Source organism: Centruroides sculpturatus, unplaced genomic scaffold, assembly GCF_000671375.1.
Source record: "Centruroides sculpturatus isolate CEXI.00-Female unplaced genomic scaffold, Cexi_2.0 scaffold13, whole genome shotgun sequence".
Taxonomy (NCBI): domain Eukaryota; kingdom Metazoa; phylum Arthropoda; class Arachnida; order Scorpiones; family Buthidae; genus Centruroides; species Centruroides sculpturatus.
This window is the reverse complement of record NW_019384405.1, coordinates 1,417,703-1,489,791: the sequence shown is the minus strand read 5'-3', so window position 1 is coordinate 1,489,791 and position 72,089 is coordinate 1,417,703. Positions and strand designations below refer to the sequence as shown.

At 29.1% G+C, this 72,089-nt stretch overlaps 2 protein-coding genes across 6 annotated transcripts in view; both read right to left on the bottom strand.

Moving 5' to 3' along the window:
* The window catches only part of LOC111618839 (transmembrane and coiled-coil domains protein 2-like), a 68,895-nt gene extending 58,762 nt beyond the window's left edge, over window positions 1-10,133 (bottom strand). For 4 of the 5 annotated variants that reach the window (XM_023360439.1, XM_023360443.1, XM_023360444.1 and 1 more), the window contains exon 1: window positions 10,052-10,133. The gene's annotated coding sequence lies outside the window, so the exon portion shown is untranslated. Of the gene's footprint in view, window positions 1-6,344; window positions 6,364-10,051 lie in introns of those variants that run through there. The other variant, XM_023360440.1, reaches the window with a different exon arrangement.
* A 3,256-nt stretch (window positions 10,134-13,389) lies between these two features.
* Window positions 13,390-70,926, bottom strand: LOC111618838 (laminin subunit gamma-1-like). Its single transcript, XM_023360437.1, has 26 exons — window positions 70,412-70,926; window positions 66,958-67,259; window positions 52,056-52,186; window positions 48,939-49,123; window positions 47,659-47,844; window positions 45,352-45,469; window positions 45,147-45,254; window positions 44,565-44,701; window positions 43,591-43,713; window positions 42,883-43,185; window positions 41,800-42,024; window positions 39,846-40,031; window positions 38,289-38,406; window positions 35,596-35,708; window positions 35,190-35,501; window positions 34,922-35,059; window positions 32,023-32,214; window positions 31,641-31,944; window positions 28,512-28,649; window positions 28,232-28,409; window positions 28,008-28,130; window positions 25,758-25,872; window positions 22,151-22,350; window positions 18,527-18,685; window positions 15,894-15,993; window positions 13,390-14,713 (listed from the first exon to the last, which is right to left on the bottom strand). Exons 1-26 carry the CDS (start codon window positions 70,851-70,853, stop codon window positions 14,451-14,453), a joined length of 4,899 nt encoding a protein of 1,632 aa, XP_023216205.1. The 5' UTR covers window positions 70,854-70,926; the 3' UTR covers window positions 13,390-14,450.
* Window positions 70,927-72,089: the final 1,163 nt, after the last annotated feature.

Here is a 72,089-nt window from a genome sequence, read left to right as displayed (position 1 = left end):
TTAATATTTCCAAATTATAAGTTAATTTACAGATAAATCATAAATAATTAATTCATTTTCTGTTATAGATTGTTTAAAAAATATATATTAAATATTATATTGAATCTATCTCTATCTCAGTAGAAATAATAAATCATACAACTTTCAACTTTCCATAATTCAATGAACTAAAAGATCAAGGCCACATACGGTATCATCTCCGAGAACGAATAGAGTGAGAATGTTAAATTAAATTCTATAAAGTAAAAATAGTGCCGAGTAAAAGCTAGAATTTTAAACAATTATAATCCGTTCGTAAAAATCTATAAAAACTGAAAAGGTACTATTTTTTTTAATATAATTCCGAAATAAGGCAACTCTTGTTTTGAATTACGATAAATGCTTATGTAACGAATAAAATATCGATCGCATCCATCATTTAAAATTATTCGGAAAAAGAAAAATTTATGAATGAAACATTTCTAACAAACTGCAAGTTCTTATCATTCATAAGTGATTCAAAACAAAATGTGAATGAAATCATTTCAGAAATATAAAGCAACATTTTTTACCAATATTACAAAATTTGTAATTCTGTAATGAAAAAATATTGTACAAATAATAAATTTTAATTATCAGTAATAACTTTAATGTCAGCAAGTGTGTGTGTATATAAATACATTTATATTTTTAAATAAAAAAGTTATTATTAATTATTTAAAGAATTCAAATTTAAATTATTATTATTACATTTCAAACAAAAAGTTTAAGTGGATAAAGAAGTGAAACTACAAAAATGATAAGTGGCAATTGATATAAATTATGTTATAGTTAAAAAATAAAAAAACCATATATTTACACCTCTTTATGTCACCTATTAAACGTAATTCTTATTCTATCTAATAAATGATTTTTTAGCAAAATTAATGCTATTTTATATTGAGAATTTAACGAAAATTTTAATTTATAACAATTAAATATCTTTTGTATAAAATGAACATTCAGTTTTAAATGTTTAAGCAGATATATAAAGTATTTTCCCTATACTTTTAAAGTAAAATGATGATAAATTGTTTTCATTTTCTTATTCTAGATACAAGGAAACACAAACTGCTTATTTAAAGTAGCCGAAATTAGATTTTATTAAAAACTTTTTTGGCCTATTGTTCGGGCAACGTCGGCTAATTCTACGCAATTAAAAAGCAATCTTATACTAACTTTTCTATAATAAAAGTACTGACTGATCTACTATTCAATTCTTCAAATATACAATTTAAATCGTCTGATTTTGATTAATTATTTTAAGTTCATATAAAAAAAATACTTTTTAAAATTTCCTAATATATGCCACAGAAAAATATGGCAGAATACGAAATTGTATTACTGAGGATCTTTACTTCCAAGAAAATCAAATACAGCAATGTAGTTTCATTATAATGTCATTGAGGAAAAATTCAAGTACTTTTGTAATCATTTACAATTACTGTCGCCAAATTTTCTTTATAGATAGTAAAATTGATTCTATGAGGTGGGAAATAAATGCTGAAAGTTACAAACATAATCCAATTTAAATAATATTAACCAAATTATATCTTATTTATGTCATTTCGCCTATGGTAAAATTGGTTTTGTTATATGTCATTTTGCTTAACTTCACAGTTTCCAAAAACTATTGACAGCATTAAATGAGGACTTGCTGCACATCTAGAATAAACACATCAAAATAATTTCTCAATTATACCTTTAATTTGCATACAAAGAAAATATTTTCAACAAAAGGTTACATTTAGATATTTTGCTTCAAAATTTAAAGATGTAATCATTTAAAATTTCTTCCGACTAAAATTTAGTTGAGCAAAGTTAAAATTTTTACTTAATTCTATACGATCAATGCTTTTGTTCATTCGTAAGCATTGGCCAGCCGGTAAAATACGTGGTAAAATATGCCTGCGATTACAAAAGTGGTCTAAATCAAAAATAGAAAAAACATTGAATTTATTTCACGGGATATTTGTAAACATACTTTTGGTTGGTACTACACTTAAGTTATTGGATCCGAATCAAGTTTAAATAAATTCAATCCAGACCCAATAACTTAAGTATAGTATCGACCATCCCTTGTAATTATTTATTCTCTATTTTTTTTAAAATAATAGTGTGAAGTTTTAGAACCAAATAGATATAGTTACATTCATTTTTTTCTCAATACACAATGAAATTTACGTTTCAACGGAAGACAGCAGTGATTATTGACGAGAGGATCTTCACACTAGTCGATCCCGGTGCCGCACGAACTCACCCGAAACCGAACCGAGCTTTAACGCGCGACACGCCGATTCCTAACGTTAGCAAAATCAATGCTTTCAACCTTAAAATCAACTTAAATTTTCATTTAATTCTGTTTTAATCAATGTTTCATCCATTTATGTGTAATAATTAATTGCTTAATTTGCAATAATACAAATTAAGAGTCAAGTATGTTATGTACACAAAACAATTGCAAATAAATCTAAAAGTATATTTTCAAATTTTGTTAATTAATTGTAAGCCATTTAATAGTGTTTAATGTGTAATTTATTTATTTATTTATGGTTTATTTTAAATTTTATTCATGAAAACTCAATANTTAACTCTTTTCACAAATTATGCCAAGTCCATAGAGAAAGTTAACAGGTGGTCCTTTTGAGAAATGGATTGTAGACCCCTCCTGAACCTGGTGTGACTTATTTTTACATGCTGCTTCTTTGTAAAGTGTTGGTTTCGGTTTCAGTGGAGATGGAACATTTTGTTTTTAATATATAAACAGAATTTGTAATTAAAATATGATTTTAAAAAATTGCTTGAAGGTCTTTGCACTTTTTCATGATACAAATAATGTACCCATATAGCTCCCATATTCCAGATATGTTAAACCCTATCTCTCACTACTCTGCAGCCCCATGTGAGAGTGACCAGATTAAATGAGCTCTTTTAGTGTCCACACAGAGCAGGGATGGCCAATACGTAGACCGCGGTTGACCGCAAAGGTTTTGAAAGTAGCCCGCGAAGCTAAAGTCAAACAATTTGCTTTCACTTAATGTTTAAAAATTTTAATTTGATAATTTATTCTTACAATAATAGACTGTCTGTGCAACATACCCATACTGTTTTTATTTATCCTGATGAACAATGCAAATGAATGTTAACGCGTGCGCATATAAAAATCCTAAAATTGTTTGCCCATATTCATAGTCGCCCGCAGACTATATTTTACCAAAAAAGTAGCCCCTAAGGGATAAAAGTTTGGCCACACCTGACATAGAGGAATGAGATAGAAACGGGAAAACCTATAACCTATCAAGAATTAAAATAATTTGGATTATGATATTAAGATAAAGCTGTTTAAGTAATTTGTTTTAGCTGCTATTGACATAGAATTTTATCAATTAATAATTAATATTTTGAGAATATTGATTGTTTGTTATTGATTACTGCACAATATCATATGATTTATAATGATTACAGATTTTATGATATTGAACATCTCTAATGACCAAAATACCACAATACAACCAAAAGAAACTGTACTAAGGTTAGTATATTTGTAGGGGGAAAAAAATGCTGTATACATTGAATTACTTTTACATATAACTTTCATTACTTCTAGGCTGACATTTTGTACAATTTTTCATAAATATAATATAACAATGCATTGGAGTTAACTAGAGAGTCAATATTGTGATCAAAGTCCAACTTCCCATTTTCTTGGTTTTGTTTTGATTCATCGTATGTGTGTGTTTATTTATACATACAGAAATACACATAAGAACATAGAGAGTGTAGTATATGAAGATCATTCACAAAATATTGAAACTCCTACGATAAAAATTCATCATGCAATCAACATACTGAAGAGCATGTTGTGTCACTCTATGCATGACATAATTCAACAGATGTGAAGAATGTCTTGCCTGTCAATGAAGGTTACTGGCACGATACCATCTTCAAAAACATAAATGGAAAACTTATGTTTGAAATCATGTACATGAAAAACTGTTAATTTGTTAGCTCAAAAATTAATAGCATAACATGCCCCAAAAAACTTCCAGGTGTCCAATGACAAAATTCACAGGTAAACATAAACAAAATGTTTTTGGGCTTCTTTTTGAGCTCCAGGTTTTCTGCTGTTATCACGTATGCTTTTCTGCTTTTCTTTAAATGAAACATAAATCGAAACTAATGTTCAAATTTAAATTTAAATTTAAATTACGTTAGGATGCAGTTTCATATGTCTTTTGAATCATACATGATTCAAAAGACATATGAAACTGCATTGTAACGTAATTCGGTGGTGTACGTTTTGAGGTGTGTTATATAATACTATTTAAGTAGTCCAGTGTGAAGGTGTTTGAACTATTCAAAAATTAATAACAACCAATTTATAATTGTGTATTTTCCTTCCAGGATCTGTATAAACTCAGTCTTAGTATCCAGAATTTCTTCATAACATTTGTGGCAAGTCTATTCTTGATGTTCTGAGGGACCAAGATTCAATTTGAGTTAAACCTTTAGAAATTTTCATGAGTGATTGGATCTGGATATGTTTTCATCCCATTCCTTGCTACCCAACTGTTCTATGGGCTTGGCCAAATCCATAGTGCCTATAGGCAGTATTATAAAACATATTAAATAATAATTCAAGTAATTAAGATTATCTTGTCAAAAATAATATTTCAAATTAAATCATACGATATCTAGTTAAAATTTTTCAATCTAAAATTTGGGAGTTGTTTCGCCGTAATGCAAATTAAGCAGTTTCAAGAATGAATAAAAAACAGACGCAATTTCTTAAAAAAAATATCAAATTTTATTCCTGACAAAAATATAATAAATTTAAAACACATTCATAATGTAAATTTTAATTAATAATATTTACAATGTAGTCTTTATAATTGATATTTCTAAAACTAAAGGAATTAAAATATTAAATATATTTCACTTTAATTAACTAAAATTATAAAACATATTTCTAAATTTTCTGTATTTAAACTTAAAGAATAAAAGAATATTTGTTTTAATTAAAAACTGTTACAAATATAGACATTTCTTAAGAGGAAATAATGTAGTACTCATTTACATTAGATTTAACTAAACAATACCTCTCTCAGAGACATGTCACTGATAAAGATCATTGAAATTTAAATAGAAAAATAAGGATAGACCCGTATATATGTAACATATATATAATATATTTTTTAATATTAAGCTTCTTAAATTCTATACATAAGAATCATGATGATGAGTCAAAATTCATTTAAGAATCATTTATGTAAGCACACATCTTTATATTACTTTTAAATGATAGGTTTAAATTAAATAAAATATGTGACAGTTTTGTATCCATCGTTTTTATAAAGCTATTTAATGCACAACTGAATCTTTGAACAGAAATAAGATACTATTAAGAGCTGAGATAATATTACAATAATAAAACTTAAATTGATAGAGAAGTTTCAAGTAAAGAAATAAAAACCTCACCTGCTCTTTCCCTAGACATATTCGATATTCGTGGATAAAATGATTTAAATTACACAAGAACATACTTTAATTATCCATCCATTCTAATAAAAGAAATATTTAGATTTATACTCTTGATAAAAATCAAGACTAACATAACATAATAAGAGATCATGTCTGTACAGAATACTAAATCTTAAATATAGAGGGACACATGTATAGATAAAAATAAAGAAATTTATACTTGATATAAATTCAGTTTAATTAATTTTGTATTTTATGCAGGTTGAATGAATGAATATTGATCCTATTTATTTCATCTTAAAGCCATAAAAATTTCAAAAATTTAACTCTACCTCATTGATTAATAATAACAAATAATATCTAAAACTAATTTCTATCATTCTTAATATCTTAATAAATTATCGTACGTTATTTTTTAACTCTGGACAGATCTTACATAATCTCACTTTGAGGACAAAAATATAACAATAATTTACCAGCTTATAAATGTGAATGGAAAATAATCTACTTAGATCACAACTAAAAAGATATCAATAATTAAAACAGAAAATTCATTTAAAAAAAAAAAAAAAAAATATTTTAATGTTTAAAGTCATTTTCGTATTCATAAAGAAGACCTTTAATAAACTCTTAAAGTAGTAGATTTATTTTTACTTTTCAATTCACCAGCTTAAATACGTAAGTTATATTTTGTTAAGGAATTATTAAACCGAAAAACCCGATGACAAAATGAATTTAATGTTTTCAAAGTAAAAGTTAATACGTAATTAATGAAACACGGACTTATATATTACCGGTATTATATTTCAACGTTACTTCTTAAACGAAATAACATAATTAATTACCTTTTTAATAATTTATGAGAATTATCCTCGGAGAATTTTACTTATATTTTGAACATTTAAATTTTGATAAAAGCTGTAAAATGACTCATAATCACACGATACTAGATTGTAATCAAATTCACACATTTTAAAGTTCACTTGTTTCTTCAATTGTTTAATTTAAAAAATAATAAACCGAACGAAATAAGTACTTGAATTTAATATTTGTTTTCTTTCTGAATTATAATATTTTATGACCTGAATTTACACTAAAATGAATATAATACTTTCCTTAATTTATTTATTACAAAGAATTTATATTATAATCATTATTTATTTACATACAAAACATTTAAAATTTAATCAAAAAGTACGAGCAAAATATTTTCTTTTAATGATCCATTAACAACGAACTTAATACTTTACAATAGGAAAAATATTTCAACGGACTTTAATTTTGCTTTAAAACAAAACCCAATAAAATCTATGAAATTTCAAAGTTCTGCGTATAATATTATAACCTATAGAATTTTGTTCAAAATATAGATTTTCTGTAGTAGGGTCATTAGCCTTTTTAAGATGGAAAGAATCCAATTTGATATGTATAAGTACTTATCGCATGTAGCATATATCAATAATTATTATTTAAACAAATATAATATAGAAAATAACAATACAAATTCTTAATGACTAAAAACAGGTCTGCAATTAAATTTTACGTCCAAAACAAACTCGGTATTAACATCCATTTTTGCCAAAATTTTTTAGAATAATTTGTGCTAATTGCTAATATTAGATGGAAAAAAATAAAAATATGACTGCTAATTGAATTTCATAACGTCCATACAGAAATAACTGGTTTTATAATAAATTATTTATTTTGATAGATTAAATATATATGCTGTTTTCTTTCAAAAGAAGAGATCATGTTAATATTTCCAAATTATAAGTTAATTTACAGATAAATCATAAATAATTAATTCATTTTCTGTTATAGATTGTTTAAAAAATATATATTAAATATTATATTGAATCTATCTCTATCTCAGTAGAAATAATAAATCATACAACTTTCAACTTTCCATAATTCAATGAACTAAAAGATCAAGGCCACATACGGTATCATCTCCGAGAACGAATAGAGTGAGAATGTTAAATTAAATTCTATAAAGTAAAAATAGTGCCGAGTAAAAGCTAGAATTTTAAACAATTATAATCCGTTCGTAAAAATCTATAAAAACTGAAAAGGTACTATTTTTTTTAATATAATTCCGAAATAAGGCAACTCTTGTTTTGAATTACGATAAATGCTTATGTAACGAATAAAATATCGATCGCATCCATCATTTAAAATTATTCGGAAAAAGAAAAATTTATGAATGAAACATTTCTAACAAACTGCAAGTTCTTATCATTCATAAGTGATTCAAAACAAAATGTGAATGAAATCATTTCAGAAATATAAAGCAACATTTTTTACCAATATTACAAAATTTGTAATTCTGTAATGAAAAAATATTGTACAAATAATAAATTTTAATTATCAGTAATAACTTTAATGTCAGCAAGTGTGTGTGTATATAAATACATTTATATTTTTAAATAAAAAAGTTATTATTAATTATTTAAAGAATTCAAATTTAAATTATTATTATTACATTTCAAACAAAAAGTTTAAGTGGATAAAGAAGTGAAACTACAAAAATGATAAGTGGCAATTGATATAAATTATGTTATAGTTAAAAAATAAAAAAACCATATATTTACACCTCTTTATGTCACCTATTAAACGTAATTCTTATTCTATCTAATAAATGATTTTTTAGCAAAATTAATGCTATTTTATATTGAGAATTTAACGAAAATTTTAATTTATAACAATTAAATATCTTTTGTATAAAATGAACATTCAGTTTTAAATGTTTAAGCAGATATATAAAGTATTTTCCCTATACTTTTAAAGTAAAATGATGATAAATTGTTTTCATTTTCTTATTCTAGATACAAGGAAACACAAACTGCTTATTTAAAGTAGCCGAAATTAGATTTTATTAAAAACTTTTTTGGCCTATTGTTCGGGCAACGTCGGCTAATTCTACGCAATTAAAAAGCAATCTTATACTAACTTTTCTATAATAAAAGTACTGACTGATCTACTATTCAATTCTTCAAATATACAATTTAAATCGTCTGATTTTGATTAATTATTTTAAGTTCATATAAAAAAAATACTTTTTAAAATTTCCTAATATATGCCACAGAAAAATATGGCAGAATACGAAATTGTATTACTGAGGATCTTTACTTCCAAGAAAATCAAATACAGCAATGTAGTTTCATTATAATGTCATTGAGGAAAAATTCAAGTACTTTTGTAATCATTTACAATTACTGTCGCCAAATTTTCTTTATAGATAGTAAAATTGATTCTATGAGGTGGGAAATAAATGCTGAAAGTTACAAACATAATCCAATTTAAATAATATTAACCAAATTATATCTTATTTATGTCATTTCGCCTATGGTAAAATTGGTTTTGTTATATGTCATTTTGCTTAACTTCACAGTTTCCAAAAACTATTGACAGCATTAAATGAGGACTTGCTGCACATCTAGAATAAACACATCAAAATAATTTCTCAATTATACCTTTAATTTGCATACAAAGAAAATATTTTCAACAAAAGGTTACATTTAGATATTTTGCTTCAAAATTTAAAGATGTAATCATTTAAAATTTCTTCCGACTAAAATTTAGTTGAGCAAAGTTAAAATTTTTACTTAATTCTATACGATCAATGCTTTTGTTCATTCGTAAGCATTGGCCAGCCGGTAAAATACGTGGTAAAATATGCCTGCGATTACAAAAGTGGTCTAAATCAAAAATAGAAAAAACATTGAATTTATTTCACGGGATATTTGTAAACATACTTTTGGTTGGTACTACACTTAAGTTATTGGATCCGAATCAAGTTTAAATAAATTCAATCCAGACCCAATAACTTAAGTATAGTATCGACCATCCCTTGTAATTATTTATTCTCTATTTTTTTTAAAATAATAGTGTGAAGTTTTAGAACCAAATAGATATAGTTACATTCATTTTTTTCTCAATACACAATGAAATTTACGTTTCAACGGAAGACAGCAGTGATTATTGACGAGAGGATCTTCACACTAGTCGATCCCGGTGCCGCACGAACTCACCCGAAACCGAACCGAGCTTTAACGCGCGACACGCCGATTCCTAACGTTAGCAAAATCAATGCTTTCAACCTTAAAATCAACTTAAATTTTCATTTAATTCTGTTTTAATCAATGTTTCATCCATTTATGTGTAATAATTAATTGCTTAATTTGCAATAATACAAATTAAGAGTCAAGTATGTTATGTACACAAAACAATTGCAAATAAATCTAAAAGTATATTTTCAAATTTTGTTAATTAATTGTAAGCCATTTAATAGTGTTTAATGTGTAATTTATTTATTTATTTATGGTTTATTTTAAATTTTATTCATGAAAACTCAATATATTTACCTTCTTATTTACAACAGATGCATGTATATATATACATATATATATATATACATACATATATATAATTGCATAGTTTATTTACAAATTAGAATTGATTCTTTAATATAATTTAAAATAATTATGGTAATTATTAATTTACAATAGGAAAAAAGGTAATAAAATACATAAATAACACGAACATTACTCACTTTTCTCTCTCTCACTCGATAATCAAAACAGATCAGTCCAAAGTTCTTGAGTCAAAATTTTGACTTAACTAAAAGCGACTCCCCGCGGTTATAGATGGAATTAAATTCCAAAAATAGAAAACGTTAATTATCTGAATAATATAAAAAAAAAATTTTTTTAATTTATTTTATTTTAAATGCATTATTTATTTATTTCAGTTAAATGTATATTTATATAAAATAATAAATATCTTTAAATCGTTATTAAATGTAAGCGGATGTGTAGAATATTTTGCTGTCGTTTCGTATTTATACATATGTATAATTAAATTCTGTTTAATATTTAATGAATTTTCTTTTTTTAAAGGTTTTTTAAAATATTTTAAATACTAATTTATGTTCTTTTCGTTTAAATCAATATTTTTATAATTTAATTATACACTTAATGCTGTTGAAAATCATGAAGGAAACTTGAATTTAATTTTTAAATTAAAAAAAACAATAGTCATTTGAAAATACAAACGTGTGGAAATTTTATTTTTGTTCATAAATAAACTATTTTAAAATAATTTCATTTGTTTTTATATACAAACTTCTAAATACAGATATGATCGCCCGCTTTTACGACGTGATTGATACACGGAAATTTTCGTAAAGCGAGTCGCCGCTTCCTATAACTCAGTACTTTTTTTTAAACTCTTTCTGCCCTGTGGGCACTAAGAGGGCCTCTTTTTGCAAGCCCATTATGAGTTCGGCCAGGCCCACAATGGGGCTGCCGGGTGGTGAAGGACGGGGCCCGACATATCGCGGATTCGAACCCGGGTCCCCCAGAGCGGTAGGCTGCCACCTTGGCCGCTTATAACTCAGTACTGTAAATTGATTCCACGATTTTAAAAATACAATTTTAATTACGTAACATTGCAGGGAAATAACTAATAATAAATACGGCATTTCTTATAGTAATAATTAAAATACAGTATACTAGTCATAAAACGGGAGTTGTGAAAGAAACGGCAGTAAAGCATGACGTAAAGTACTGTACATATGTATTTGCCAAGCGTCAATTAACTGTATAAATATAAAATATACAGTATAATACGTATTGAATAGTGGCTTACTAGTACCCGAGTGTATAAAACCAACTAAATAATAATAATGGCTTCGCGGGTTAGCCACGGGAAATTTTTTCGGGTTTTCTTCACGTTTGTAACACCAAAATAGGGGCCAATTTACCCTAGAAAGTTCTCTCGTGAGGCATCCCTCATCGGCAGATCGCCCATGTGTCGCGTTACTATAAATCATAGTTCACAGAGTTCATTTGATTGTTGTCATTTAAAAATATATCAAATTGACGGCCCGATAGCCGATCTGGGAAACTCGGATTCGAATCTGAACGGGTCGATAAATTCCCAGGAATTTTTTTCGGGGGTGGTCCGTCCGGATATGTCGGGCTTCGTCCCTCACCACTCGGCCGCCCCATTGTGGGCCTGGCCGAACCCATAATGGGCTTACTAAAATAGGCCCTCTTAGTGCCCACAGGGCGGAGTTAAAAAAGAAAGAAAAAATTCCTTTTTGGATTATGAGCTTGAGGATATGTATGTATAACTTAATAATGGACGAGTGGATAAAACCAATGAGCACTGGTAGTTGGTCGTGGGTTTGCGCGTGGCCACCTGGAGTTTTTCGGGTGTTTATATATTGTATTGGCCAAGAAGATTGCCCAGTTTTTAACGATAGTTTTTTCAGGTGTTCTGAAACGTAACTAATTTCAATTCAAATATCTTGTAAGTTCATGGTAATTTATTAACTAACTTTTAACCGAAAAGTTTGAAGATTAGGTTTGTTTTATAATTTTGGAATAATTTTTAAAGATGGATATCCAAAAGGAGCATTTTCGGCCATGGGCAAAATCCCCAAAAAATTTCCAAGTGGAGTAAAGCTTGGAGACAAATAATTTCATCAAAGTTTTATTAAATTGTTTAATTCACAAGTAGATTATAGAATACAGTATTGCATCAATACAAAAAGATGGGCATCCTATGGTATAATCCTCGATAAACAATGCGGGAAATTGCATTATTGAATAAAGATATTGCGTTTTCTTCCATTAAGAAATTTCTTAAAGTACGGTATGAGTTTAAAATGAAATCTGCCAGATGTCTGTGTGGTAAGAAGAAGCATCAGGGCTCGAAAACATTATGATGTGCAAAGAATGAATGGTACTTGCAACCTATATTATCTTATTAATAATTCAACACTAATTAAATTACTCGTATTTAAGTTATACGTTTTAGAGCACCTGAAAAAAACTATTGTTAAAAACAGGGCTTTACTCAGGAAAAATCCTAAGGAGAGCAGCTGCATTTTGTGCACTCCCTAATGCACCTTTCTTGAATCCTTCCTTCAGATGATGATGATGGCTGGATGTTTTATGTGGTATAATGATAAAGGCATCAGTCTGTCACTCTGAGGAGCCTGGATTCAGTCTGGATTGGAAACCCCCAGAAATTTTTCATTTTTGATTGGATTCATAATCAAACCTCTTAGAAAGCAGTTAGTTGTTTGTTTGTTTAGTTATGGCAACACAACACTTGGGCAATCTGCCTAGGGGAATGCCTTCCGGGAGGTCTTTTTAAGGGAAACTGGCCCCTATTTTGGCATTACAGATGTGGAGAAAACCTGGAAAACTCCACATGGCCAGCCCATCCGAGCAAGGTGTGAACCCACAAACTAAACCCCCCGTGTTCAGAGTACAAAGACCGCTTGGCCACTGGTGGGCACGAAAGCGGTCAGGCATTGCCTGCTGTTCTAACAGATTTCAGTATGAATCCCAACAAGAATCCTAAGAGTTTTCATGGGTGGAGTGATCTACATCTGTTGCATCCTATTTTCTCCTATTAACCTAACAATTCTTATCTGGTGTGTCACAAATTTCTCATAGACCTGCTGCAAAAGAATTGTTTAAAATGCCAAATTTTTTATGTTTTCATCATTATTCATATATTTTTCCCTGCGATACAGTTCGTCATTTACAGTTCTTCAATGTCATTTCATAAATACATACTAGAGCATCATTGATAAGACACTGACACATCAATGTATACATAAAAAATTATGAATGTGCCACTAGTTCAAAAAAATTGCAAATTACTGCATCAGATCAACTTCACTGTGGGTTAGAGTCTTCTGTAATGGGCAACGTTAACTCATAGTATGTTGCTTGTATCAACAAAATGTATATTGCCTAAGTGGACAGAATTAATTCAGTGTAATCTATGGAGAATTCTATTCTCCAAAGATTCTAAAATCAACATAAATTGTATGTTTAAAAGAAAAATATTTACAAAAAGCAAATATCTTTTATTTCAACACATCATGCTACAAAAGACTAAAAAATGCGACAACACAAAACACAGTTACACTAGAATACAGTATTTAATATTGCACATTTGCCTGAGATGTAATTTAATAATGGCAGTATTTTTCATTATGTATAAATTTTATATACATCTCTGGTAGAGGAAATATAAAAAGACAAGCAGAAATAACTATTTTACAAATTTCTTTTCAAAAAATAGATACTCTGTTACTAAGAAAATAATATAAAGTTTTAAAAATTGTAAATTAAAGCTTGATTCGTGTTGTACCAAACAGAAGCGTTTGACGCAAAAAATAAAACCAATTTTTACGAAATTCTATCCGAAGTACGGATTTAAGATTGATTAACGTAAAAATTAGATTTATTTGATGCAGAGTTTGTTGTAATAAAATTTCTGACAATACTTCTAAAGTTCGAGTCCATCTTATAACAGTGTGATCCGTCCAGAGTAATTACTCGTGGTATAAGGAGAGGTATTATAATTTGAAAGACAAAAACACAATTACAAACGAAACAAGTTGTAGAAAAATAATCTAAATTGGTAACTAAAAAATAAAAAAATTCTTAAAAATTCAGCATGATGCTAAACATTTCTATAAAGTAATAAGTCTTAAACATAGAGCCTTTGGACCACACTGTCTTAAAATAAAGACAATACTGTTATGACGGCATCATAGCCGAATACAATGTATTTGCTGCTTTGGTGATTCTGTTTATTATAAAAAATTTGTACCCTTTATAAGACTATATATTCTCTTAAAAAAACTGGAAAAAACTAGCAATTTCAGAAATTCAACATTTTTAACTATAATAGAGCAAAATATTATCTGAAAATATTCAATAAACTTATAATAAAGCAATAACTTTATGTACAATAATGCCTTAAAATTGTGATAAAAAATTATGGGACACGGATGGAACATGCTGACTTTTTTGGCATGTCGATAGCACCTGTTTGTAATATTAAAGCAATTTTATTGTACCCAATATATTTCAGTTCTTTAATATATATCTTATTAATTAAGTTTGTTTCTCTTATCTTTAAACTATAGGTGGTTCCAATACCACTCTACGATAACACTTGTTAGGAAGCGAATTCTTTATGTCTTCGATATTTTTAACATCTTTCATTAATTGATCCACTTCCAGCTTATAGTCTCTTATCCAGTGATTTTGCAAACGCCTTCCCTCGAGAAGTTCATCTAAGCGTTTATCTAAATTGGCATCCGAGAAATCCTGTTCGGCCTGATTTAACTTTCGTTCGAGTTCGTCGAGTAGCGATAAATCAATGTCATGATGTTCATCTATAAAAATGTTTAAAGAAAATTAATTTGTCTTTTACTTTTCACACGCTAACTTAATTTTTATCATAAATAAATAATTCATTTGGCTTCAATTATAAAATTTGTTTATTCGATTTCCGTAAGGTCGAATGAATGATTTATTTAATAGAAAGTAAATTTAATGGTTACTGTAAAAATTTTATGCATTGTTATGTACAGGATGATTCAAAAAGTCTCCATACAAAACGTAAATCACCTAATGAAACATGCTGGTGTTGTGTGTATGCACGTAACATCAAACATGCTAATACGAACTAGCTATAAGTGGAAGGAAAGCATTCATATTCGTATTCAGTTAAATGATACATATATTCTATAATTTATGTGATTTTATAATAACTCCTTTATCGATGTATGGAGACTTTTGAATCACACTTTTGTTAACTTTTTACATTTAAAACATCAATAAAAGATGTGAATATGGGTTGTCTGCTTTTAGTTTTGAAAATATAAACGATGTCGCAGAAAGTCATTTTTGGTTTATGTAAATCGACAGTTTAGCAATTAAGAATAATTTTATAAATCATTTGTCAAGGCATTTTAAATGCCCTTTCTGCCATTCTAAATTAATTACTTAAATTATCTCTAATTATTAAATTTAATTACTTTGAGTTTTAAATTAAAATTAATTTATAAAATTGTGGAATTATACAGATGAGCCTTCATTGTTTCATTCGTATCTCCAATGCATTGACGTTACCAATTCATTCGTTCATCTTTATACATTAATTTGCTTAAATTACTCAATTCTTTGAAATAACATTTGGCAGTTTGGTGTTATTAATTTTATAGAATAAAAACAGACTAGACAGCACCTACTAGAAATGTTGAAAACACCTTTTGTAAGGAAGAAACATCAATCCCTTTTTTCCAAGGATAATTATTATGTTATTATAAAACTATATTTATCTACAGTTTTTGGGAATATAACCCAACATAAAAGTGAAAACTGTCTGTATACCAAAAGAAATTTGGTATTTTTTGACTTATATTTAACTAAACTATACTTTGGGTTTAACATGTATAAAAGTTATTTCTATCTTATTTAAAATTTTTAAATGTAAATAAGATTGAATTAATTTACATAATCATATTATATATTTGGATAAATCTTTAAGAACAATGATAACAATGAACATACCAAGAGCTTCTAATATAGTTCCAAGTGTATTCAAAGCCTCATTCACTTGATCTGCTACTCCTTCGGCTGAAGTTTTTGCTTCACTTACTTTTTCAAAGGCCTATAGTTTAATAAAATAATTTTTAAATCTGACAATTTAAATTAAAAGTTATTTATTAAATTTATATATTTAACAATACCAATTTTTTACTATTTAAGATAATAAATATCAAAATTTCTAGCTTGAAATTGAGTGTTACACTAAAATTTCACATCACTTACAGTAAACATGATCTTTATAATCCCTTATTTTTATAACTGGTATAAATTATCTACTATGATTTGTGAAGTGCCATATTTTTTTGTTGAATATTTCAGTATAGTATTATATGATTAAATTTTCCAACAACTTATTAAATTATGAAAGCAAAATTTACGTCATCTTCTTGCTTCCTTTCATCTCAATGCTGAGGAAAGAATGGTTAGCTAAATAGGTAGTTACCATCTCTTTCTTTCTACACACCACTTTCTGTATGGTATTCGAATTAATTCTTCTTTTGTACATATGTAAGGGTTGCCAACGAGGTGGGTGGAGATTGGGGGACTTAACGTCCCACTTCTCTGACACCATTGTAAGGTTTGCCGACTGTGTGCAATTGTTGAGACGGTCAAGGGTCGAGACAATCGTGTGTGAGCATGAAATTCACTGAGACAAGTTTATACCATCTTTACCCATTTAATGAGACTAAAAAAGGGTTTTCTAACAAATATCTCAACGTCACCGTTGACACAATTTTACATGGTTGAGAGTTTAGTAAAGACTAATAATCCAGAGTCTTCCTCAGTTCTGGTCAGCAGGATTGACGACCCCGGGGTGCACTGCAGCCTGGAAACAGGTGGTCCTCGTTGCAGGAATTAATTAGGAATGCCACAAACAACTCTGGATTCGTCAGGAGATTGGACATCTCGTGGAGAAAGATGATGGGTCACACAACAGATTTTAATGGGAAACCGAAGATTTGTTTGGAACAATGAACAAAGAACCTCACATCTTTGAAATGTACATTTTTATCAATTTCCCCCTTCAATTCTGCTTGCTGATTGGACTCCCCTTATAACTTGATGACAATTTGAAACCTTTCGCGTGTGCAGGAGAGATTAACTTTGTGCCTAAACACAATTCCTAATCATCTAAATTTCCCTTGACTTTCCATTCGCCTCACAATTCACCTTCTGTTTTCTGTTTTGTTGGAAAAACTTCCTTTGTTTAAGCTAGACTTTAAGTCTTGCTTTGTTTAATTCTGAAAGGTGAGAGCTTAACTATCTCACCAAATTTTCATCATTTGAACCTTAAAGTTTGTTTTCCATCCGAGACTTCACAAATATCTTGCTCAATCATCTATCTCCAACTTTTTCTTGATCTTCCGTTAATTTGCTTTCCCACAACTTTTCTCTTATAAGCTTCTTAGAAATATCTTTTCCATCTGTCCAAATTATTTTCATCTTATCTTATTAATTTTCCCTTAGCTTTGTCTTAGCAAACTTTCTAAGACAAAGCTTTTTCCAACCTCTTCATGTTGACTTTATCACAGTTTTCTCATTATATCACTAACAAACTTCATTTCTAAAGCCAGCATTCTACTTATTTCTCTTTCAGTTAGTGTTTAGGTACTAAAATCACATACTAATGCATAGTATGAAGTATTGTTTGTACTGTACATTATTGTACTGCTAGGCACGTGTATTATTTTATTTCTTTTTTATTATATACTGTGTGTTGTCACACGTTTGTTCGAGTTCTTTGTTTATTCTTTTCAAAGTTTTGTATCGCGCGCCACCTTATGGTGGAGTTTGTCGGTGCCTTGATTGGCCCCTTTGGTGACAACATGGAGGTGAAGGGAGGAGCTTATAGGAAGTTATAAAAAGGGCGACCTGAGAGGAAAGTAAGGAGAGTTTGGCTTGCTTCTGTGTGATTTCTAGATGGCAGAAGGGAAGACGAGGGACAAAACGGACGAAGGAGGTCAGGACTCGATCCGGATATGGACAAGAACCGGCAATTTAGAGCAGATTGAACTAAGTAAGTGAAGGAATCGGGTTACATCGGACTCGGTATGCGTCTGGGAATTATCTGACTAAGGTTGGGTAAAAGAACATCATCAAACTGTTTTTCGTGGCCCATTATTTCAGTCCAAGGAAGATTTTTTTCGTTTCCACATGGTCGCAGCTCCAATCGGATGTCCACTCACAAAGGAGACTGCCCTATATGAAATGTCGGGGTGGTGGATCTGCTATGTAATTCGTCTGTAACATTCATCGTGAGCGATTTGATATCGGTACTCGCGAACTTCGAAAGTGAGTATAATATTAAGGAGACGAAAGTCGTGTGAGATTGTTACAAGCCGATAGCTCATGTTCTATAGTACTTATTGTATCAACGCAAAAAGGAATTTGATATATATAAAGTTTTTTTTTTGTTCTCTAATTTTCGTTGTACAGTCCTCATTTATTCTTACCCACATCACGTTCTGGATCGCCTTGGTGATCCATTAGAACTACATTATCATTTTACACTTCTTCAGCATTATACCATAATACAAGTTTAAACATATTCTAAAATTAAAATTAATAGCATTCAAAACATATCTAAATTTTACTTGTTTAATTAAAGCTTCATTCTCGTCGGCTTCATTTTCTTTTTCTTTGACGCGAACGGCCGTTTCCGTTACTCTTTCGTCGATTCCCTCTGCTTGATTCATTAATTTAGCAGCTTTATCTTTTGTGTTTTCTGCAGCATCTCGAATGTTATCTGCCTCCTAAAATAAAAATTAGTAATGATAATTATAATAAATCACAATAAGAGATTTTTATAATTTACTGTTCTATAATGTAGATTTTAAATATATTCTTTATAACTTTTATAATAAAAAATTCTGAATTTTTGAATCTTGTATGTTAAAGATATCAGAAAATAGAGTGGACATATAATTTTTAATATATAAGATTAAAGATGTTTTAATAGCAAGATTGAGGCTGAAGTTTCAAATGCAAAAACGTGTACATTGGACGTTCAGCGCTGCTTTCCTGTAAGCCTAGAAGTTTGACAATGGTGTTTGGAATGTCGAGCATGATTCCACTGATTATCCAAACACCATTGTCAAACTTCTAGGCTTACAGGAAAGCAACACTGAACATCCGATGTACACATTTTCACATTCGGCCTCAATCTTGCTATTGATTCAGGGATTTCTGTATTCATTATCTTCAAGTAAATTATCAGAATTGAAAATTTAAAATATGATAATAGACTTCAGACTACAATCAACTTGCATCACAGCTCTTTTTACAACTAATATAAATCTTCTATTTTGACTATGTGATATGTATTTTAAGTACAGTGATACCCCAAACTTACGCGATAGGTGGGACCGAGCGATAACCGCGTAAGTTGAATTCACGTAAGTTGGGGTATAATTTCACAATTTGTGTAAAAGCCAAGTCGGATGTATGTAAGCTAATAAATGTTCTCGTTAATCTTATCTCGTCTTTTGATTCATTCATGGTTACAAGAAATCACCATAGAGTATCTCAAGTCTCCGTAAATATAACAAACACAGAAATAAATAACACAAAATAAATTGTAACTTATGCGTCAATTCCGCGTGACACATCCGAACATGTAAGCTGAACAATAGTGTGGGGGGAGTGAGTAATCAAGAGCTGCGTGCTGCTCAAACAAAAGATGAATCCATGAGATTTGAAAATCGCGTAACTCCGGGTTCATGTAAGTCGGGGTAGCGTAAGTCAAGGTATTACTCTGGATTTCTTTTCTTTTTTGTTTGTCTCTATATGGTATTATTTTAATTAAAAAAAAAACATTTCTGGAAACAATCAATTTATGACACTAACCATATGGGAAATATGATGACTTATCTTATAATAATTCAATTTAATGATGATTTTGGAAGAATAAATTAAGTTGTAAAAGAGAGGTCTACTATATAAAAAGATCTGTAATGGAACCTTGTTTATCCAGATCACATTAATCTGGATTTCCAGTTTATCCAGATTATAAAACATAATCTCTGTCTCAGAAGTATGAAAGCTAGACACATGGAAAAACCTATAAATGCAGAAAAATCAAAGAACTCCTAAGCATATTCTAGCATGAGTGTAATATCGCAGCTTGCAAGAATGTATTTGTTTTCTGTAAATTGAAATATGATCTTCATTGTTATGTATTCTGTGGGAGTGATCTTAACATCTTGTTGAATCTTCTCTAATCTTTTAAGATTTTCAATTATAAAAATTTGCTACTTTCCTGTTGTATAAAAATATTGTACTTCTGAGGGCAGTCAACATGTTAATAACATAAGTTTATTGTTTGTAACTTTGTGTGTTATTATTCACTCAACACCCACAGTTACAATCATTTCGATCACCTCTTTTGTGAAGTAAAGTAAACACTGAAAATAATATCTAAATGAAAGAAAGCAGTTGTTACAACGGAGAAGAAATTAGAAATATAAAATTAAATATACATAAAATGTGTTATTTATGTCGTTAATGAATTTTCCAGATTTTCAGACTTCTGGACTGGGCCTGACACCGTTTGAGCCAGATAAACAGGGTTTCACCGTATTTAGATCATATTATCTTTAAAGCAAAAGTGCACAACATATGACTAACTAAATGTTTCAATACAGCCCACTTTCTAATTTTGGTAGAGATATTTTTATGTTAATAAACCTAATATTCATAAACACATTAATATTATTTTAATTTAATATCAATTTAATATATCTGAGTTTAAAAATATTTGATATAAATATTTGTTTCTTGTCTACATGACTATATTTTAGGTAAAATACTGCAGCTTAAAACATCACGTAAGTTAAGAACGCCTATTTTAGAGGATATCTAGACACAAAACACACCGGAACATTTGGTTCTAGAGTATTTGAATGCTTTTTGAATAAATTTGATGTCAAACTCACTTATCACTATTTTTTGAAATTGACTTCTTAATCAGTAAGCTATTTTCTATTTTAAATTTTAACTATTTTTAGAGGAAATGTATCACTTAAAGCTATTAGCAATAAAGAAAAATTATAATTAGAATCTAATTATAATTAGAAATGTGTACATTAAAAGCCCAATATTTGAGACCAGAAAAGTCCAAAAAAAGGTGCACATCATTTGTGAACCTTTTTTAGACTTTTCTGGTCTCAAATATTGGGATTTGCATTGGAATCGAGCACAAAATTATAATAGACATAGTACACATCTCACTAACTACTTTGGTTTTGGTTTTTAGAATGATTTGGTGGTGTTTTGAACTACAGCAAGCTGAATGAACAATGTCCAGTAGAAAAATCTATCTCCTATAAAGCTGTGTTTAAGTAGAGAATCATCCACTATGCTGTAGAATGTATACAGATATTTCAGTGTGATACTATGTATCTAGTAAATTTCATACTTGTGCATATAGATGTGAAATCTTTCTTGTTAAAAATTTGTTAATTACATGGTAATTTTGACTGTGACTTTGTATTGGTCCACAGTTCCCTGTACTTGATAATAGATACATCTGAAAATGTGGATAATGTGCAGCACTAATAAACATGAAAATACACCGGTGTGCAAAACAAGCAACAATTGTTCTTTTGCTATAATTCTGCAAGAAATCACCTGGAAATCATTCTACAATGTGTAAAGTCATCCAGATAATTCCTTCTAGCCATATTGCATGTATGAATTCACTTGAACTTGCAGTGAATGTCTTCAATAGTGCCTTTTGTCCTTTTTATCGTAGTTTTGCATCACACGCAGTGACTGTATGTGTTTTGCATGCTCTCATGTTATCTGTGATGTCTTCTTCCTGATATTTGCATACAAATTACTTTTCTACTGAATTGGATGTTCATTATACTGATTGCAACTAGCCCTTTTCTACAATTTCATGGCAGTCTGCTTAAAAATTACATCATTGCATAAGTTTTGCACACCAATGTAAAACACATTTAAAAAAATGTATTTAGTACTGTTTAAGCTTATTAACTTTTTGTGGTTTAGTTTTTGACATTTGGCAAGCATTACATTTGCTAGCTAACTTCTTTTCGAATTTTGATGCCTCAAAAATCAAATGCACTTTAGATATGATTGTGCATTAGAATGAAGAAAACACAGTATTTTCAAAATTAATATGAAGACTAAACATTTTCAACTTATTATACAAAAGGCAAAATAACTGTAATAACTAAATGAAGAAAGTATTTTACCTTCGAAACTTCTTCTGCAATTCTTTGGGCTTCTTCAGCAGCATCTTTTGATTCCGAAGCAGCCAGTTTCGCATCACTTAGTGCATCTTCTGCAGCTCTTGTTTTATCTTCTGCTTCGTCAATTAACTGTTCTATTTCAGGTATTTTTTTAAAAGCTTCCCCAGCCTCTTCTTTACTTGTTTTTACTGACTGATCAAATTCTAGATAAAAAATTTAAGAGATTAAGAAAAATCAGAATTTAAAAAAGATATATAAATTCGGGAATATATGGTTCTATTTATAATTAGAAATTTAAAAAGCATTTGAACAACTTAAATCTAAAATAATTTTTCATACATTTATTAATAGAAATGTTTATTTAATGAGTAAACTAAAAAAATTTGCAATTAAACTATAATAAATGAAGAGAAAGCACTACTATCATAAGCACAGATTTAGATATTACTAATTAATTTTATTTGAAAACTGTGCTAAAATTTACTTTAAATAATTTATAATTAGTGTTTATTAAAATTTGCATTTAATGTTAATCATTCTTTTTCTTTCTTAATTTTAAATTTATTTACATGCAACTGGAGAATTTAATGTGGCAAATAGAATAATTGTAGATTGGCAAAAGTACATTCAGAGTGGCTTTCTCTACGACATATGAATTTTGATTAGGTTAAAAAGGAAACTTTATAGTCTGATAGTTGGGCCGATAGTGATATACAAATCTGAGCAAAGGACAGCAGATTAGAAAGATGAAAGTCAGATAATGCTATTAGTTATATTTATTTTCATAATAAAGTCACTTTTACATATGTAAAAAAAATTACTACAGTGTACCTTGTACTTTGAATGACTCTAATTTTGAATCCTAAATTCAACAAAAATTTGCCTTGGAGTTCAAATGATGCTTTAAAGTTCAAACTGTGCGCACAGTGAAAAAATGTGTTCGAAGCATAAACTCAATCTGTTGCGTTTCCAAGTCATCTCTTATTCTTACTCTTGCATTACGTTTGTATGTTTTTAGTTTTTTTTTGTTTGTTAAATATACTGTATTGTGTGTTATTTGTCGATTTTTAACAATTTCTTCCTGCAATTTTTCTTTGTCTACAGCTTTTGGGTGCCCCAAACATACAGAAATTTCCCGAACGAAACTTTTTAAACCACATTTGATACATTCAAATATTAAGAACATCTTCCTCGCACACATTACAATTTTTTTTACTATTTGTATGGCATTATATCCTTTTCAAAACTCGTAAAGCATAATATGCCTGATAGGCTTTTTATCCGAAGATATTTTAGCATGATTTTATTCAAACAAAATGTGAAATAAAGAGTTTAAAGTAAGCTTCTAAACAAATAATAAATATATCTATCTATCTATAACATGTTAAATTTCACAATCATTATAATTAAATCACACATCTATGTTCAGATGAAGAACTCCATGGTGTGCAACCAATACATGCAATTTTCATTTTATTATACGCTATTTATGTATTTCATTTATGGTTTTCATATTTTAATTTATTTTTAGGGCATTTATAAATGTGTTATTTTTACCTTAAATTATGTGTATTTGCTGTTTTAAGTTTATCAAAATGAGTATTGTTTGGGCAGGGTGGATTAATTTATTTCCATTATTTCTAATGGGAAAAATTTATTTGGATTTCAAATGACCTCCTAGAATGAATTAAATTTGAAGTAAGAGTAATGAAAATTAATCCAAAGTGATTCCAACTAAAGATGAGAGTATTCAGATGCAAGAATTAAGAACTATTCAATTCTAAAATGTTCTCATTGCTTCCAAGAACTTGTGCTAGATATTCAAGTACTTCTCGAGTGTGATTTTTATGAACTCTAATGATAGAGAATAAACCAAATTTGGAACAAAGAACAAGTGTCCCATTTTGCCATAAAAAATTCTAATTACATTACATTACAAAAATACAGAGATTAAGTTATTCTGTGATCTAACTTCAATTAATTGCTAACTTCAAACTCTGCAATTACCAACAATGTTAATCAATTTTTTCTCAAATACTTGGTACTAGTTAATTACTGTTCTATACAAGGCAAATTGGCAGCATGTGTAATCTTATTCTCCTTATTGTTTTCAAAGATTACATTCGTCGATTATTTTCAAAAACTTGACTCACAGAAACTCATTTGATTCTGTTCCTGATTAATTCAATAAAGATTAATATTAACAAAACCTTAGTTTAAATGTCCTCTTGAATGTCTGGATTTGATTGAAATCTCCAATGGTGATAAAATGTCATCTTACTGCATCAGTTTAGTGGAAAAATACTATCAAAAGCATTTTCAACTGGTAATTTAAACTAAAAAAGTATTACTTGCAGGATTAAACTTTTAATATGGTTTTTATTTAGATATTTGCTCTACAACTTGTAACAGATCACTCAATATAAATCAAGGATAATAAATAAAGTTTGAATTTAAATTATATATCAAAATACAAATGTCCAGATCAGATTTTTAACTCAGATTCCTTATGGAAGTAGTTTTCTATAATAGTCATTTATCAACTCATTGCTGATTCCTGTTGTCATTAGTGTATTAAATTTTTAATAAATAGTTAATCTATATATATAAAAATAAATGTATGTGTGTCTGTGTGTGTGTCCTTCATGCATTACCACACCGTTTATCCGATTGCCGTGAAACTTTGTTTAATATTGTTGTTTAAGTTGTTTAATATACTCCAGCGAAGGTTTGTGGCGTAGTACGATTGCCATGAAGCTTTGGGAAGTTTTTTTTAATACACTCCCGCGAAGGTTTCTGGCATTTACCCTACGATAGATGATGCGCGTTTACACGAGCATTCGAGCACAGTGTGTTCGATCGATTTCAAATTGTGAAGACCATTTCCCCCCTCCAAAAAATATCTCTATATATGCATTTATTATTTACGATATTTATTATAATTTTTGTTTAATCACTTTATTTCAACTTTTTTTTTGCTAATTACGTAATCGCTCGAACTTTGTTAAAGCCTTAACTGTATCATGAACTACAACCGAAGTTGTAGAAGGAAATTCACCTATTTTACTGATCTAGGGATCCCCCTTTTCCAAATTTTAATATCAACTCAAAATAATTTAAAAAGACAAATTACAATAAAACGGTTTATTATCCAACTATCAGAAATTTCACAACATGCCAAGGAAGAGAGGAAGGAGCAATTAAATAATTAAAATTATAAAGGATTTAAAAATATATATAAAAATGGGGAATATCGCACTTCTGACAATCGCAGCGAGTGTGTGGGCTAAATTTGGAGAATCCGTGCTTCTCGCATGGACAACTGTATGTGGCCAGCTCACGCGTCGGAAAACCTTCTGATTTATTCGTGTACGCACCAGACGGAAAAACAAAAAATATCGTGTATCCACAAACACTCCAATAAATAAATAGAATTGAAACGACACTTTGAAATGTTTTCCCGATGAAAATGAATAATAATAATAAGTTTCAATAAAAGTGATAAAATGTAAATTGAATTTTATCATAACGAGTTTGCTTGAATTTCCTTTCTTCTGAGATTGCAGAAATGTGCGACAGGTAAGCTAGTATAATATAAAACTTTCATTACCTTGTAATAATTTAAGAGTATTTTTCGCTTCTTCTAATGTTTTATCACCAGCTGAAACTGCTTTATTTGCTTTATCTGCAGCAGCATCTGCATCTGCTAACATTTCATCTGTTATCTGAAATATTAGTTTAAAAAATAAACTTACAAATATTATTTTTATTTATGAAAAAAATATATTATTAATTTTTATATTTTTCTAAGTTTTGATTCTAAATTTTATTAGCACGTTAACTGCCATCTGATGTGCCGGCAATTGTACTAATTAGGGCCATACAGAGCCATACGACCGCCAGCCATCAAACCACTTCATGAGGCCATACGACCGCCAGCCATCAAACCACTTCATGAGTCCATACAACAGCCAACTTTACAGATGTGTGCGAGAGGCCATCATTAGGATGTAAAACAATGTCTTACAAAACCAGGATAATTTAAACTTGAGTGAAACTACATTGATTATAGCGACATCAGATGGTCGAATGGCTCTGTACGGCCCTAATTAGTACAACTGCCAGAGCTTCGGATGGCAGTTAACATGTTAATTGTATTAATATGTCTAAAATAATATGAGAAATGCTTTTTGTTCTGTAAGAGATTTAATTCAATTGACAATTATTTATAAATTTATTGAAATTTGCATTCATTAGGCAGTAAATTATTATTATAAACATAACTGAGGATTTCTTTATGCTGGCAAGTGATTTAAGATAGATATATTATGATAATGATGAACCAAACAGTGAGAAATTGTGAGATATTTTTATGCCATAACTCAATTTGAATTATAGCATATTTACCATATTTATATAAATGTAAGACACATTTCTCTTCAGGTTTTAGTATCTCTGAAAATAGGGTGCATCTTAGATTCAATGTAATGTATTACAATTAGTGATCTCTACAGCATCATGCATCTTATTTCTCTGTCACTATAAGTCACTAATTCCATTGTATCATTTTAATGATTTTATTAGACCAATATTTGTAATAGAAAGTATTTAAGAACTTAGCTCAATCTGTTTAGTTTATTACTGTAATGTCATTAAGTACTTATACGAAATTCCAGAAAAAGTTGTGATGTTTTAAATATCACAGAGTATGATTGCACATGGGAAGATGTGAAAATTGAATCCAGTGTTAATTAGTGCACATTTAGTTTTATAGAACTAAATGTATATAATAACTAAAACTAAAACTTAAGAATGTTAATGCTGATTCAGAAGAGCCAAATACAAGTAAAGATGTTTCCAATTTTGACTTCACAGAAGACAGTGATACATAACTTTCTTTACATGTAATAAATTTGTCTTGAGCTGTCCATTTAAAAAAAAAATTAAAGTTGTGAATAAACATATAAAAACAAAATTGCATCTTAGATTCAATAACATCACAGATTCAAATAAATATGGTATTAAATAATTGACATTAAAGGCAGAACTTCAATCATGTTATTAAACTGAATGATCAGAATTAATTAATTAATAAATAATTTGGATTTTGGCTATTAGTTTAGGACTTATCACACTACAGTTTCCTAAAAACCATGGTGTGATAAGTCCTAAACTAATAGCTAAATACGTAGCAATAAAATAAAAAAACAAAACAAAAAAAGAAAAAAAAACTTAGAATTCTTGGAGTAGAATTCAGACCCGCAACTTCTGCAAAGTTGGGCAGGTGTATTGTCAGATACACTATCTAAACCTCTATTTCAGTCTTCATTTCCAAATTTGCATATAATTTAAAGTTATATTACAAGCACAAAGGTCAACTTGTCTTGCCATTCGGAGATACTTTTGTTCACTATTGCATTAGGTCAGTTTTAAATTTTTTTCTTGGTATAAGAATATATATACACACATACATACAATACATATATGATTTTCAGAAGTTGTGAGTTCCAGGTCAATCTCCTTTTCCATGTGTTTGTAAAGCATTTATTAATTAATTAACTTAATTCTAATCATTAAATTTATTGAAAGATATCAACACTATTTATTCTTATTATATTCGTAGCTATATCTATTTACAAAGCAAAAATTCTCTTTTATATATATCTAAAAATTTTGAATAATCGGGTAAAATATGTAATTTAAATTTTAAAAATTCTAAAGAACATCCGGAATATTTCTTCTAAACATTTATTAGCATATCTGATATTGTTAATATATTATATCTGAATTATGATAGATCTACATATTTAGATACATCATAATTGTTCGTAAATAATATTTAAAATATTGATTATCATACTTGTTGTGCCTTATCGGCTCGATCTAAAAGAGCTTGAAGTTCTCCACTTTTATTATGCAGTTCTTCCATTTTAGGCCGATGCTCTTCCAAAGTTCTGTCTGTTTGTTCTTGAATCTCTTTAGCCTTATAATAAAATATACATATATATCAATAATATACCAAAAAAATCTATTAATATTTTATAGTTAAACAAATCTGCTTCCTAAATATGATGAAATCCTCACTCTTTCAATAATATCTTCGGCTCTACGCTTCATTCCGTCAGTGTCGACTTCGATTACCAAAGGTTTAGGAATTTTCGTAAATGTATCTAAAGCATCATTATAAGCATCCCTTGCATCATCTAAACTTTGTTTTCCAAGTTCCAATGCTTCACCAAGAGAATAAGATACTTTATCAATTCTGAAAATATTGTATTATATAATAGACATGTTATTTAAAATGCTACTTTTAAAAAACTTACTTTAATAAATTAATTAAGATACTGTATATACTCATACTTACTGTTTTTCTAATTCATATATTTCAGCTATAGTTTGATCTTGTGAATCAATGGCATCCTTAGCTAAACGATACGCTTCTGATGAAGTATTTAAAGCATCGTTAGCAAATTCGGTTATAAGATTTGCTTCGTTCATGTGACTGAAATGAAACAATTAATTATTAAACAATATTAATATGTATATTCAATATATTACTCTATAGATATTAAGTTTTCAGTTATTAAGACTTGTTAAAGTTGCTTTGCGAAAATCATATTATTGACTAAATACGAACCGAATAATCAACAGTTTATTTTCAGACTATATTAATACTAATTTTTAATTAATTATTATGAAAATTTGGCTTAAAGGCAAATAATTGTTTATCCAATTTTTAGCTAAATTTAATGTAACTGATAACACGTCTGTCCAGTTACAGTTGTGGATTTTAATTCATTTCCAGATTGATCTCCTCCAAAATTATTTAAAAATTAGCCTTAATATAGCCTGTAAATCATTTGGTAATTTAGATTTATGTTCAGTAATCGATTCAGGCTTTGATCAAGAGAAAATATTTTAAATATCAACATAGATGATGAGGAATAGAGCCAAACATATCTGGATCAAACTACCTATGAAAATTTGTGAGTCATATTTAGACTCAAATCAGAGCAGTAAGTTGTGCTGTTACTACATGCTATCCACAGCTATCAATCACTGGAGCTAAAGTAAGTAACCCGTATATTCTTTGAAGAAATAATAACGATGATTGTTATAACTTTATTTAGAAAATCATTCAGAGAAATTTAATGCTACATATAATACTATACAAGAGTTACTTCATAAGTCATAACAGCATCTCTTTTCCTTGCTCCCAAGCTCCAACTGAAACTTTAACACATGCTATTGAAAAATCATAACCTCTAGTATTTAATGCCACCACTGGACAGTGCAGATGTTTGAGAACATGGATAGAAGTCAAATGCAAAGTCAGTGCATTTTCAATCTTTATCAAGAATGAATGTTAGTGTCAATCAGAACAGTGTGCTTACAGAGTTTGCACACTGTTCCATGGCAAAAGTATGAGAGAATGTCACACAGAGCTTGTGGAAGTTTTGGGTAATCAGGCTCTACCATGCAGAACTATTGCAAGGTGACTTGTTCTCTTCCAATATGGAAGAAAAGCAAATTTCAACATAACATGTACAGTACAAGATGCCCCGTAACTATAACTTACGTTCTACCTTTGGAAGAGTTGGTCTGATATATGGTGGAAAGGATACATACTTAATGGAGATGCACTTAGGCATTAGATTGTATTGACAGCAATGTAATAGAAATTGAAAATAAACAACTTTAAGGCCAACAGACAGTTTGCTTTATTGTTATTTTTATGCCCCATAATTGTTTATACCAATCTTGTTTGTGCCACAATTGCCCAATGCATGGTAGAAGATAGGCAATGGTCTCTGAAGAAGTCAGACACATACAGTTGTTGACCAAGCAACTGTGCATAGGATTTTGCAAGATCTACACATTTATAAAATTGTTGTGAAGTAGGTGTCATATAAACTGAATAGAGTTTAAAAGTGGATATCTGAAATATGTTGAATAGAATCATTTATTTTGTTGAAACATGGACTAAAGCCTATGAACCTGAAGTTAAATGTCAGTCTGTTGAGTGGCAATATCTAGAATTGCTGCAAAAGCACAAGTTTTGATAAAATATATCCTCCGTGAAGATAATGATAATCATATAAATTACAACAATCCAATACTTTAACATTTACAAATGATCTGCTAAACAAATTGTTTTAATTCTGATTATTAGGTAGCCTTAAAATATAGCCAAATAAAATCCAGTAGATCATTTGGCAATGGTAATAGTGATCTTTACATAGGATATCCAATGAAATTATTTTCTTTCATTTTATTCCACATGGTCAAACTAGGTGCAATATACTACAAAACCACTGTAGCACGCTTACTATAGTAATGTGCTACAGTGTATGTATATGTACTATATACAGTGGAACCTCGATTATCCGGACCTCTATTACCCAGATTTTCGATTATCCGGATTGTTCAAAATAAACAAAAATTTTATGAATTTGCTGATTTGCACTTGGCGAATTACGACACTGTTTATGTACGCGATGGAATGCATAGCTTTTTTTTGTTTTAACGGCGTCTCACCCAGTATAGTGGTCGTAAACTCTTAAATATATTTTACGTTGTAATAAAAATATAACTTGACATACATATTTGTAAACAATTTATATTCAAATTACATCATTTCTATGACCAAGGGCGGCGTAAGGCATGGACGACGTGGGCCACCGCCTATGCCTCGCAGTCGAAGGGCCTCGCGCCTCGAAGATTTATGCATTACTTGAAATCCGAGAACACGACGAAAAAATTTTACTCGTCATAAAATGATAAATAGTTTGTCAAATTTTTATTCATAAAAATGCAGTTTCAACTGCTTTTTATTTTATAAAATCAGTCTTCTTGCGCCACCAGAAGGACTTTTAAACAATAGGTAGTCTGTTAGCTCTGGTCAGTAGTAGTCCAAATTCAATACAAACATTTGTTTCTTGAAAATTTGATCACGATTTAAATACAGTATTTATTTTTAATATTACCAATATGTCATCAAAAAGAAAACGTGTTGTATTATCATTAAAAGACAAATTAAAGTATTTGTTTCGATTATCCGAATTTTTCTGTATCCGAACTACCTTCATCCCCAATTAGTCCGGATAATCGAGGTTCTACTGTATGTACTATAGAATACATTATAAGAAATATAATACATAGCAGAGTAATAACAAGCATTGTTGGCTCATCACATTGCCAAATTTATTTTATTCTTTGCAAGTATACTTTTAATTTAATAATCTAATATTTAACAATGAGAGTTGGGCTTTCATCCATGTTATATATATTTGTTATTTTCTTTTCATTCTTCAGGGATTTAACTAATTAATTTGTTTATTCCATCAAATTATTCTTGAAAACAAAATATAATGTGTAATGCCATACATGCCATAATGTATAATGTAAAACAGTTCTATAAATTATTTATAGAAAACTTCCAAAATGTTATTTTTAGTTTTAAAATGAAAATATAAAAACTTTGAAAACTAACTCATCAGCTAATTGTCTAGCTTCTCTTGCAATTTGGGACATCCTTTCTGATTGTTGTCCAAATTGATCAGATCTTTCTTTTGCTTCCTGAAGTGCGGATAAACCTTCGGTTTCCAAAAGACGACGAGCTGCAGTTAAGGCTTCTTTGGCTCTCTCGATAATCTCTTCCGCAAGCGAAATATTCCTTTCGCCACTAATAATGTCTATGTCTTTTATCTTTCCAGCAATTTTACCAGAAGTTTTTTTAATTTCGTCAATAGTTCTTTTAAGGTCATTTATCTGACCTACCAAATTGCCATCGACGCCTTAAAAAAATAATATAAAATAAAATAAAAATTAATAATCAAATGAACTAACGTAAATTCGTCAAATAAAAAAAATACCTGCAGCATTTTGAGCTTCTTCTAATAACTCTTTCACTCGTTGTTCAATCTCTGCAAGTTTATTTTCAAAATTTACATCATCTATCACTTGAGGATTCTTTTCAATTTCTTCTAAAAGTTCGGCTAATTTTGCTAACTTAGCTCTGTGTTCATTTGCTGCATCCTGAACCAAGTTGTAACAAGCAGGACAGTCTGCAATTATTATAAATTATTTTATTTGATATAATCTTTCTTATCTTGAATACTGACATAAAATCTATAGAGTGATTACAAAGTCTTTATCAATTCAAAGAATGAGAAGTTCTAAGAGAAGAAACAGATAAAATAGATAGAAGAATCATTGTTACCAGTAGAAATACAAAGAACTAAAGTTAATATTTTGTAACATTTATTCAGATCTAATAAGCAGTTTTACTTCCATAAACATAGCTTATTTCATTTACACATATTTATTTTAAGTCTGATATTGTTTACATAAAGCCTAGATGAAATTTTGATTAAATATTTCGATTTTTTCACATACTTTATTGTATTTAAGAAAAAACTGATTGATATTGTTAAAAAATATCAGAAGTTCTGCTTAATAATATGTAAATATGAATTATAATTATATGAGTAATAAAAAAAATTTTGGGAAATTATTTTAGTTTAAAAATAAACTTAATTTTCATTTTTACAATAAAATTAGTTTAATATATTACATATCATACTTCATTAATATTGATTGAACCACTAATTTAAGTAAATCAGAACTGTCTTGCAAATATAAATAAATTCACACAACGATAATCTTGGAACAGCAAAAGAAAAAAAAAACTAACTATAATGTTTTCAGACGTCTTTAACATCCATCTTTCTGTAGAGTGCTACATTGAATGCCAAAATGCCAATTCAAATTTAACATCTGAATATTAAAATAATGCAATTCAAATATATTTAAAAATACAAAAATCATTGCATATAAATAACACATAACTAAATTGATAAATATAAGAAACATTAAAATTAAATAAATACAAAAAACAGTTAAAAAATGAACTCCCATCCATTAAATCAAATGATGTAAATAATTCGTTCCATAGCTATCGTGTGGCTTTGTGCTATTTGTGTAAAGGGTGCACAAGGAAGGACGTCCATGATGCTGACAGGGAGTGTGGTCCTTCTTTGAATGTCCCTTATAAGTCACTCTGTAAATATGTAAAGCTTCTGCATAGTGAATGTGTTGATGGTTTCCCATTCTTTTGAATGTTTCGGGCTCGATCCTATTCAATACTCATAGAATCTTGATTAGCGATGGCATACACTGCTAAGATGGTATTAGGGTTGGATTTTCTGTCATCATCCTTGTGTTTTTTAAAGTATTGTTTGGATGGATCTCAAAGTGGCCTTGATGTAGTAGGGATTGTGTGCAAGTCTGCTCTCTTTTACAGGTATGTTTTAAACACCTGGGACCAGCACCATGTTGGGGGATCCTTATCATTTTATAATAACCTACAAACCATAGGGTTTCTTCCGTAAATGATGGTGTGATCAATGGAGTTGCCTATCTCCTTAAAGATATTCTACAGGGGAGCAGTGTAGTCCATGATAAGGTGTTCAGCTTGTGAAGAATTCCTGGAATGTTCCTCCGTTTTTGTTGGAATGAATCAATGACAGTTTTAATGGTTCTATGTTTGTAACCAAATCTCACACCAATAAAAATGATGTAATCCAAATTCCTTGTTTCTATCCCAAGCACCCATGTAATGTGTATGCACTCTCTTGATCAATGCCTGGAATACTGCTAGTTTATAGTTGAGAGGGTCATGGAAAATGCCAAGGAAGGAACAGAGGATTGTAGGAAGGTTTCCTGTAAATGCTCATTAATATATTGCTGCTCCATTCTATCAATAATAAGGACATTAACTCCCTGTCGGCAGCATGAAGGTCCTTATTTGTGCACACTGTACACAAATAGCACAAAGCCACACAATAGCTGTAGAATGAACTATTTATGTCAATTGATTTAATAGATGGGAGTTCATTTTTTAATGATTTTTTGTATTTATTTGATTTTAATGTTTCTTATATTTATCGATTTAGTTTTTATATATGCGTTTATTTTATTTACGTGTTATTTATATGCAATGATCTTTGTATTTTTAAATATATTTGAACTTACATTCAAATTATTTTATTTTAACATTCAGAAGTTAAATTTGAATGAGAATGAAATTCAAGATACCAAGAACTGAGCATTAAAAAAGTTTGAGACTCCTTTAAGTGCAGGACTCTATGCAAAATTTGTGCTACAGTTGACACATTTATGAAGTTAGCTCTAATTACATTATTTAAAGTTTGTTAAATAATACAAAACATCAATGAAAATTTAAAAAAACTAATATGCAATTATTTATTGTGATATCGTCACAATGCAGGGTTGAAATTTTTCGTTACAATGTTTTTAATTTTAGTAATGTCTTGCCCCTGTACATCATACTCTTCCTGTTAACAATAAAATCATCTATCTAATTCTGTTCAGGGAAATTTTTTAAATTGAAATAACTTGACTTCCGGTATAAACCAGAAGTTTGTATATAGTTAAACAGGGCCTTCTGTCTCTAAGCTTTCCATATATAATCTTGACTTCCATCTATCTAATTCTGTTCTTGAGACTAAGGAAGGACAGACAGTAGATGCCAGTGGAAATTTATAGGTCTGAAATTTTTGAAAATTGCAACCCAAAAACCTCTAAAAGCAGACAAAAATCCAAAAAGAATTCAGATATTTAAACTTAATTTACATCAGTTTATAATTAATTTATGTTTAATTATTAATGCTTATCAAATTATAAATCTGATAAGCATTAATAATCATTAAAAAATACAAATTAAAACATGGAATATTTTATTATACACACCGATACATTCTGCTTCTTTATTATATTTATTTTCTTTGCACCGATCACACCTTCTACCTTCAACATTTGGTTTGCATTTACATTGTCCCGAGGGATCGCATTGAAATGATAAGGATCCAACAGAATCACATTCGCAATCTGTAAAAATATAAATAATTTTAATTAAGAATAAAGCAAATCAAAAATAAGCATGCAAAATATAAAAATAATAATTGAATTTTTTATAAAATATACAACTTATGATTTATAAAGTCATAAAAACACTTACATTTACAACCCTCCGAAGAAAATCCATAAAAGAAATCTAAACACATATCGCATTTCCTTCCCATAACACCCGGACGGCAAAAACATTGTCCGGTGCGAATATCACAGGTATGATTAAACGAACCGACCGGATTACAGTCACACAATTCACATCCACTGTTACTAGTTATGTTCCAATATCCTTCTGCGCATCTGTCACACTGACGTCCCTCGACATTTCGTTTGCAAGGACACTGACCAGTTTTTTCGTTACAAATAAGTACATTGCTAAATAAATCTTGTTCTAAAGTTCCATAATGATAACAATTGCAAGCTAAAAAATGACAAGAATTATAATTATAATATATAATAATACTTTTATATAATAATAAAGACTGAGTTATTATTTTATCTTTATATATATATACCTTGACAATCTCCTTTTGGAACCGAGAGGGCATTACCGTAATATCCTGGAAGACATTTCTCACAATGTCTACCTGCAGTGTTGTAAATGCATTTTAAGCATTCACCATTAGTTCTGTCAAGTAGAAATAATAAATTATCTTACAAGGACATCAATTTATTTATAATGGTAATGTAAATATAGTTACAGTGTTATACAGTTCACCTATGTTCGATAAAATATACCAGAACAAAGTGCTATACACTCACAAATCAGATGTAGGGGAGTATTTTTTGCAGAGTTGTAAAAGTAGCAAATACCAAAGCAGAAAATTTTTCTTCCTTAATTAATCATGCAAAGTTCCAGAATTCAAAATTAATTCAAATATGAACTTTAAGAGCAAAAATTAAGAAAATATATGACAGGATTTAACTCAGGTTGGGGAGCTGATTAAATATACTGTATATAAAATGTATACCATTTCTGCAGAGAATGTTTCTTTTAACCTCTACAGGCTTTAGACAAGAAATTACTATATGTTTTAAAATACAAACTGTAGCTGCTGCATATACAAAATCCTTTACAACTGTTTATATACTTAATGATTATTTAATTACCTAAATAACATAAAACTAAATTTGCCAGCATTATATTTATTCTCTAACATGAATAAGTATTAATATATAAATATGTCAAGGATTGAAAATATTTTCTCTATAAAATCACAATTGGCTTTCAATAATTCTTTTTCAGAATCCAGACATCTATGAGAAGCTTCAGAATTTTTTAGTATATAATATATTTGACCAAGAAGAGATGCAATTTTAGTAGAGTATGATGGCATACTCCATAGATTGATAAAGGCATTTAATAAATACATAACATATGTAAAAAGAAAAGAGAATATACAAAATTAACTCATTTAGTTGTAAAAAATTTTTGTGTAAGACTACAAACCTGCAAAATGTTAACATAAATAAGGCAAATAAATAATTTTTCAAGGAAATAAAAATTATGTTCTCACATCTAGTCATCGTATTAAGCTGTTAGTTAGACCTTAGTTAATCATCCTTAATTATAAAATTAATAAGTATATTATATTTAGATTTTAAAGTTTATATTTGATTCGGATGTTTATTCTATAAAACTGAAGTAACAAAAGCAAAAGTATTCATACTTGAATTGCTTTCTTTATAAATTATATAGCATTAGATTATTTTAAAATTTATAATGCATTTAAATAATGTACAGAATTTAAGATTTATAACTATAAAATAATTTGATAAATCTTTAAAATTAATTATATATACAATAATAAAGTTAAGAATCAAATTACAAAATTTCTAAGGCTGGAACAGTTACTTATTCACTAGAGAACCTTACACACTACCACAACAATTAATGGAAATTGTATTAATAATAAGGATTGCGAGACAATATCAACTGTATGGTAGATAACTATCTAAAGGTAGTCAAATAAGCAATATTAATTAAAGCAAAAGCAGAATATTCATGTAATTTATGGTACAGATCTACAGTTGACAATGCATTCATCTTCTGTTATAAATTACAAGATATTATTTTACATTAAAAATTTATGTTATATGTAAATAATTAATTTTTAAAAACTTTATTATTGAAGTTGCTTTATTCCATCTTCAGATCCGAATACAAAATTTTAGAATCATCCTGAAGTTCTAAAGAACAAAGAATATTTTAAAATAGTATTTGAAAGTTTAAGTTTTAAGTTAAGAAGAACTACAAGCTTTTAAAGATTTAATGAATATATTCATAAAACAAATGAATTAAAATGAAACAAGATAAAGTTAAAAAAAATTGTAATTAACTTAATAATATAAACTAACAATTGCATGAGAGAAATGAGGTTAACAATCCACATAGATTGTGCTGTACAAGTGAGAGGAAAAATCCTAATGCACATTGACTTAAAGGATCTATTGCTCTCATGACAAGAGATTAGTTAGAAGTATAATTAATCTCTTTAAAGAAAGTTAATGAAATTTTATAGGAAAGATGTTACTCAAGCTCAAAAAAGGAGAACCGACATGAATAAGTCTACTCAAACAAAAAGCTGCTGTAAAGTCTCCTTGGCATAGTTGTAAAAGCAACAAAAGTCAAAGAAAAAAAATTTTTACTTTGCACAAATATTTACAAAAGTGATCAAAATCAGTCACAATGCCAACCAGAAAACAAATAAATAATCTAGACAATATTATAACAAACAAATTATGATGCAAACTTAATATTTGATATTTTAACATTAATTTGCTAAAATGTTTTGTTTATGAAACATTAGAACAGAGCCGGCCCGAGAAATAGTGGGGCCCAGTGCAAGGTTGTCGTACTGGGTCTTTTAATAAAAAGAAATAGCAATTTCGAACAACAAAATAATATTTTAACGGTAAACATACATGTTAAATAGATTAGGGAAAGTTAGTTAACTTAGCAAATAATGAAATGATCAATTTTTAAATTTCGCAAGAGTTGGATCATGTAGGATTGCTGGACCTTGTGCGATTGCATCATTTGCACTGCCCATTAGCTGGCCCTGCATTAGCATAACCTTCAAATACTGGATGTTTCAAAAGAAGACAAGAAATATATTCCTATATTGAATTTACAAGGTCAAGTGTAGAATCCTCTCTTATTTTTCAATTTTAAACAAGAATTTATTGTAAAAAATAATTTTCTTACGTGTTGCAATTGCCTATAGCATTCAGATCAATATTTCCATTACATTCGCATTTCCTGCATTGTTGATCAAAGTTGGGTTCTCCATAGTAACCGTCGACACATAATTGGCATCTATGACCTGTAAAAGTTGTTTAAAAGTATTTTAATAAAAATTATGATTGCAATTTAAGTGTCAAATTCATATTTGCCACACATTGATTATCAGATAAAATTTCTTAGAATTAAATGGTATTAATCTCTTAATGTTATTTCATTAAAGTTGATCAAAACTAATTAATTTTAGTAGATTTTATTGAATTAACATTTAATCTGAATTTGTTTTCTGTTGGAAAAACTGTAAAATATACTCTGCACTCCAATGACTGATACAAGATCTGAAGAGTCATTTATTCTAATAATGATAAACTCACGGCATTCAATTTCAATGGCAAAATGCATTTCAGAATTATGTATCTAATAAAAAATGTAAATTTAGAAAGATAATGCAATTCCAAATGAAAAAAAAAGTATTATTAATTCGAATTAAACATTAAATTAATAACTTAAATGGCATAAATAAAGTAGATGATACATGTACTTCTAATCAATCAATTTTTTTGTAATTATTAACGATAATCAAATATTAATAACTTGTCTAAATATATGAGATTACTAATTGTTTATAAAGATATTAATTCTCTGATAGAAAAATAATCCTTCTTATCAGGTAAATTGCATTTTCTAATGTTTCTTTCTATGCAAGAACACAAACTTTTAAGTTATTTAAATAAGTTTTAAGATGATTCAAAAATTATAATTCCACTTAAGTGCGAAATTTTTTAACACAATTTAAAATTTAAAATGAAGATAATTCATAAATTTATTGAAAGGCAAGTAGCACATTAAAGAACCTTAATGGCATCGACCTTTCTTTTTGGTACCCTCAGTCATTTTTAAAAGACTAAATCCAACTTTAGTAATTGGTGCCATTTAAGATTTTAATACATTCCTGCTTTTCAATAGCTTTATAAACTTGGCACAGTTTGTTTTCTGTCCAAATATGAACTAAGAATTGAGTCAAAGCCGTAGCAAGACAACAGAGACCATCTATGATAATCATATCGATCTTCATAGATGGTCTCTCCAAACCGGTAGTGATGTTGCTGCCGGCATAAAAAAGAATTTTAAAAAATTGCACACACTTGCGCTAGCAACCTTGGATTCTGTTACTTTAATCCCAATGTATTGTAAAAACAAAAATCATGAACTCCCAATTTTTATTACATTTAAATATCCTCATCTCATATTATGTAAAATGAGAAAGTTTAATCAAAAATCGACCAATCAAATTTTGGAAATGTACTCAATTCTATAAGCCACATGGAAGTTTTGCTAATGCTCTGTCTCAATTATTCTTATTTTAAATTTTAATTCAAACTTTAATACATATATTTATTAAAATTCTTCCTTTCTTTCCATTTAAAAAATTCTCAGTATTCATAATTTTAATCTTATATATATATAAATTTTGCATGTAAAATATTAATATTTCAAATGAAACGATACAGAATTACTTACCCGTATAACCCTGAGGGCATTGAAGACATGCAACTTGATCATCCGGAAGAATAACACACGCTCCTCTATCTGGACAAGGACAATGCTGACAATCATCTGGTGTCCCTTGAAGAGCATTACCATAATAACCAGGTGCACATCGATCACAGCTATCACCAGCAGTATTATGCTGGCAAATGCAACGACCTAAGATATATCAATATATAGGTTATCTGTAATATTTTTATTCCTTGGAAATGTACATTTATTTTATATTATGTATAAAATAATATAAGAATTATTTGAAATCTATTTCTATTTGGGTTTGATTTCCATATGATCAAGATATTGTCAATATACTGTACTCTGGTGTATAGTATAAAATTCAGTAGAAACTCCATTAAAATTTTGTTTTCCAGTTGTCTGACTACCAATTCATATAAGTCCTCTGAAAAGGAACTGTCCACAGGTGGTTCCCATTTCTGGAGGTATGTTTTATTATATTTAAAAAAGGATGTGTAATGTAACAAGTGGGCTAGTTTTAACATCTGTTTGTGATGTAAATGTGCTGATTGGATATATTTGAATAGAAGTGCTAAGAGATTTTCTATTCAAGATCCCATGTTGAGATCTGTATACCCATTACCTGTACATCTTTTTGCCTTTAAGATATAATGACGAGATTAACTTTATCTTTATGTTCCTCATTAATACCATTTTATCACAAGTTCCACTGTAACAAATCTTTAATTTCTTTTGGAGAAATTCATATTAATTGTTGAAAATGAAACTGTTTTGAATTAAAATTTAGATCTGAATAAATTTTATATATATTAACTTCCATAACAGTTAATCTAAAAAAAGTTTAAGGAAAAAAAATAGTCTGAACGTGCAAAATTCCTAGTATCTAATAATGGATTCAATTTGACAGAAATGTTTCATCATCCAGATAACAATGAGTGATCACATCTCATATATTTTTAGCAAAAAAGATTCAATATCATGTACACTTAGATTTATTAACAATTCTTTTTCTTTAAAACTGATCTGAAGGTGCTTTAAGTAATAAAAGCAAAAGTATTCCTTAATTTTTTGACTTATTTGAGTAATTTTAAGACAAAATCTCATTGATGAATCTTTAAACATACAATATTAAAATGAAAATAATTGTTTTCTGTTGATTAAAAATGATTTTGTAGCAATAAGCTGGAAAACATGACACTAGTACTTATGTGCTAAAAATTATCTCGAGTTTTGTGTTTATCATTTTTCTCTCAACAGATTGTTTGTAAAGCATGCGACTCATCTGTTGATTTTCAGTGAGTTGAAGTGCTTTCTTTATATATAAAATAATACAGTAATCTACATTATGATCAAATAAAACAGGATTTAAATTAAGTTTTGCTTCATTAAATTCCTTTATTATATAAACTTCTTCAAAGAAACTGTTCTTGAGATTGTTTACTTCATCATCACCATTAATAAGATACATATTTATGTTATTTTTATCAATTATTTATGAGAGAACATCATTATATATTGAATTATACACTGAAACATCACCAAATGATTATCTAAATAATCGGGTTATAACTCTTCTAATTTTAATAATTAACACTAAGTAATTTGCTACTAGAGATAGATATTAGGTGCCATCTCTTAATTAAATTAATAATTATAATTTTAATAATTTATTAAATAATTTAGAATTTATAGCCCAATTATTTAGGTGATCATTTGATGATATTTCTATATACATATTGGGTTTCTCAATGTTTGTTATATTGATACTTATTATACACTGAACTATAAACATAAATAATAATTTTATCAATATTTTAAAAAGAAGTTTTTATTTATATTTTAAAATAATATTCAAAGGTTCTATATAATATTTAATTTCCCCACATTATATAAGTTTAAGACATTTTCAAATATTAATCTAAAATTTATAAATTAAATATTTATATCTTACCAGTTTCAGGATCACAGTATTCAGCATGATTGTGACAATTACATTTAACGCATCTAGCGAAATGACCACCGCCAGGAGGATCATGACGATAACCAGGTGCGCACGATTCGCAGAACTGTCCGACATAACCTTCGAGACAAGTGCACATTTCAATCCAAGTTACTTCTTGTCCAAATGGGGATCTCTGAGCAGACTCTAATCTAACATCATCAAGAAAACCAGTTCCTGGAGAGAAAAAAAATTAAGTTTACAAAATGAATCTTTATTCTGTGACATTTTCATTTACAAATCAAATCACTGAATTATTAAATTTTGATCAGAGAACTATTGCACCTAAAGAAAGAAGTGGAACTTTATATGAAGACTTCGTTGTGGACTCCACTCTTCATTGGAAAGTAAATGTATCATCCCAATGGAAAAAAATATCCTGGGTATTTCTATAATTTATCTCTATTCTCTTTGTGTGTCCTATTCTAGATCTTCTTGTTTTAGATTTTAAGATAGTTCTATAGCTACACTTAGTTTCTAATTATTGTAACACATGAACGGCTTTTATTTTTGTAACTTCAGGTTAACATCAAATTATCACAACGCGAGAAAAATGGGAAGGAAACAATTGCTCGTCACCGACCGTAGCTGGAATCCCAGTAAAAAAAAATACTGTAAGTGTAAATCCGATAAGAATAAATTTTTTTCATTTTGTTTATATATCAGATGTTCCTGTTAGTGTTTTGTCTAACTTCTTGATCCTGCCTTTGCTGATGAACTACATTCACATATTATACTCACAATATATTGGTATTTTATCAAGTTTCTTGGACATTAATAGTATAATAATATAAGGAAGTAGTGAAAAAATATGCAAACAATTTACAGCAACTTGTTAAATGTTAAGAGTTGAATATCAATTATAAAGTTTTGTATTATTAGATTGAATTTGAGCTTAAAATTAAAAACAAAACAAGATTTAATTGATTTGAAATATTTGACAATAGCATAATTAATTTTTATAAAATATTTGTTATTTTTTATAAGTATTCAAATATTCAATTACACAGTAAATATTTAAACTGTTCAACATACCTCCAGGAACATAATTTCCTTTTATTTTAATTCTAGTCACATTAGATAGCAAACTGATAAAATCTAAAGCACTAAGACGTGGATTCCATCCATATTCCGTATGTTCGTGAAGGCGGAATTTAAAATGTTGATTGTAAATAGTGGGAAGTGGATTTCCTTGACCAAAAATTGGTGTAGATATCGATAATCCTGATCCTTCCAATACAATATCTTCAACAGTAACTTGAGGTCCCTCTTCACCAATTCTCAAAACAAAACTTAAGAATTGATTGTATGACGCTCTCTGATCACCAAGAAATCTTGCTAAATAAATAGTTTGAAAAAAAATAATTAATATTCTGTTAATTGATTTTAAAAAATTTTGAATTAAAATTAACAACTACACAATTAATTAACAATCAGATTTTTAATGCAAATTTTAAAACTCAGTCATCATTACGCTACATCATTCCATAATAAAAGGCAAAAATTTAAATGTTTTCCAGATAGAATGACATAGCCTGAAAATGACCGAGTTTAAAGCCAAAAACAGTCACCTATATTAAAAATTTTGCTAGTTTGAAAGATGTTCATTAAACACATTTGATAAGGAAAATTCAGTCCCATCATTATCCTCAAGATTGTTTTTCCTTATTAACCCAATTTCTGTAATCTTGATTATAGGAATATACGATTATAATAATTAGAAATCTTTATATGCTTACATACCTGGTGCTGAAAAGTAGACAGTTTCACTTCCCAGAGAATTAATACTTATAAGCTGTTCAATGGCATTGTATGCAATAGGAACTTCTCTTCCATAGTAATCAATTGCATGCCATCTTTCACTATCTAATTAAAAATATTATTTATTAAATACTATATACAGAATATTAAACTATATTAAAATACTTTTCAATGTTAACGTACATAAAGACTGCTGTGAAAGTAATCAGACTGATATTAAAGAAAATTTTATTGTAAAAGTCATTGTTTTAACCTTTTTTCCTTCAAAAGTGACATGCTGTCTCATAAATTCTTTCACCTCTGAAGGCATTTCTGTGAATATTCTCCTGCGAGATCCCTCAATGCAATGGTTATGCTTCTTCGCATGCTTCCGATTACCAAAAAAAAGGTGTTCTTTTGGGCGCTTCTTCAATTTAGAGAAGAGAGAGAAGGAAAAATCATAAGTAACAGGTCAGATATATCTGTCACACTCTTGTGAAGTCAACATAAAATTTGATAGCATAACACTGCTAGATATTCTTGTATTACATTTACAATAGAATCAACCTTTCATTATTTCACAATTATTCAGAATACAAATAACAAAGTAAGTTTCAAAAGGGCTGTTTTATAACAATATATTTTAAAAAATTAGTCTAATTACTTTCACTTTCACAAATAAACTATGTATGCATAATGTTAAAATACATATAATTTACCTTATCTGATATTTAAATCCGAAAGATGCAAAATAAAAAAGCAGATTTATTATAGAATAGAATTTTATAGAAATATATATATATTATAGAATATACAAAATATTATATATTATTACAGAAATTATTATAGATTAATAGAATTATTATAAAAAAAATTTCAAATATAATTTTAAAACTAAAAACAAAATAAAATTTTATACATATTTTTCTCATAAACTACTGCTTAATATTTTAAGTCAGAAATATATTTGTTTTTACCTCTCGCATATGTACTTTCGATAAGAACAGAAGAGTAACCGGGCGCACTTCGACAAAGTGAAGAATGTCCAAAGCAGAAACACGGCAAACAACCAAACTCGTTAATTGTTTTCAAATCAAAAAAGCCAGGTTTACACCTAAGAAAATTTTTAAATTAGTTTTTATTTTTGAAAATTAATTTTATTTACCAAATTGTTTTGTTTTACTACCATAATTAATTTAAATTATTTGTCTTAATGATGGAAGAATATAAAAACATTTAAGAAAGTTCAATATGAGATAAAATAATAATTTAATGAGGTGAGTTACATTGAAAACTTATAATGTGCTGAATAGTCAAATGTCAAAATGCTTATGCCAACTTTTTTCTTGAAATTTATGTAATAATTAATAATTTGTTTTAAATTTCTCTCCATTCGCAGACATTCTAAGTAAAATAGCAATGTTATCATATGATTAAAATTAAGAGAGACTACACTTTTTTTAAGTTTTTCTTCTTATATTTTAATATTTAATACTTTATATAAAACTAATATTTCCATTATATTTCTTTGTATCATTAAATTTTTAAAAAAGAATTACCTTTCGCATCTTTGACCTTCAACATTGTCTTTACATTGACAAACACCAGTAACGGGATCACAGGTTGGATTATTTCCAATACTACCTGCTATATTGCAACCGCACGGTCTAAGAAAAGTAATGAATTAAATTTATCAAATATTATATTCCTATAGAAATTACACTAAATAAATTACAAGTATGAAACTATGTAACTGAATATTACCTACAACCTTGTGAAGTAAAATCGTAGTAATTTGCTGCACAATGATCGCATTGTTTACCCGTTACACCTGGTTTACACAAACACTGTCCCTGATTGTTACATTGTAAATTGCGTGAACCTATTTGTGTAATCATTTTCTTTTTTAAGTTTTATATTTATATACAAATTATTAATACACTCAACACTTCACATCTATTGGGATTAGAATTTTCAAAAGTTCAATAATCCATTTTGAAAATTAAAATAGTTTTCTGTAAGTTTCTAGTATTAGTCAATATTCCATGCACTTTGGCAATATTGTGTTTTTACTTTCTTTTCCACTTCTTTAATCACTTGAAATGTTTAAACTAAAGATAAAGTTATTGTATTTATCCACTTGTAAGCTGACCTTTGTTTAATTTTTTCATTGTTCCAAAAATGTTCCTTGGTTTAGAATCGGTATCATTAATTAATATGGTCAGTAAAGTAAGTAATGCTCTTTACCGACTCAGTCAAAAGTTCAGTAAAATATCGCCAGAAGCCACCACAGATAAGTTTCTGTGAATTTTGTGTGCATGTGTGGAAAAGTATGTCTAGAGAAGTTATCGCTGGTACGTTTAAAAAGAGTTCAATCTCGACCTCAATTGAGTTCAGACGCTTTGTACAAAGATAGCGACAAAGAATCAAGTGATGATGAATCAGAGTTATCTGATGACAGCAACTGAACAAGTAAATAGAGTAAAATTTATTCCTTACACTTGATTAATAAATTTTCATTTTTTATTTGTTTTTGTTGTTGATTTCCTGGGGTTAGCTTACAATCAGTATCGGCTTATAATAGAATAAATACGGTACGTAAATTCTACCTTTAGACATTGTAAAAGAACAGGCTATTCTGCTATCTATACTCAAATATTGCTAAAACTGAAAAAAATGTTGTAATTTTATCTACATTCCAGGAGTTGTAGAACATGCACATTTCAGGGAATCTCTAAAACACATGCAATCTACAAAAATATAATTATATACACTAAAATCTATTGCATGTAAAATTTAAATTACATTAAAAATTTTAAGTCTGTGTAATAAATTAAATAGAGAATAATCACAGAACACAATTAGCTTAGTTCATAGCTTGAGCTAGCTCTTTTCTTTGAATAAAAGGTTAATTTCTTTACGTGTTAACCACCGTTTTATACGTAATTTTACATCGTAATTTTGTTCTTTATAACAAGATTAATACGATTTAATTTTGAATAAAATCCAATATTTCTAACGAATTTACATACGACATAAGTTTGTAGACACAGTAAAAACTTTGCAATTCTGATTTACAGTCTACACGCTCTTTAAAATCTAGCATGAAGTTTCACAAATGGAAGGATGGTTACAAGCTAAACCCTCCAAGAAACAGTTTCCTTTTTTTCTATTACAAATAAGGGTGGTTTCTGTGTGATGTTGCTCATCGTGTCTGAACCATCCCGTTAATACAATGAACACAGCATTTTTCTCCCCCTTTCTTTCTAACAAGTTCGTTTTATATTCAGATTCTTTGAATTTCCATCGATGCTTTTGGCCAGTGTCTCCAAACTTTTTGGCCTGAAAAATCCATTATTCGTCTCCTCTTTAAGTATCTCGCTCTCGAGGGATCGACCCTCAATTTTAGAAACACTGTGGCAGACTAAACGTGTTGAAATTCGAGTTTTTTTAAATCTCTTGTGATTGGGAATTTTATTCTCTCAAAAATATTTCAGAGAAGACTTTAGAAAAAAAAAAGAAAAAAAAAACGTAATATATGTTTTCATAATCTGATGATAATTCTTCTGGATATATGAAAATAAAAATATATCCAAATGGGTAGGGGGAAAATCTGTTTACAGTTACATTAGCAGTAGGAGAAAGGAGAGTAAAACGGATTTTCTGAAAGGGGAAGCAAATAAAATGTTTGGAGAAAAATTGACTTAGACTATCCATAAGTCAAACGTCAGATTCTAGCTCCTGTATGCAGACTAGATTTGAGCCAGTGAATAAATAAATTGATATAAATTGACATGATTTGAATACGAATCTCTGTCTCTACCCTTTCGGAAGATGCATTGTTTCATTTATTGTTCCATTAACAAAAAGTTGGCAAGGTCTAGTTTATCTTTAATAATAAACCATTAAAGGATGCTTCATCATTAGCTGATGAAGATCTCTGGAGAGAATTTTTAAATATAGCCTATATATATAAATAAAGGTTAATCTTTGTAAATATTATCTATAAATAATTTCGAGCTACCCTTTTTTTTTTCTTNAATTTTAAATGTAATTTAAAATAATTCTTACCGGTAAGATCACAATTACAAGGAACACATTGTCCGTTTTGTTGCTCGTAGTAATTTTCTTTACATCGCTCACAATTTGGACCATCTGTATTATCTCTACACTCAATACAATGACCTCCACTTCCAGTAAGTTGCCATAAAGTTTTGTCAAAATAGCATTTTTCAGATCTTCCATTACAGTTACATGCTATTGATAAAAATTATAAATGAGAGTATAATAATAACATGAAAACTGGAAAATATTGAAAATTTATATATAAAATAATCAGAAAAGTCAACTCTAATTTGTAGGAAAAAGTAGCAGACATGTTCAAATAACTTGTATCAGCACTTTATACAGGTTGTTAAGAAATTATACCAATAAAATGAATTGGTAGTAGAAGGTTCGACAACGCAATGTAAGTTTGAAAAACTTTGCAATTTAGCCAAGATTTTAAAGACCCAAACAATGATTTGAAATGATTTTACCATTAATTTTGATGGATATGTTGTCTCAAAGTAAAGGATTTCAAAAATATGGCCTACTGCCAGAAAAATTGCATACTTTTTTTATATCTGTTATTTCTGTCTGAAACAAGTTTTAATTCAAAATATTGTATAGTGACTACAAAATATCTAAGAATGAAGTTATGTCCTAGATCTCCCAGTTAGAGAATAGCTTGATAACAAGTTCAATGAACAACAGATTGGATAGAGTGGATCTATTATAGTGTAGCCTCATCTGAATTCAAATCTAATATGTGGTAATTTGCTTTGAAACATTGTAAAAGAAAAAATTTTACAACTTTGCCTTTTAACATACAAAAATAGCTATCGAAGACTAATGATTTCCACTTGTCAGTAAAAAAGATAAAGTCCAGAATAACATGGAAAAAATCTTGTAAAAAATTCTTATATGAAATGGAGATAAACCAGTCTGTGTCTCCATTTCATGCACAGACATAGACAATGTGCACAGACACTTTACGACCTCTCTTACTTTTTATTAAATCAACTGTTGGAAATATAATGAGTTTATCAAAGTATGTGTTATTAATTTTACTTAATTTAACTAACTGCATTAAATTAATTGTGTTAACACCTCAAAACAATCAAACTTTTATTTGTTTTCGATTATTAAAAGTTTTTAATAGAATTTTGCAATTTTGGCATAAGTTTGTATTTTTGTTAAATGTCAAAAATAAAAATTTAATAGAAAAAACAAACGATTTTTTTCACTTTAATGGAAATCGATCAAGATCTCTATTATAAAAAACTAACAAAATAAAAAATATTACATACGTTTACATTCGTGAGTTTCATTTTCATTTGCTCTTCCCCAAGGCTGATCATTATAAAATGGTTTGCATTTTTCACAGTCTGGTCCATCTGTATTATGTTCACAGCGGCATACTAAGCGTCTTTCATAGTTATGACCATAATCAGGGCTTAGAACACATTCGCTAGCATGACCATTACATTTACATCTGAAAATAAAATAAATAATCATTATACAGGATGAACTTATTAATTTAGTGAAGAGTATTAAATGAAACTAAATTTTGATTTGTTACATATTTAAATACTCCATTTTAATTCTGGCTAAAAATATACTAAAGTATATTACACATGCCAGTAAATATTAACATTAACTTGTACTGTTTTCAGATATTACACATTGTAAAATAAATTTTAAGTCTGATTATTCCATGATATGAAATAAAAACTGGATTGGATTTTTATTAAATAAATCTGATACTAACTTCTTAAGCCATATTAATAAATACTGGACAGCTAGATCATATGACTTAGATATTACTGAACCATGGATATGAGTCCAACATCTAAGAAGTCTCCAAGAATAAAAATGGCAAGCTTAAGAGCAGTTGTACTCAGAACAATTTTCTGAAGAATAATTTAACTGCAATATAAAAGCTTACATCAGTTATATGCCAAACGATTGCCAGATTAAATTGGGTTACTTTACTATAAGTTTGTTTGCTGATATTCAGCTGTATAACTAATCTAAATTTTGGTCATTGTGAATGGGTACATTGGTAACAAGATCAACTAATCTAGATACTCTCACTGATCAAAAACATTATGCACCAAGGAGGTATTAGAATTGAATGACACTTTATCAGTATAAAATATAATGATAATGGTAATAAGTGATTACAACATCATAACAAAGGGACAATTTCCTGTAAAACAACAGTACAATTTAAAATATATTGTAATGCTTATAGAATTCTTCTACATTGTGGATAACAGAAAAGGTGTACAATTTAAAGAAACCTTTAGTATCTTGCCTGGATGCATGTAGTGACAGCAGCATCACTTGAGATGTGTGGAATATGGATAGATCAGATGACACCATCAGAGAGGATGATACCAAAATAATTCTCTATAAAATTTTAACATTTCAGCAGAAATTTATTATTTTAAAAATAGCCCTGTAGTTAATTATAACAAATAGCCCTGTAGTTAATTTTTTTTGGTAAGCCAAGCTTACATGTATCAATATCCTTACAATGCTAAAACTCTATGTTAATTTACTTTTAAAATCTTTTAATCCATTCCAGTCAAAGCTGTCATTATTACCAAATTGCAATAAAAATATAAAGGTATTATATATTTTACAAATATAATACAATTACAAAAAAATAAATGCAAATACACATAGGCTGTGCATATGATATTATAATTTAAAGGTATAATTTTAATTTTGCTATTTACATTATTGTCATTACTTTCAGTAATGTATAGGAATTGTGATTTATAAGTAACATTATTACATACAAAAACATTACTAAGGATCCTGTATTTACTGATATGAAAAGAGATCCATTGAGTGATACCATGAGTTACCACACTGGGTTATACCAACCCTCAAAATGGTGCTGTATGGAGATATAGTTGAGCATGGTGGCATACAGACACCATATACTATCCTGAAACAAATTTACCCACTAATGTTGCAATTGTTGCTCAAGATCCCTCATACGTGTAGATGGCTAGAGCTGATGCCCCGTCTGGTCTCACAAGTAGTCAATGGATGACAAATCTGGAGACAAGAAAGGCCAAGCACATGACAGACATTCCTGAGAAACCCTAGCTACATGTAGTCAAACATTATCTTGCTGAAAAATGGCTGTTTGCCTTTTCAGCAAGATAATTTATGCATGATGCTTGACAGTGCAGGATTTCCTGAACTGCAAATGGTAATAAGTGATTACAACATCATAACAAAGAGACAATTTCCTGTAAAACAACAGTACAATTTAAAATATATTGTAATGCTTATAGAATTCTTCTACATTGTGGATAACAGAAAAAGTATTCAATTTAAAGCAATATACCCTTATACAATTATTACGGGGACCAACTGTCAGGTGAAATAGCTCTCCAAACCAGCAGCCAACAGTGGAGATAATATGCCACTCAACACTAATGGCAAGCACTCACTAGTTGTCCTTCATACACTAATGTGGTAGTCATCCATTCCCAAACAGAACTAGGATTTGTATTTCTCATTAAAGATGACATGTTATCAGTCCATACTTCTCTGTCATGGCACCACTGCAAATGAAACTGATGTTGAGGTGCTAAAAGCAGGATATGTAGTTGTCATGCATGCAAATTTGCTTCTGACAGTTGCCTGCCTATGGTACAGGAGGAGACAAGGTTCTGTTAGTGAAGTTTCCATTCATCTATGAATGGTAAACAAAAATGTTCATGCAGCTGTTTGTACTAGTCTCATGATAAGATGATCATCTTTCCTAGTAGTCTATCTAGGATGTCCAGAATCTGCCAACTTCCACAAGTCCAATACCCCAACACCTCTTCAGTCAGGTCATAATGCCCAAATAATAGTCAATTCAACTAACCAGCAATCCTGTTTCCTTCAGCTTGACAACATAGCCTTCCTAAATTCAATTAGCTATGCCTAATGTCTTTGACTGCATTGTACAGGCATACCTGGCATTCAAAGACAATAGATACACTGAAATTTCTGAACAAATTGAGCCTCTGCAAGTCTTTTTATAGGATATGGATGTAGCAATTTTAACAGTACTTTAGTGAAATTACCTGGCTTGCAATTGGACAATAGCTGTAATCATTTACAGTACAATTTTTTTTCTTTATTGAAACTTCATTTCTTGATGTTGTATGCAAAGCGTCATCAATATATATATACTTTTGATATAAATTATACTCTTCAATAAATTAAAAAGCTTAAATTTATATAAAAGTATAAATGAAATTATACTTTTATTATTTAAAATAAATATTAATGCTTTACAAATGTCTACGGCAAAATTCTTACTTTAAAAAAAGTTATAAAATGCAAATTATTGATATATTATCATAAAATATACTTTAAAAAAATTAAATTTTGAATTTTTGATTTCTTACCTTCCTCCAACCGCAAAATCTGAAATCGCATAATAATAGGATTTCAAAACTTTCGGATCTCCAAAAATTTCATCACCAAAAGTATTCATTCTATCCAATGTAATTCGAATAGCAGTTGCTGTAACCCATTCCTAAATAATTTGAAAACTATTATNATCACTGGACTTTAGAAAATACATAGCCACAGAAAACACCATTATATTGTTTTCAACATTTAAAAATAATTAACATATCTTAGAAGACATGCCATTACATAAGCAGACATTCCAATGTAGAACATTAACAGAACTGAAGCAGACTTATCAAAGGAGCCATTTGTGAAAATGAAAAATGAGACCAGAATTGTATTTAAAGAAATGTTTTTTCAAGTATTTAAACATTATCCTATCTTGGATTTTATTAAATTGCTTTATTTAACTCAGACACAAAAATTACAACATTAATTCTTTTTCAATTTATCTTATGTAATAGCTATCATATATTTCATATCTAATCTTTACATAACATGTTTCCATAAATTACAATTTTAACTTTAAATTTATGTTTATGACTTAACAAAAGTTCTAACTTGAAATTCTATGAAATCATGGCATAATATATATGCTCGTGTTCGAAATTAAAGCAACACACACAAACGTATATGGCAAAAACACAGAAATGAACAACCCCTCCATTGAATTAATCATCCAAATACCTTCTCTGAGGCATGCCTAATAAGCTACTGATGTATCAAGAAGACTTCCTCACAGTTAGCAATCCTAGCAGATAATTGTCAGAAACAATTTTGCTGTATACAGAAAATTGTTTCAGAATGCTTTACATTTTGTCGCACAGGTGTGCCTCATTTCATTACACTTATGTTTTATGATGGCACTTTGCTGATTTATGTTTGTTGCTTTAATTTTGGAAATCAGTATGTGTATATACTGTAAATAAATATCTAAATATATAAAATTACTTGTCCTGACTGACTGAGTGATTGACTGATTGATTCATCATTGCCCAGAGCAAACCGCTGAAACTAAAGAGGTGAAATTTGGTACACAGTTAGGGTATGTCATGAAAATGCACACTAAGAAGGGATTTTTCTAAATTCCCCCGTGGGGGGAGAGGAAGAGGATTAAGGCTTAACCTGAAGAATGGCTTCTACTGTAATATTTTAGATGCGATTTTTTGTTTTCAACTACGTTTAGTCTTCATTGCATACTCAGGTGTATTAAATTGATAACATTTCAGATATTGTTATAAGTATTTTTATATATTTTGATTTTTTAACCAAATGTTCGAACTGTTTTAAATTCAAATTTGTTATTGCATATTGGTTCGATTATAGAATGATTGTAAATGTTCCAAAAAATAGTTCGTTTGATTCTCAGCGATTCTCAGCAATTCTCAGCAGTAGGTGTTACATAACAATTACTATGGTTGTTGAAATACTGAATATAAATGGGGTTTGCTTGCAAAATCCACGCGGGCAAAGTTGCAGGTAACAGCTAGTATGTATATATAAAACCAAAAATGAAAAGCATTTCATACAGTCAAGAAAGTGAAAGCTGAAAAGCAAATAATCATAAATCATTTATTTGTATATACAGTACTGTATATATAAGTTATACACAACTCTTACTTTCTATTATAACTGTATGTTTTTTTTAAGTTCTTTTAAGTTTTTATAATCACTGTACAGTGTCATATAGTGTTAATCTCAAGTTACAACATTCGATTTATAAGAAACAGGATAGTTTGTTTAACAAAGGCTTTCTAGTAATTAAGTTATAAAAGCTGAGATCTACTGAATATATGACTATATCCTAGACATTTTTATACCTATTAATGCTCCTTCAAACAACAATTTTATTCAAATTTGAGTGTCTATGTCCAAAATATAATTCACACTTACAATACAGCATGTAAAGATCTTTGCAAAGTTTGTTGCCAATTTTATAGGGTATAATTTGTTTAGATAACAGCGTCATTTATTATAGACCAGTACAAACATTATTTCTTATTAGTAATTATTTTTTTTTAATTTTAAATTAAACAATTTAGAATAAATAAATATCCAGATTTGGATTCTCTATAAAATTTTAACATTTCAGCAGAAATTTATTATTTTAAAAATAGCCCTGTAGTTAATTATAACAAATAGCCCTGTAGTTAATTTTTTTTGGTAAGCCAAGCTTACATGTATCAATATCCTTACAATGCTAAAACTCTATGTTAATTTACTTTTAAAATCTTTTAATCCATTCCAGTCAAAGCTGTCATTATTACCAAATTGCAATAAAAATATAAAGGTATTATATATTTTACAAATATAATACAATTACAAAAAAATAAATGCAAATACACATAGGCTGTGCATATGATATTATAATTTAAAGGTATAATTTTAATTTTGCTATTTACATTATTGTCATTACTTTCAGTAATGTATAGGAATTGTGATTTATAAGTAACATTATTACATACAAAAACATTACTAAGGATCCTGTATTTACTGATATGAAAAGAGATCCATTGAGTGATACCATGAGTTACCACACTGGGTTATACCAACCCTCAAAATGGTGCTGTATGGAGATATAGTTGAGCATGGTGGCATACAGACACCATATACTATCCTGAAACAAATTTACCCACTAATGTTGCAATTGTTGCTCAAGATCCCTCATACGTGTAGATGGCTAGAGCTGATGCCCCGTCTGGTCTCACAAGTAGTCAATGGATGACAAATCTGGAGACAAGAAAGGCCAAGCACATGACAGACATTCCTGAGAAACCCTAGCTACATGTAGTCAAACATTATCNTAGAAGATACTTCAATGAGCAATATTGCATCTAATCATTATTGAAGTTTCTTCTAAGGTGATTCCCAAACTTTTTCAAGCTACCAATCTCTTGGTTCCATAAACTTATAACCAACACCTCCCAACCCATTTTCCTTTGTGTGAGAAAGGCTTAGAAGTATTCTTAGAAAACTTTTCTATGAACCTCACACTTTGTGTTCTAATTAAACATTGTTCTTTATATCTGGAAACCACTAAAAGCAATGTTTCTTCTTACCCGTTTTAATGGAGAAAAGGAAAAGGTGCCAGTGAAGCCTCACCTATGGTCGCTGTTCAGTCAGGACCATGCCTCCAGTGCCCCTTGTCACTCCTTGCTTATTTTCATCCCCCAGATTTACTCACTGCTCCCGAGGGGGCAGTAGTGCCCACTTTGGGAACCACTGGTTTATATCTCCTATAATTAGCCAAATGTCCTGTAAGTACTGTACTTGGGATTTATCATTTATTGGAAATATTATAATTATTTGCTATAAGACATTTATATCTGACAAAACCTATTTACGCAAACTGAATATTAGTTTGGAGCTATCTATCTGTTATAATCATGTCAAAGACAACTAGATTTTAATATATTTTCTCAATAGTTCTATATTTTAATAAATCTTTTATGCTCTCTGAACTATTAGTATTAACAATTTGAGCATAATCCATATACTATTAAGCACCAGCTTAGGAAAATTCTAAGTTCACATAGGGTATTTCCACATACTGTTATAAATCAAACTCTAACTACTGAGATTGTATTCCTAGAAATTTTTGGAAATTAAAATTCTGCTTATATATAATATATGCTTGAATGGCCAATAAAAAATCATGAGAATTAAACACAGATTTCATACACTCGTATTACAAAATTTATACCAGTCATAACAGCGGGAAGTTATAAAACAAGCAGTAGTAATAAGTTAAACAAGAAAATAAACTTGATTTCAATCATTCATTATTCTCAAATCATTATTGAAATTTAATCTTAATATAAAAAATAACTTTTTTTCTTAACTCTTTCTGTTTTGTTATCCTACGAAATGATTTAATAACTAAACCTGTTTTGAAACTCGGAAGTGTAAAGTCCTCTCGGATTCGCAAGAGAAAAAATAAATTCAGAATTTTGTGAAGTGAAAATTAAATTAAATATCTGCTCTATTTATATCTTAATTTTCAATAGAAATTAAGTAGCTATCTTACTATCTTAAAGTTCATTCATAAATAATTATCATTCACATTTAATTCATTCATATGTAGCATCAACACTGTTGGATTTTGAATATGCAACATATGTTTTACGCCCACATCCAACTAAAACCACAGGATCTCTGTGGGAAGAAATTAATTCAATTATATAAGAAATTATTTTAAATTTTAAACAATCTTATTCGTTTATTTAAGTTTAATTATAATAATAAATACTACTCTTTTTAAGATTAATTTTATACTAATCTTGATTTATATTGAATTTAATGCAAGATATTTAATTATATCCTTGGTTTATATAAATTAGATTTTGTATTCTGATGATAAAAGGTATATCGCATAACTGTTTGAGTGATACAAGCATCTCTTTCCTCATGTTTTATACTCAGACTACAGAAAGGGATTATATCCATAAAAAATGTGGCATAAAATCTTCTTGATCCTGTTTTATATTCTACGTAAAGAGGCTAAGACACCACAGAAAAATACCCGTGGCCACTTATATTTAATTAAAAATTAAATAGAAAATATTACATTACTGTTCGGAATCATATCCGAAAACTCTTTTGGTCATTCTTTGAACATATTTTATACTTAAACAGACTATAAAGAAGAATTATATTAATAAAAAATGCATTATAAAATTGTTTTAATCCTATATTATGTTCTGTGTAAGGATAACTCCTATGAAAAATATATGCGAGCGTTTTTATTTAATTGAAAATTAAACGGGGACAACCGAGGAAATTAAATCCTAACTGTAACCCTATGTACGCTCCTTAATATTCAAATGCAGTTATTTGAATATTATACTAATTAAAAATGACTTACATACAACTACACAACTTTATACTATTTAAAACATCGAAAATTCTTTTAATACGTGTTATTAAGTTCTATCCTTCAGAATCCAAATAATGTATTTACAAAGCTTGTAATAGTCATAAATATATAATTTATTACATAGAATTACAAAAATAGAGGTCAACTGGACTGGCTTGTCATTTAAACTGTGTTCCTGCTTAATACAAAAAACAAAAAAACAGCATTAACAACAAAATTAATTTTATTATTAGCCTCATTTAGTTAATGACAGTTTGTCCAAGAGTTTTTTAAATCTATATTTATTTAATTATAATAAATATAACTTTTTTATTGACATTCATTGTAATTTAATAATTGTTCTTTTATAAAATTTTCATTATCATAGAACTGTCATTTTAAATATTTAAAAATTTATAACATAAGAAAAATATTTCTTTCTTATTAGTTTAGATTTTAATTAGGAATGTATTAATAACTTTTAAATATTAAATTTAATGATTTTAATTTTAAATTATTAACATCAAAAACAGTTTTCTAGTTCAAACTTCAATGTGATCTAAAAGTGAACACTTTACATTGCTTTAATATGGATTATAAAATATACTTTTTGTATAATTAATTGTATTAATAAAGTAATAAAATATGATAAATTAATAATTGAACAACTCCTATTCTTAATTAATTAAAGAACTCTAAAATTTGGTACTATATTAAAAAGAAATCCAGCAAAAAAGTTAAAACTGTGGTACCATCTGTTATGAGATTTTATTAAAAACCTTTTTATATTATTAATTATTAAAAAAATAACAATCAAAAGCTTAATTTTGAAGCTAGAGATAAGTTTTATAAAAAAAAAAAACTATAAATGCTGATAACAAATAAAATCTTCATTAAGTCTATGCTCACTTGAGATACTCTATCTATCTCCCCACCCCTTGACCTTTACCCATCAAAATTTAATAGCATCTATGCCCCTGATTACACAAATATCCCTGCAAAAGTTCAGAAATTTCAACAAAATACACAGAAGTTATTAAGCTTCAAAGTGGGTGAACAAAATGTGCCCCTCGCACAAATAAACATCTGTATATAGAGAAAAAACCCATAACTTTTTTGTATTTCTCAACATTTCAAGGTCTCATGAGTTGAAAAATGTAAAAATCTTGGGGGGTCGATTTTTGACCAATTGCCGTACTTTCCTTCTGTTATATATAACAGCTGGGAAAGTAATTCAACAAATAAACTTGTAATGTGAGGAAACCAATAGATTTATTTAGAAAGAAATATTTCTGGACCTATTTGGTATATCATCAACTCTTCACGCAGAATTTAGAATAATTACAAAATATAATTGATAGTTGAATTTAGAATAATTTACATTTAAAATTTTTATATCGAACAAAATTTAAAATAGAGTTTAAATTTAACAGTTGGGATTAGAACAATTTAAATATGAAATTCTAGAACATGTTTCTTTTCAAATAAATTTATTGGTTTCCTCAACTTAGCAATTTATTTGTTGAATTTTGTTAATTAAAATTATTATTGTACAGCATTACTTTGATTTATATGACTATGTATTGTAATGTTAATAAATCGTTCTATCATAAAGGCATCATATACTGTCATTGGATGTCTTTGTGGTATAGAAACTGGCATGTATTATTATCTTGAATAATATTTGTACTTTGAAGTATTCTTTTAACCATGACATTCACTAAAATACCGTATTTACTCGCATGTAGGACGAGGTGTGACTTTGGAGATCAAAATAAAGAAAATTAGATTTATTAATACAATTCTAATTTTATTTTGTTTTTTAATCACAAGTAAAATATCAAATGAATGTAAACGCACACATTGTCCCACAAAAATTACTGGCATTTTAAACTTTAAGAAAAAAACTTGTAAAATCAACAAAATAATTTGTTCATGTAAAGCTGGACAATCGGGAACCTTTTTTTGCCAATTCTTAACAGTCGAATCCACTTATGAGTTTCTCTGAATTCTGATTTTTGAATAATCATCTGTTTTCATGTGGAAATGGATTAAAACTTATATCATGCTTCTATGTGATTTTGGAATTTCAGTCTGGAATTAAATTCAAAATTTTTGCTTTTCCTATTGCCTCGGCTGGTGGGCTAAACTAAGTGAGGGTATCAGTAGTGCCATCTGCTACTGGTAGTTAGGGTGTGCCACTCTATAGTGCACGAAATCTGGAATGGCCAAAGCAGCAGAAGAATCTACTATCAAAGATCAATGGTGTAATGGGCATGACAGCAAAGTAGGTGACATACCAAGGGCACATTCATGGCATACAAAGTGAAATGTGGCCAGTCACCGTGGAAGAGATTGGAGCCTCACCACGTATTCTCCACCATAGTAAACCATGAGAACCGCTACCACTAAAAGAATCAGTTATAGAGACAAGGTCGAGCCCCCTGCGAACTGTGTCTCTAATGTATGCTACAGGGAAGAGGAGTCATGTCCTGAGAATAGTAAGTTTGACTCTAATATTAGAGAATATGAAGAGACCATCTTAACCCCACTTGGGAGGATGATATCAGAAGTCCCCAAACTGAAGACCAGGAATGTACTACTTAACATAGGAACTTGGAATGTTAGAACACTGTATGAACTAGGAAAACTTGATAATCTCATTCAAGAAATAAAGTCAATGAGGCTAGATGTTATGGGTATTTGTGAAACAAGATGGACAGGCACAGGAATGATTTACAAGAATGAATATACAATGATGTACTCAGGAGTAGAGACACATGTAAATGGAGTAGCCATCATTATGAAGAATAGTATAGCAAGATCAATAAAAGGCTTCACTGCAGTCAATGATAGAATCATTGCAGTAAAGATAGCTGCTCAACCTTTAGACATTCTCCTAATCCAGGTTTATGCTCCCACAGCTGGACATGAGGAAGAAGATGTTGAGATATTCTACGAAAATCTGAAGGAATCGGTGGAAATGGCAAAATCAAATGATATAATCATAGTTATGGGCGATTTTAACGCAAAAGTGGGCAATGAGAAGATATCGGAATGCATGGGCCAATATGGACTTGGTAAGAGAAATAAAAGAGGAGATAGACTCATTCAGTTTTGTGAGGAAAATAAGTTGATAATCACCAACACCCTGTTTAAACATCCAGCAAGAAGAGTGTATACATGGAAAAGTCCAGGGGACATATACAGGAATCAAATAGACTTCATTTTGATAAAGGAAAGATTCAGAAATATTATAAAACAAGCCAAGTCATATCCTGGAGCAGATATTAATTCTGACCATAACCCAGTTGTAGTGAAAGCAAAAATTAAACTAAAAACCTGTAAGCAAAAGATTGTATCAAAGAAGTTAAATTCAGCAACACTAAAGGAAGAGAACATAAAAATAAAATTTAATGAAGAATTCAATAGGGAGATCAATAAGAATAAAATAATTAAAGAATATAATCAATCAATAGAGGATATTAATGAAGCATGGAATGCCTTTAAGAAATGTATAAGTAGAGCTGCTAATAATAACATCCCAGAGTACAGTAGGAAAATTAGCAAGCCTTGGATGACTGATGAAATTCTAACAATGATGGAGAATAGGAAAAGTTTGAAAAATAAACCAGGTTATAAGAATTTAGCAAGATCTATAAAAAGAGAGTGTAGAAAGGCCAAAGAAGAGTGGCTTAACAAAAAATGCGAAGAAATTGAAAGTTTGGACAAAGAAAATAAAATAAAAGAACTCCATGAAAAAATCAGAGAAGTAACTTTTAAGAAACGGAATTTTCAGGCACATGGTATAAGAGATTTAAACGGGAAAATAGTCTTGGAGACAGAGGAAATAATGAAAAGGTGGTATGAGTATGGAAAGGAATTATTCCAAGGCGACAGGGAGAAGATCGAGTCTCCCAGGGAGTTAGAAGGTCCTCCAATACTCAAATGGGAAGTTGTAAAAGCCATTGGTAAACTTAAACCCAGTAAGGCTGCTGGACCTGACAATATAGAACCAGAATGGATTAAAGCTCTAGATGATGGAGGAATCAAAACCCTGACTAAGTTATGTAACGACATCTATGAACTGGGATACCTTCCTGAAGACTTCAAACAGTCAATATTTGTTCCAATCCCCAAAAAATCAAAAGCAATTAAATGTGAGGAGTTTAGAACCATAAGCCTAATTAGTCATGTGGCAAAGGTTCTAACTTATATCTTGTTAAATAGAAACAAGGGAAGATGGACAGAAGGCATTAGTGAAACACAAAGTGGATTCCAGGAGAATAAAGGAACAAGAGAAGGTATTTTCAACCTGAAAACTATTATTGAAAGATATAGGGAAAAACAGAAGAATATTTTTCTCTGTTTTATAGACTATACAAAGGCATTTGACAATGTGAAACATGATTACCTTATTAGATGTCTAGTAGAAAATGGTATGGATGGAAAGGATGTCAGATTACTTGCCAATTTATACTGGGGACAGAGGGCTACAATAAGGATTGGCAAAGAATGTTCGCAAAGCTTCCCAATTCAAAAAGGAGTTAGGCAAGGTTGTGTGCTGTCTCCAATTTTGTTCAATCTTTATACAGAAAGAATTTTCAGTCAGGTGAAAGATCTAAAAGGAGTTAACATAGGGGGCAGAAATTTCAATAATCTTAGGTATGCTGATGACACTGTGCTATTGGCAGAAAGTGAAGGAGATCTAATGATACTGATTGAGGAAATTACAAACTTGAGCAATCAACTCGGACTAACACTGAACTGCAAAAAGACCAAAACTATGATCATTTCCAATGAAAAAGAAACTCCAAGATTAAATATTAAAATCAGAAACAGTAAACTGGAGCAGGTCAAAAGTTATGTCTATCTGGGATATATGATTACAGATGATGGAAGGAGTGATAAGGAAATTGGAAGAAGGATTGGAATTGCAAGGACTGCATTCACAAACATGAAACAAGTGCTGACTTCAAGGGAAATTAGTATAAAAACAAGAATTAGGTTGGCAAAATGTTATGTTTGGTCAACCCTGCTTTATGGAGCAGAGTGTTGGACAATGAATGCAAGTAATGAAAAGAAATTAAAGGCATTTGAAATGTGGATGATTCGGAGAATGCTGAGAGTTTCTTGGAAGGCAAGAAGAACAAATGAAGATATCCTGGCAATTGCAAACCAGAAAAGGACCTTATTAGAAGTAGTAAGGAAAAGAATTGTGAGATATCTGGGTCATGTTATGCGACACAACAGCCTACAAAAACTATTACTAGAGGGAATGATAGAAGGGCAAAGAGGTAGAGGTAGGCCAAGAAAGAACTGGTTCAGCAACATCAGGAATTGGACATACTTAACGTATGAAGAGTGCTCAAGAGAAGCACAAGATAGGTCATGGTGGCATGAAATGGTTGTCAACCTCCTGACAGGAGAAGACACATAAAGAAGATTGCTAATCACCTTTACTCCCAACAATATATAAGAACAATTCAAATGATCCAGATAAAACACTTATGTTTTTAAATACAAGAGGGTAAGCATCCAGTAAAAAATGTGAATATACGGTTCACAAAAATTATTTGCAAAAACGCAAAGAATCTTTCACTCAAGTGTATTAGACAATCTAGGAATTTGAAGCTGTTATAAATGAATAAAAACCTCATCTTATATGCGAGTAAATACGATAATTATTTCCCACCTCAATTTCTTTTACAGTACACTTTTTTCATTATTTCATGCATGCCAATTGTTTGTTCCATATTACACATCCTAAGAAATGATCGCATTTGTTAACATAACAAAATACACAGGAGAATCTTTTTCTTATTATTAATATGTCTTACGTATGCTCCATTAAATACATTAGTAATTTTTTATATCGTTTGTTACATTTTTATTTTTTAAGGGAACTGGATGTCACCAAGAAAAATTAAAACTACATCAAAATAAATTCTAGGGAATGTTACACATTTGTCTAAACACTACAAAGAAATACAAAAACAGTAATTTGTTACACAATATAAATTATGTTACGTTATGGCTTTTTAATGGTACAAAGTCTTTCATTAACTTTTTAGCAATGTTAAATGATGCCCATTTGTTTATGATAACTCAACAAGAAAATTTCTGCAAAATAACATATATAATGTGTATAGAAAACCAAGTCTTCATTATACTGTACAGTACGTATGGAAACTGTCAATTAAAACTATTTTTATAGTCTAGTCTGTACTATCCATACTTAACATTTTAAATACTCGAATGTACAATAGAAACTGTCATCATTATATAGTTTATAAAAATCAAAATTTGCATGGTAAATGTATTACATGTAGTAGCCTATGCCCAATCCTTTACATTTGGTGTTGCATTATAACTTGTCTGTTAATGTCATCCCAAAAACAAGTTTATGCTATTGAACTACAGTATATTACCATTGAAATGAACCCAAATTTTTTATGAAAAACAATTAACTAATTTATTTTATTTTCCTAAGTCATTTGAGAACATTAGTTTAGAATGACCCCAATGTGATTTATGGATTTATGTGTTTTAGTCTGACAAGATTTTACTCTTAATCTCAATTAATTTTTCCAAAATATTCTTCTGCCTCTAAATTACAAGACAAAGCTGTTGCTGATAAAAAGTTTAAATAAGATTACTCCACAGGTGTTGAGTTACCTCAGTTCGGTTTGTCTACAATGTGATTTATTGTTCAATTATTTTTGACTGCTGCAGTGGAATCTTACATTATTAATTTTCATAAGCTTGCAAAACCCAAATAGATTCCTCCAAGATTCATATCTACAATCAAACCTTGTTATAGTTCAATATAATCAAACTACTCTTGTAAAACACCAATGAATAGTTATTTTCCCTAAAAATATTAGACACATGTTAAGTATCTGAATTGCTAAATGTTAATTTTTTATGAGAATAACATTGTTATCATGTTACATGTATATAAATCTCTCAATCATCTGCTTTTGTACAGACAATTAGCTTTTTGAGAGTACTGTCAGTACGTCTATATTGTTAGGCATTTGTCCACTTTTTCACCGATGCTTCCAATTATCAATCTTTAAAAGCAATTTTTTGTTTTATACTTTGTTTTAATAATCAAAATTTTTCTTGAATTTTTTCAGCTATTTGGATAGTTTTCTTTCGAAAAATATAATAGCTTTTTTGACATACATTGGATGGCTTCTTTCTAATTGTCTTTAAGAGCTTGAAACCTGCAAAAGTTTTGCTAAAAATTATACAAAATGTTAAATACTTGCTATTAATTTCTTTGTATGGCAATCCATATTTTAAAAACTCTGCAACATATTTCCTTTTTCTTCTAATTGTTATTTTTGGACAATTTGTTTTCTTCGTATATTAGAATGACATTGTTAATAAACATACAAATCCACTAATCCTTTGTTTATTGATTGTAATTGACAATAAATTGAGGGTTGTCAATATTTTTAAAGAATTTTTAATCAAAGGATTAAAGCCTGGACTCCACATTACCTGAATCTGCAATGAAATTGTAAAACTAACAGCCAAACTGACAAAATTTTCAGTTTTAGAACATTCATTTGGACAGAAACAAGACCAAAAATAGTGTTAAAAATTATTTAACTTTTCTGTTTTCATTCCACTTTTCTGTTGTACTGCAACCAATAAAAATGCATAGATTTGTAATGCTTAATCACATACAATAGTTACCTGTAATTTGATTTTTGTAATGGTAAAAAGTTTGATACACTGCACAGAGATCCTGAAGTTATAAAATGTTTTAAATAGGAAACAAAGCAGAGCAGAAACATAAAGTATACAGGGATTACAGAACTGACTAACAGGTGGCACATTTCTGCATAACATTCATTTTGATCAAGTTAAAACCTAAACGTAACCGAAAAAGAAAACTCTACGTTTCAGTTGTTTCCGAGTTTCTCTGTTTTCAGGTGATGTGGCATCCAGGCTTAATGTTTAAGAAAAAGTGCAAATGGGTGACCACATAAGAAGAATTGGTAACATCACTTTATGGTCACAACCCTATATTTGAAAATCACTGTTATACACTACTGTGTTAATATAACAGTTCAAAATGATTAAAAGTATAAAATGGATAAAATAAAATAAATTATTAAATAAGATTATCATTTCTGTACATCTTGCATTAGAGAATCCCAATAAAATTGTTAAATCACCATATTTTTATTAAAATTTTGGCTGTTAGCTTTTTCTGTCCATGATACCAGCTGTTTTCAAAATTACAGGTTGAGAACTCCGCATATACAGTATAACTTTCACATTTCTCAAAGACATTATGATTATTATTTACAATAAGTACTTAATTTTAATTGCTTGAGTACTTACTCAAGCAATTAAAAGTAAGTTTATTTTGTTTATTTATCTTCTATAAAAATTTAACATCGTAAACAATTTAATTTCAATTTAAATTTAATATAAGTAGTGTTAAGTTTCACATATATATCATGTATAGTTATGTGATATAGGTATACGTGTTACATATAGTTACAGAAATCAATTCCTTCTTTAAAAAGTTTAGAAATGTAACAAAAATTTATCAGCTTATTATATTTTATCTAAATGCTACGGTCAAAATCAAATGAATATTCTGTTGTTCAACTTTAACCATTCAAATTTTGAGTTGAAGCATTTTGATGAAGCATCTTACTATAATAAAACTACAGTTGATAACTATAACCCCCTATAACACTGTTGATAATTCCGTTTTATATGAATTCCAAGTTGTACGAGTCACTTAAATTTTACAAATACGTGTGCTGGGCTGTGAACAGCTCATGTATTTGTAAAATCTAAGTGACTCGTACAACATGGAATTCATATAAAACGGAATTATCAACAGTGTTATAGGGGGGGTTATAGTTATCGACTGTAGTTTTATTATAGTGTTATAGGGGGTCGACTGTAATGGTTTGTTAAAATATGGCTTTCATATCAAGCTGGAAAATTTCTATTAAATTATTAAATAGTCTTATTATGTGGTGTTCCATCAAATTTAAATACACTGAGAAAAGGTTAAAAACCTTCTTGTAACCTTCTTTACTGGAGAAATATCAATGACTCACAAAACCTTTGAATATCCAGTAAAATTATTTAATTGAAATAACGAATGTTTTCTACCTTAATATTCGGTCTTCATCAGGTTTTACAATAATCTCAGCATTCGTAAAACCTGATGAAAAACGAATATTAAGGTCGAAAGCGTTCGTTATTTCAATTAAATAATTTTACTGGATATTCAAAGGTTTTGTGAGTCATTGATCAAATTTAAACTTTTAATCAATACACACTGAAAATTTTAATAACATAAATACAATTTTTACACTTCCTAATGTCATAAAATTCAATAACTATTTCTCCAAAGATAATTTAGAGAGGTTCAAAAGCTTTCGGAATGTAATTACTAACAAAAATACTTCAATAAAGCATATCTGATCGTACTTCTCATGTTTATTTTATTGTTTAAACAATAAAGTTTAAAATTTATTAATTAAGATTTAGGAATTAAAATGAAAATTTCTAAAAACATGTCATAAAATTTATTAAATTATAAAACAAATTTTCACTTATATAAAAATTCGAATATGAACTTTATCATTTACATTTCAATGACTTGCTACATTTATTTTTGGTTATCTCAAATGTGCTAATATAGGCAAATTTTATGTATTTTTAGCCTGTTCAGTAGTTTAATGGCTACATATTGAAACAATATTTAAATTCTTTTAATTAAATTTGATACTTTTTAAGTTTTATAGTTTAATTTTCATTCCTAAAAAGGAATTATTTACTTAAAAATCTATCACAAAATGATAAATTATATAGTAATCATATCCTGTTTATAGAACTTATATTTATTTAGTTTCCTCCATTTATCACATAATGAATTATGCAAATATGTCATAATAATAATAATAAAACTTAAGTTTTTTAGTTACATCCTTCCAAATACATATATATTTATATACCAATAGTATCATTATTTATAGAATTTAAGTACTTACTTGCAAGACGGGACTTTGTTCAAACATATAAGCACTCGGTCGTCCTTCCAACGTGCTAAAAGCCACATTTCCTGCAGAAAGCGGAGAAATGTCACTGAATTCCGACGTACATAATGCCTTAGTTTCGTTTTCTCTGACGACGTAGGAACCTTCGGATATACCATACGTCGATTTACAAGTAGCACTATAGTATTGATAGGGTATCCATTCACCATCTTCTGTAGTTCTTTTATAGATAGCGAAGCTTTCGGGTCTGCTCGAATGAAATTTTAATCGAACGTACGTGATATCAAATGATTTTCCTGAAGCAAAAAAAGGGAGAATTTTACGATCTCTGATATAGAATAATTTAAGTCATGCATCGTAATTGAGCCAAAAACTTATTCAGAGCACTTTTTAGTATTAAAGAAATATATAAAAACAGCTAGATAATATCTTCTCATAGAAAATATATAAAGGATTTCATATGAATATTAAACATCATAAATGTTTAAATATAAATCAAATATCATCATATCTTTTAAATTATATTCATGCAATTTTTAATACAATTATCTTTTAAATGTTGGAATTTCTTGGATAAAGTCATACAAACACACTTTCATACATTTTTAACTAATTAATATCAAAATTTTGCCTATATTCAACTATATATAGGCTAAATTTTGATGTTAATTAGTTAAAAAATAGCTAAAATAATCTTAAAAATTCATATTTGGTTTATTTTTAGTATTAACATTCAAGCATTTGCTATATCATATATGACCGCAACTTCTGAAGCAGGGACTACTATAGAAATTACAAGAAATATCAAGAATAGTTGACTATTAAATTTAAATTTTACAATAATTTTTTTCTCTACTTATGTTCTCCTTTAAATTATTTACTCGTTAAGTCCCGATAAGCTTAATAAGAGACTAGCCATTGTATATATTCAATATGTACACTTTGAGCGAGGGAGAAGGTTTATGAAAAGTACATCAAAGTACAGTACATGACAGGAGGAAAGTGGTTAAAGTAATGTTTACATGGACTTTTTTTTAGTGGTATTAGTGGCATACAAATTTGTTCTTGTAAGCTTAATTACTAATTGTATGAATAAATTATCAGTTAGGAAATATTTGCAAAACTTTTTTAAGTCATTTCTTTAATATCAGGTCCATAAACTATCGAAAATGTAATTAAAAGGGAGGAGATTCACCAAAAGCGCATCATTGTACACGGTAGAGGGGTCAAAAGTGTCTCAAAAAATGCGCACATAATTAACGGACGGTGGCCGAGTAAATACCCCATAAAAAACTTACAAAGCGAATACTCAAAACGTTAAAACAATTAAATTTTCCATATTTGAAGTAATTTTTATCAACTAATTTATCAATTTAACATAAGAAAACAGTAAAAAGTAATTAATATTTCTTATATCTTTTCACATCAGTAGATTAAAACCTATAATCTAAAACCACAATAAAAACATAAAATCCTAAATTTTAGCTTTAAAAGAAAAAAGAAGCTTAAAATTGATAAGAGAAAAAAATAAAAATAAAAGTTTAGCTTCCACTTCTCATTATCTCTGAAAATCTTGTAAAATAGACAGACAATATACAACATTGTAAAAGAATTATATAATTTATTTTATACAGTTTTAAAATATATAAATGGTTAAAATCATCAATGACAACTTGTAATAAATATGAAACATGTAACAAGACATTATAATTTTTCACTGACATGTGGGTGGAAATTTAATCCTTCAACAGGTTTCTCACACTATCATTCACCAGATGCTGGATGTAATATTAAAAAATTTCATAGAAAAAAGAAGAAGATTAAGCAATCTTCCGGATATATATATTCTTTTATCGATATCTAAATGGAATTAATGATAAAATTTTCCATTTATAAACAGCGTAACGAGCTCCAATTTATAACACATGGTGATTATATGGACACTCCTTCGAGGGCGTAATACTTCCTCATCCGGACTTACTACGATTTGTAATGATGGAATGTTAAGAAAAATCTTTATAAAGTAACTTTATAAAGTAATTTCGTTTATAAAATGTACTGTTTTGACCTCTGACATACGCGTTACGCTACTTTTTTTCTCCCCTCCCTTCCCATATAAACTAGTCGATCCCCCTATAACACTGTTGATAATTCCGTTTTATATGAATTCCATATTGTACGAGTCACTTAGATTTTACAAATACATGTGCCGGGCTGTGAACGGGTCACGTATTATAGGGAGGTCGACTGTTGTAATCTACTGCTTAGCGGGTGGTTCGTTACAGTTAATCGATCCCATTGATTATCCATTAAAGATGTATAATGAATACAGTTTATTATCTGATAAACGATGATTTTAATACAATTATACTTGATTATCCTTTTTTTCTTCTTCTTCTTTTAAAGTAATGGAGTGCGCGACGGGTCATTTCTATATTGTTTAGTTACTTTAAAGGTTTTGCTACGTGAAAATAGGATATGTATTTGTGTACATTTGACAAAAACACAATTTACTTTCTATTTTTGAGTTTAAACAGCTCCTACTTATGTTTATTAACGAAAAAAATATCATAATTTTTCCCTATTTTTGACACACGCGCCATTCTTTCCCCGGATACTAAAGATAAATTTGTCACTTTTTCTTAGTTTACATTAGACTTTTCGCGCCTAATTGTTAAATATATCGTAGGCGTATATTTTTAAATTTAATTGTAAACATTTGAGTATATATCCCTCTTCTTTTTTGCATATTAATATTTTAAAAAAATATCCTCTTTTCTACCTTATTTTAATTCTTAAAAAAAAACAAATAAGTGATTACAGGTGATAAACAGCGAAAAGAATCACTTATTTTTTTACTCACGATCCTGTCTGTAGATAGGAAACAACAAAAAGTAGCATCGGTTTTCTTTATTTTAGGGGGGGAATATCGCTTCATTTACAAGAGAGCAATCGTATTTTGTTTTTAAAGCAGGAACAGAAAAATCCTTTTTTTCATTGAACTGGGGCAATGACCTCACCCATTTTCTCAAAAATTCTGCAGGATCCTATTTCGCTGGTGTCTTGCCGATTATCCTTTATCGAAACACTACTTTACTACGAGCTTTCATTGTTTGTTAACACAGGAATAAAATTATATTCCCCTGTTAGAACGCTCTTACACTTTAATTTAAAAAAAAAAATTAATCTATTTATAGATCCTATCGTCATTTATACCTTATCCTACGCTTTCCTTTGTAGGATAAAGTCTTGGAATATCAACACGTTATCGCTACTATTTGTTAATGAATTCCATTCATACCAAAGGTTGTAGAATGAGAAACTACTGATAAGATTTGAGTTTCGAGTCGGCTTTAAATGACCCGAAGAACGACGTGTGTGGCCCACTGACATTAACAGAATAGGGGGGGGAGAGAAGGACATACAATAAATTGTCATTATAACTTACCTAGATTTAAAGTTAAGTTAACCCTGTTAGGATATTGTATCCCTTCGTACATAGTTTCACTCTGCCACCAAGTTTGATTATCATTGTTGTTAAAATCTGTCAGATAATCAGCTGGGTGTGCTAATGATGGGTTACCACTATCGCATAATTCGCAAGATTTTGTAGCACCCGTGGCACCAGTCTGTAAGCAATATTCGATAGGGCCCCGAGTGCCACATGTATTCGTTGCTTCTACTCTGATGTTAAAGGCTGCATTGACGAACTCTGGTATACATCTCTGTGGTCTTCTCTGATCGTCCACGCATCTAGTCTGTACGTTATGTCCTATATCGGTGGCTGACACTTCGTACTGGCAGCTAAAGTGACGAACGAATACCGTAATAATCAATAAAAACACACAACACAGATTCGAAGGCAACAACACGCTCGCTACTTTCGCCATTGCATCGACCCTACTAGTGTACGAGTGTTACACGAGCAGTTTAGAACCGAACGGAAATGCAAGGCGCTTACTGATTGGACGAAGGATGACCCTTTGCCGGGTGCTTCGTGACCTCTGTCATCTACTACTAGCGGTCCGACCAAATTTAGTGGTAGAGACTAAGTTAAAGCGTGTAGCGAAGGAAATAATATAAAAAAAAAGCGCTTCTCTAACACTACCGCATACTTATTAATTGTTTAATGAATAAGTACGAGTTGGTGTTTGTTCGTAGATTGAAACAAACGCCGTACAATTGACTTCCTAGTTTGGTTTACATTCAATTTAACGAAGGACGTACGTAAGAATGGTACTTATAAACGTCAGAAATTAAATTTATTTATTTTTTTTTTATAAATAAATAAAAGCGTCTAGATAACACTTAAACCTTAATTAAGTTATTACATTTAAAAGATATTTAAAATATTTTATCCAAAAGGGAGAAAAAAAAAGAGGCGAGTAATCGCTGATAAAAGTTGCAAGTAACGCATACTTCTAGTGTTTCATAATCGGGAGTTTGTACACTGTTTCCTTTTTAAAAAATGTTATTTCTCGTACATATTTAAACCTACATTTACTGTTTTTGAATATATTATTTCTCTTATTGTACAGAATATTTGTATAAACTTAATTCTTTTGTATGCTGTTGCTCTTTACGTTCTTCTTTTGTACGCAAAAGAGTGTAAATTATGTACAATTTTGCATCAAAATGTACGTATATTTGTAAGTGTTAAACATTATTAAATTGTTTACAATTTCGTATATATTATATGTATTTATTTTACAATTTCTTGTATACATTTTTAATGCTTTTGTTAAAGCGATAATGACCTATTATAACAAGTAAATTGCCATAGTTATAAAGAGTAATTACAACACTAAAAAAACAAATTTACTTACAACTAATTAACCAATTTGATTGATTAATTATAAAATGCAAAAAAATTCATAATTAATGAAGTGAAAATAGTTAATTAGCTGTTTTAAATAACTTTTTTTTAAGTTCCTGTCGCTTAATTTTCAATTAAAATGGCGTCTAACGACTTAAGATACGGGTTAAAGGTTACATCAACTTTGGCGGAAGAATTTTTATGATATATTTACATAATTTTCGCTGATTTTGTTGTTTGATTATGTCTGCAAAGTTTAATTATCTTTAAACATGTGTTAAATGTGTCTTGTGTAAATACAGTATAAAAA

Coding starts and splice junctions, on each gene's coding strand:
- LOC111618838 (XM_023360437.1), bottom strand. CDS start 70,853: ATGGCGAAAGTAGCGAGCGTGTTGTTGCCTTCGAATCTGTGTTGTGTG. Junction 49,124..52,055: donor GATTTTGCGGTTGGAGGAAG/GTAAGAAATCAA, acceptor TTTTATTTTCAG/ATGTAAATGTAATGGTCATG. Junction 45,255..45,351: donor TTTACTTCACAAGGTTGTAG/GTAATATTCAGT, acceptor TACTTTTCTTAG/ACCGTGCGGTTGCAATATAG.